Here is a 72,089-nt window from a genome sequence, read left to right as displayed (position 1 = left end):
CGTGTACTGTTTTTCCGCCTGCCGCCGCTGGTCTTGTCCTGCTGCCGTACCAGCCCCAAATAACACACTGAGACTCTGTATTTGATACAATACTGTTGGCCCGGTTACTTGTTTCTTATCGGCTAGCTCTGCCTTAATTATTAACCCATTTCTGCTGATCTATGTATTTCTCTTACCGGGGAGCCGGCGGCATACTGCTTTCTTCAGACTCTCCATCTTGACTCCTCCTTACTACTTCCTATTTCCTCCTTGTCTCCTAGCCCCTCCTATCTTCCTTTCCTATTGGCCAACAGTGCTTTATTATTAACCAGTATGAGAAACGTATATACATAATGGCATCTCCCATCAGCTGGGGTTCAAACCTAGGGCTTTATGCAATTGAGTTATATTCTCTGGTCCTAAAAATAGGTTCTTTACCAGGACTGAAAAACAAATATCACAAATGATACCAATTTTAATGAGCTAGTTCTGTGCATCCGTAGTGGAGGATAAACAAATGCAAATAAAGCAAATAATCAGTGTACACTTGGGGGGGGGGGAGAGACTACCTCTTTTTGCTAATGGCATGACTGTATTCCTGCTAAGTCTTGGCACACCTGAAACTCCTAATGCTATACAAGCAAAAGGAGTTAGAGTTGACCCTTAGAAAGGCAGCCCAGCATTATGTGACACAATTACAGCTTTGGTCACAATGAACAAATCCTTTTATGATGATAATAGCTGTCTACCTGTGGTGGTTTGAGAGAAAATGGCCCCCAAAGGGAATGGCACTATTAGGAGGTGTGGCCTTGTTGGAGGAAGCATGTCACTATGGGAGCTGGCTTTGAGGTCTTCGCTTCAAGCTTCACTCAATGTGACAGTCAGTCAGCTTTCTATTGCCTCTGAATCAAACTGTAAAGACTGTCAGCTCCAGCACCACATCTGCCTACATGCCACCATGCTCCCCATCATGATGATAAAGGACTGGACCTCTGAAAAATGTAAGCAAGCCACCCAATGAAATGTTTCCTTTATAAGAGTTGCCATAGTCACAGTGTCTCTCCACAGCAATGAAAACCCTACTTAAGACACTATCAATATAAATAATTTGCTGGATAAGCCATGGATTGATTTGATGGAAATGTTGTAGATGACTTGCCACGTGTGCAGAAAGTATTCTCCAAATGCACCTGTGCATGTGGTCCTCTAGGGGAAAACAAAAAGATTTAGAATCTATATATTGTCTGGAGAAAGAAAGATTTAGTTTCCCTTCCTGGGAAAGGTTGAAAGGTCTGTTCCAAGATTAGGCTTGAAAACATGTTCCTAAATACTGGAAGCTGCCTCTCCAGCATGGTGACTCAGTGGGGTGGTGTGGACTATTAGATGATTAAGATGACTGATATTTGAGTGTAGGCGTCTCTTTTGATTGAAGTACCAAAGGTACTAATCACTAAGCACAGAACTGTCTTTAGAAGGAACTATAGAAAAACTTGAGTTGGTCCACAGACACTTTCTATGTTCATGCCCATAATCTAAAGCCCCCTCCATTTGAATGACATTTTAACTGGAATAACAGAATTTGTGTTGCCTGTCATGACAAACACCAATATGCAGAGTCAAGAATTAAATCTTTAAGTGATGCTTCAGTGAGTCCACAGTCTGAGAAGGCAGCAAATGAGTTCCCTGAAATAAAACAGTCCCTGAAATAATGTCATCTCCAGCTAGCAGATTATATAGGGGTTGGCAAATGAAAGCAGTCAATTAATTCTATAGTTTACTCTTGTCTTTCTGGTCAGGTGATCAGACACATGAGATGTCATGCCTCTCTCATTATTATCCTCCATAACATTTTCTGGATACTTCTCTAGGGCCATCTAAGGTGTAGAGTGATGACTCAGAACATACTACTGTTAATTAAACTATTGATTCATGCAAATATTCCTTCTTACAGCATGAAGTGACCATTGCACTTTAATACAGAATATAAAAATGCTCTTAAGCGACCCTTCTGCCCCCTGTATTTTCTTCTGTCAGTAGTAACTAATATCTATAAATTATGTTTTCTATGGGAGATTTCATCCTATTCTTCTGCTTTAGTAGATTATATATTCAGTGTGGCTTCTTCTTTGTAGGGGGTTCTCAAGGATATGGTTGTGTACATTGGTTCACACCAAATACAAAAGCAAACAGTTGTTCTTTTGTTGTTTTTGTTTCTTTGAGACAGGGTTTTTCTGTGTAGCTTTGGGGCCTGTCGTGGCACTCACTCTATAGACCAGGCTGGCCTCCAATTCACAGAGATCTGTTTTCCTCTACCTCCTGAGTGCTGGGATTAAAGGTGTGTGCCAGCACTGCCCAATCCAGCAAACAGTTATTCTTAAAGAAGCATAAAAACCAAGGCCAGCAAGATGATTCAGCAGGTAAAAGTCTTGCATCCATGCCTGATGATATGAATTTGATCTTTGGAAGCCATGGTGGAAGGAGAGGACTGAGTCCTAAGATTGTCCCCAGACCTCCACATGTACATGCTGTGATAAGAGTGTACCAAGGCTCACACATGCAGCACACACAATAAATAGTTCCTATAATTAAAAATCACTAAAATAGGAGCAAGGTGGGGGTGCAGGAGCTGGGAGAGATGAAATCATCAAAACTGAAGAAATTTCTTCTAGTTCACATCAGAGACATTTTTATGAGCTATCTTAACCTGTTAGATTTTTGGTACATCTTGTGAAGGGTAACACTCTTTTTGGCAGATGACATTTCTCAAATCTTCTCTCTTGCAAGTGAAGTTACACTATGAAAAGAACCAAGTCATTGTTTTTTCCTAAGAGTCACAATTTTCTTGCCTGAGATGTGAACGGTTAATAACCTAACCCCCTCACTGTTAATGGTCTGCTTGTTGTGAGTTAAGTCTCCAGCCCAGGTAGCACCTGAAGGGTGCAGGAAGGATACCAGGGAATGTTAAACACATTCAATATCACTGAAAGCGTTGGAACTCAGCTCTTGAGAGACACAATGATAGAGAAGTCCAGGAAAGAGAAGGCAGGAGGCCACACTAAAAATACCATGGCCAGAAGCAACCTAAGGAAGAAAGTCCATTTAATCAGCATATAGTTCCAGCCTATAGTGCCACATGGTACATTAGAGTCCACTTGGCAGAGAGGCCATGGCAGCAGGTGGCAGCAAGCCAGCTGATCACATCTTTCATCTCTAACACTGAAACAGAGAAAGCAAGAACTTTGGAATTGGGGTGTGTCTTAGTTAGGGTTTCTGCTGCTGTGAAGAGACACCATGACCACGGCAACTTTTACAAAGGAAATACATTTCATTGGGTGGCTTACATTTTCAGAGGTGTATATGCCATTGTCATCATAGGAGGACATCGCAACATGCAAGCAGACATGGGGCTGGCTACATCTTGATCAGAAAGCAACAGGGTGTGTCTATAAACCATCAAGCACACCCCTAATGATATACTTCTTCCAGCAAGCCTACATGTTATAAAGGTCTGTAATTTCCCCAAATAGTGCTACCAACTGGTAACCAAGTATTCCAATATATGAGCCCGTGGGGGAATATTTCTCATTCAAACCACTATAGGACCAGTGTACTAAACCATTAAGTATCTTTACGGGTCCATACAGAATACACACAGAAAGATTGACTTATTGAATGTTGGCAAGAATGTCAACTGGAAATCTCAACCACTGCTGGTGGGAATGGTGATGATACTCCCTGGCATTCATGTTTCTAAAAATTTAAAGTTCTATTAGTTACATCCCATTTACATACAAGTAACAGAAAACTGCCTGATGTTGGTTTAAACAACACAAATTTTTACTGTAGCTTTCCAAGGTTAGAGTAAAAATAAAGACTCCTTCTGCCTCCCCACTCTCAGCTTCTTGATAACGTGCTGTTTGTGGCCTCACTGTCCTCATTGTCATTACATGACTGTATAGATCTGAACACAACAAGTATATCCAAAGGCAGGAATCTTTCTTCCCCTTATAAAGCTTTCTTTTTCAAAAAATTAATGTTATATGTATGTGTTCTCCCTATGTGTATGTATGTACACTGTGTGCATGCAGTTCCACTGGAGGCCACAAGAGGGCCTCCTGGAACTGGAATTATAAATAGTTGTGAGCTTCCGTGTGGTGCTGGGAACAGAATCTTGGATCCCCTGCAATAGAAGCAAGTGTTCTTACCACTGGTCCATATCTCTGGCCACCCATACCCCTTTTCAAATGGTATGTTTTATTTTAAAATTATATGTTTGTGTCTTTGTGTGGGGATGTACATGAGAATGCAGATGCCCCTAGAGACCTGGATTCTGTGAATCTGTAATTACAGGCAATTGTGAGCCACCCAAAATGGACACTGGGAACCAAACTTGAATCCCCTGTACAAACAGTGCATACTCTAAACCACTGAGCCATCTCTCTAGCTCAGTGTGACATACCCATTCTTGGACAAATCACTAGCAAAGATGAGAGAGTGCATGATAGTTGCAGCAAGTTGTCATAATTCATGAGAATGGGATAGGAGTCCACCTTCCTTGAAAATAAATCCTATCTACACACTGCTGAACCTGACTGTGGTTCTGTTCAAAAGAAACTATGGGAACAATAGCCAAGTGGACAGCAGTGACTTTCATATTTTTACTTTGAAGACTAATCTATTCTTTAAAAAAAAAAGCTTATATTTTAAAACACATTAGAGAAATTCATTTAAAAGGCTTAATATTTTCATAATATTCAAGTTTTTCATAGAGAACTGATATGCATCACTGTTTTTATCCTGTTTTAAAAGTTTTAATAATATTTGGTTTTCCTTAATATAATTTTTCATATCTGGTTCAATATAAATCCACATAAATATTTTAGAGTGTTTGTACAAATGGCGAATGGAATCCTTTTCCAGTATTTACCGATACTTATAGGCACAATTCCCTCATGCTCTGCCACCTTTCTATAGTACTCCACGATGGGAGGTACTTCACAACACCTAGCATCCTGAAATATAATATAATCTCCAATCAATATTTATCTGTGTGAATGTCTGCATTTGGGTTTCCAAATGTGACAAAATAATATGACCAAAACAAATGGAGGAATAAAGATTTTTTTTTTCATCTTACATCAAGGGAATCCAAGAAAGAAAATCAAGGCAGGAACCTGGGAGACAAACAGAAACAAAGACCATAGAGGAATGTTGCTTATTGGCTTGCTCCCCATGGCTTGCTTAGCCTGCTTTATTATATACCCCAGAGCCGAGTGATAGTACTGTCCCCAGTGAGTGAGAACTCTTCCACATCAATCATTAAGCATGAAAATGTCCCACAGACTTGCCTATAGACAATCTTAGTTGAGGCTCCTCTTTCCAAAAAACTATAGCTTGTATTAAGTTGACAAAAACAAACAAACAAAAACAAAAAACTCCAAAACAAAACAAAAAAGCCAAAAAACAAAATATGACAATGGCTCAGGCAAATTATTATTCCTGAACAATTTCCCTGTCTGTAGAATAAGTAACCATGCTTACAGAGGCTGTTACAAGGAATTAATTGAATATCACATAGATAGACTTAGAACAGTCCTTGGTACATACTAAATTAAATATTTATATTTCCTATGATTATAACTGTCTTGTTGTTCTCATGGTCCTGGGAATTGAAGTCAGGGTCTTGCCCATAGGGCAACTTTTCTATCACTAAGCAAAATCCCAAGCCAGTAATTAATTCCAATCATCTTAAAAGTGGAATATCTTGAGATATTTAGGGTAACCATAACTACAGTATTCTACTTTTATGAAGTATGTATAATATCAGGTCAAATTCACAGACAAAAAGCAGAGTTAAGATGAAAAACAAGGAATCATTTGATGAGGATTGGGTTTCAGTCTCTAAGACAAACTGCTTCTGGAAGTCTTGTGTACCAATGTAAACATACTAATGTACCGAACTGTGTAAATGTAAATGGAAAATCCAGTGGTCTGCTTCTACAAATCACAACAAGCAAATGCAAGTAAACAAAACTCAGGGTGGAGAAGCGGCTCAGAGTTTAATCCTAGTACTTGGAAGGCAGAGACAGGCAGATCTCTGATTTTGAGACTAGATTGGTCTACAGAGCAAGTTCCAGGACAGCTAGAACTTGGAGGAGTGGGAGGAAGAACACTTAATGCTCTGCCAGGAAACCAGAGTTCAGATCCCAGCACCCACACACATCAACAGACTCACAAGTGTTGTGATTATGAGTTCCCTTCTGATCTCTGTGCCCCCCCACATAGTAGATAAATATACATGGACCTGCAAATATCTTCCCCAACACTCACAGACATAACATTACACACACACACACACACACACACACACACACACACACACATGCACACACACACCTGTAAACCTCTACATCCTCATTAGTCTTAGAGTTTTCTTTTCTTTACTGTGATATTGAGTTTCTTACTTTACTGGAAAACACACACACACACACACACACACACACACACTGAATAAGTAGTGCCTTGGGCTCTGAAGATGGCAGAAGCCCAGCGGAAGCCCAGCGTGTCTGCCAAAGAATGGCAGAACGAGCACACACAGTCCCTGCACCACCCTACCTCTGAGCAGCTTTCTAGGCCTCCTAGTTGGGCCGGATGAAGCTATAAATTCCTGTTTTTAGAGACTCTCTTATCTGAGTTCCTGAAACTGCTCTGCAGGCAGAGTAGGTGGTATCACTGAATACCAAACTCTTGGATTGCCTCCTTGCCTCAATTCTAATTTACATTTTCAGTCCTATCTCTTTAGAAATCAACATTGCATAGCTATTAAATTTCAGTCATGGAGTCAGGGTTGAACTCTGTACATAAAAGCCTTTATCTTTGTAAGCACAGATGGTTGTTTATCTCAGTAAGTCTGTGCTTTCTGAGAAGGAAGCAAGGTAACAGTATCTATTTGTAGAGAAGGCTGATGAGACATTGCATTCCAGGTCTTAGCCCCAGAATCCTGTACAAGGGCACTCCTTAAAGTGCCTAAAACACAAACTGAATGAGGAGCCGACTTATTTCCTAGATTGAGACATGATCTTAGTCCCAGCCTCTGCCTCTGTTCTGCCCAAAACAAACATCTTTCCATGAAGGCCCAGATAGATACCATTTTCTTCCTGAAGGCTTTGACCCACCCCTATAGGAAGAAGCACCTGGGTTGATTTATAGTCTCTAGGAAATGGTCACATCTCTGGACTGTAATGTAGCTGTAAGGAAATTGCTGTGAATGGGTAGGTCTTACTAAGTTCCCTTAGTGGTGCTTGTGCAATGTAGGAGGCACCAAGTAGTGCTTATGGCCTTTCTAAGTGTGTTAGGATATTCTCTGTGTAGATATCACATTTCCTTTCTTTAGAGCAAGTCTAAGAAACCCCAGGGTATTTCCTTTATGATCCAGGAATGTTGCTGGCCAGTTTAAGCCTTGGCAGAGAAAAAAAATAAAAAAAAATAAAAAAAAATAAAAAACAGGACTTAAAAAGGCTCCCTGAAGAATATCGCCTGGATTCGTCTGATGGGCTGTTTAGATAATTTCCCTCTTGAGTCCATGGGTCTGACCTCTGTCACTACACTTCCTGCCTGTGTTATATCTCAAAGTCCAGGACAATCCACTTTTCCCATGCCCTCCAAAACCAGTGTTCCTGACTCAAATGCTTCCAGGACTGTGGTGCCTGTCTTGAAGTATGGAGTCACCCCACCATGTGTGGTTATTGTTCCTCTTCTAGATGAGAAGGATGTTGCACTGATTTCCTTTTGTTTCTTTCTTCTTCTTTGTTTTTGTTTTGGGATCTCACTGGCTGGCCTGGAAATGTATATGCAGACTGGGTGGGTCTTGGCTTGCAGCAATACCCCTTGCTCTGCCTCCTGAGAGCTGGGCATACAGAATTAAACCACCACACCTAGCTCAAGCTCTCTTTCTTTTCTGTTTCCATAGAAAGTGCCTGTCTTAAACTGCGATCCACTTATCTCAGCTTCCAAAGTGCTAGAATTACAGATGTATGTTATCATGTTTGGCTCCAACTTCTCTTTGGTGTGAGCCATCAAGCATACTTGGCTCATGCTTTGGTACTCACTGGTTATGTTTTTTGTTTTTTTTTTCCCCTGGAGACAGGGTTTCTCTGTCTGTCTTGGAACTTAGGCTGTAGACCAGGCTGGCCTCAGACTCAGAGATCTGCCTGCCTCTGCCTCCTGAGTGCTAGGATTAAAGGTATTTGCCACCATAGCCCAGCACTACTTAGGCTCTCAACAGCTTTGGGTTGATGTGATTATTTGAATAATAATGATAACTGCAAATTACCACATGCTTGTGATCTGTTTGGCACGATGCTGATCACTTTTATGTACTCTACCTCAGGTTAATGTTGAGATCATGCTGTACTCTGCTCTCAGTTACTCCATATTGTATAAAACCGTGGACTTTCAGACACTGCCTTCCTGTGACAAACTCCATTTTGTAAGTAGCCTTTGGCCCTGTTTTGAGGAAGGAGGATACTACTGCACCCAGTGTACACGTGAATGGTACCACCTGTCTGTCACCTTCATGTGCCACAGACTGACAAAAGAGGTAATCCTTGGAGTAGAAATTTTATCTGGGTGAATTGAATTGGGTGTAAGGACACACAGACATGTGGAAATTATATCAAAAAAAACCAGGCCCAAGATGTTACTGGGCACAGCAGACAAGGAGAGAGTATAAGTCCCTTACCTGGACCCCATAAAGAGGTGGACAACTAGCACCTCAATGTCAGTGGGCCCCATCTATCTGGAGGGTGTCAAGAGGCAAACAGGCAGAGAATTCTCATTGAGACAGGGACTTCAGCTCAGATTGGTCCTGGCTGCTGATGGGGGTTGCTTAAATTGTCCTCTACTGTCAATCCTCCACCTGCTCCTTGGATCAGAAACCTCCCTCGCTGCTGTTGGTCTGAGCTCTGCAGCTGTGACTACTGGTGACAAAGGCAATAGTAGAGGTGATAGCTCCAGCAGTAGCTCTCCAGAGAAATCCAGCTGGTTCATTCATCTCAATCCTGCTGACTCTCACTTCCTAGTTATTTTCTCAGCTTTGGCCTCTCAGGCCTCTTTGAAATGCCTTGCCTCTTTACGCATTTATAGCCATCCTATAACACACACACACACACACACACACACACACACACACACACCTACCACTGAAAAGGACTACTGTGTAATAACCATGGACTATAGAGGGAAGACACAGACTCTTTCTGAGGAGGGTCATATAGGGAAACCCAAAGTTAAAAGGGCAGATGGAAATGTGGACTTGGAGATAGTTGCCTGTGGTACCAGCACACACCAAACACATTCAACTCCTCCAGACAAGGACACCTCATATCAAAGTCTACTTAGATCAGCTTCCATTTGCCTGACATAAGATACAGTAAAAGTCACAATAGCTGCTATGTGGTAAGCAAAAACAGAGTTTGAAAAGATGAAGCAGATGTGACACAGATGTTAGAATAGACGGGGACTCCAACATAACTATGATTGAGGTGCTGCAGACCTGAATGGAGAAAAATAATGAACAAATATAAGCACTGCTAGGTCATGCAAACAGAAGTGAAAAATGCCAAAAAGTATCTAAATAGAAGTGCACCACCACAGACAGCCCCATTAAGGAGTGGAGCAACACTCCTTAATGGTCTGCATCATTAGTCTGGGAAAATTCTTGTAACTCCAGCCCCAGTGAGCTTTTAGTGAGCCCAAGCCTCATGAAACCAGAATGGCAGGGTGCTGTGGAATAATCCTTTTGTCACTCAGATTGGTTTAATAAAAAGCTAGATGCAGAGAAAGTTCTGGGAAGAAGCATGGAGTCAGAGGAGTTGAGAGAGATGCAGAGGAAGCAAGATGGGAATACCATACTGAGAAAAAGGTACCAAACCATGTGGCAAAGCATGGATAAGAAATATGGGTTAATTTAAATGTAAGAGTTAGCTAGTAACACGCCTGAGCTATTGGCAGAGCATTTGTTGGTTATTTGGGAACCAGCAGGTAAAAGAAAGAAACATCTGCCTACAGCAGGGCTGCCTGAGGCCTTGGGCTCTCCAGATGTACCCAGGAGTGACCAGGATGGGCCAGACTCAGAGGACTATTCTCAAGCCTTAAGGCTACTGTTGTTTTCTCTGATCCCTTTTCTTTCTTTCTTTCTTTCTTTCTTTCTTTCTTTCTTTCTTTCTCCTTTCTTTCTTTCTTTCTTTCTTTCTCTCTTTCTTTCTTCCTTTCTTTCAATTTTACATTTGTTTGAGGCCAGTAACCATTTCTTCTTGGTTATTTCTTCTTTTAAGGGATGGGATGTCAACTATATAACTGCTCTGTTGACATGTTCTAGAAGAAAGCCATTTGTTAATCCCTTCTCTTCTTTCTCCCATCTCCCCCGTCTCCTTCCTCTTCTCTTTACTTCCCTCCCTTCGGTTTCTCTTCCCCTTCTTTGCCCCCTTGCCTCCTTCCTCCTTGTTTTTCTGACTTTTTATTTTTTTGAGACAGGGGTCTCAGTACTTAGCCCAGGCTGGCCTGGCGCTCATGATCTTCTGTCTGTCTTGAGTGCGGGGGTTACAGAGTGTGCCGCCACACTGTCTAGTTTGATTATGTCATCAGCTCCGATCTGGAGAGGACTTTTCTGAAAGATGTCACCTTAGTCTCCCAGAGCTCGTTCAGGTGAAACTTTGCACTTTGAAGTACTCAGGTGGCTGTAGAAGTTTAGACTTTGTGTTTATATAGAATAAGTGTAAAGATTCAGGCATCATGCTGGCCTGCCCCTGCCACCTGGCCCAATACACTCAGGCAGTACCCTGGTCAGCCCAGGGTTCTTATACTACTAGTCTGAATGCAAGTGCAGAGGGCCTTTTAAAAGAAAGACCCCCCCACCCATTTACCTTTTCTTTCTCTTTCCTGCTGTTCCCCGGGGCAGTTAGGATTTTTCCTGTCTCCCATTTCTCTTCTGTCCTCTATCTCTTTGTCTCTGTGTCTCTCTTTCTCTTTTTTTCTTTCCTCCCCCCTTCCCTTTTTCATAAAGCTTCTCACTAAGCTCTGTCAGCTTGCATGTTTGTCCCCCGCCTCCATCATCCTTACCTGCCATGGAATCCACCAAAGTTCCACATTCGTATCTTAACATTAGTGCGTGTGAGTCGGCAGGTTTTCCTGGCATTACCTCCTGCCCGTGGCTGTCTGAAATATGCTGGGGCCCTGTAACCTTCAGCTTAGTCACTTTTCCTCCTGAGGAACTCTGAATTCTTCCAATAAGAACACACGAGAAGGCATGAGTTGGAGGACAAGAGCTGAAAGTTGATGTTTCAAGGTTCTCCCCCAAATTCATGTTGGGAACACAGACATAAACCAACACTGTTGCTAGATGAGACATTTAAAAATATTTTAAATAACTTTTAATCTTTTGAAAATATAATTATAAATTATCCCCCCCTTCACTTTTCTCCCTCTAAAACCCTCCCGCGAACCCTGCCCACCCCCCCACACTTTGCTCATGGTCACTTTTTATTTAATTGGATTACATATAACTGTGTGGTGTGTTTATTTGTGTGTGAGAGAGATTTCACTAAATACATAAATACAGCCTGCTTAATCGGTATAATGTTACTTGCATGTCTATGTCTTCAGGAACGGCCATTTGGTATTGGCCAACAGTTTTCCCTGGGTATGACTAGTTCTCTGGTTCTCAGCACTGCTTAGCGGCCTGCAGGTCTTTGCACAGGGTTAGAACCTCCTGAGCTTTCCTCCATCCACACTAGCATGCCTATTGGTATGTATTCCTTAGATGAGACCTTTAAGACAGGATATGATTAGGAAGGCTCCATTCTCATGAATGAATGCTGTGATCAAGACAGCTTCAAGTAACTTCCTCATCGCAGGAGTAGGCTCTGATGAAAGAATGCCCTTCTCCATTTTCTTACCCTTCTATTTTCCACCAGGGCATGAAGCAGCAAGAAGGGCCTTATCAGATGCAAGCAAGTGTTAGGTCTCAAATCCAAGACAAACAGCAGAGGTACCTATTTAAGATATCAAAGTAGATGCTGGCCTCCAAGTTCTCCCAGTATCCTTCAGTTTCTGCCTGTTACAGGGCCCTCTTGAGTGGCATACCCTAGCCCCTACCCTGTCTCTAATCTAGGTGCTGGACTGCCCTTCCCTATATAATTCAGTCGTTTTGACTATGCCAGTCTCTTGGTCCAGGCTGTTCCTCTTGGTTGACAGCTCCTTTCTTCTCTTCCACATTCCCTCCCACCTCTCCTCGTGTCCCGGCTCAATTGGGTTATATCCACTCTGATCTCTTCCAGATGCTTCTGGCTATGCTCTTCTTTTTTATCTACAATAACCTGTCTCCTCCACCACACTTGGGAGAGTCAAGTCCTTTCCTTTTTTTTTTTTTTTTTTATTTCTTTTTCCCATTCATCTGGTGCCTAACTCTGGTGCAGTCATTGTTGTTAAGTTAGGCACTCCAGCAGCCTGCTTTTTCAGCGAATCGGACATCAGCTATTCCATGCTGATGGGTTAAAAGATGCAACTTGGCTAATATGCCAACTGCTTCCAACTTGAACTATAGAGTCAATGAAATCTCAGTAAAACTCTAGTAAGGTAATTAATAGAGATCAACAAGTTGAATTTAAAGTTTATATGAAATGCAAAGAATTTAGGATAACTAATTTAGTAAGTGTTCATGTATTCTCACTACCCCATCTCAAAACTTCCTAGACAGTTGCATTGTTTAAGACTGAGCACAGCAGCTGTACGTATGGACAGTCCAGTGGATAAGAAGACAATATAGAAACAGAGTCAGGCAAATGCAGACAACTAATCTTTGGTAAATGCAGAAAGGTGGTCAGAGGAGAAAGGACAGTCTTTCCAATGAATTGTGCTAGAACAATCAGAAGAATATATGAAATAAAAATGACTCTAGATATACACCTTGAACCTCCTACAAAAGTTAATGAAAAATGAATCCTAAGCTTGGCCACAGACTGGATGTAGTTAGTTGCCCCATGAATTATGTTCTGAAAGCTTGGTCCTCCATGTAACAGCGGTAGGAGGTGGTAAGGGTCACGAGATCACTACCCTGGAAAGGGTCAATTAGTGTCTGTCTCTAGGGAATGGGTTGGTAACCAAGAGAGCTGGTGTTGTGAAATCTCTTTGTTGGGACACTAGGCTAGGCTATGTCTACATTCTTTCCTTCTAAGGTCCAAAAGACAAATCATAGTAGGATTCCACCAACTTCCTCCTGGGGAACCAATGGGTTTATTGGGCTTATTTAAGGAGCATGGGTGATGGTTTACTGTCAGGAGTGTAGTTACTACAAGGCAGACACACTGGAAAATCTTCATCCTGCATGAACAATGGCTTCCCAAAACCTCTTAGATGGAGCTCTCTTTCTGAAGTCCCTCCCAAACAATATATTCCAGCCTCTCCCCCAAAGACCCAGAGGCCATATGCAATTAGGGCAGAATTGCATACAAATGACTTGGTGGAATGTCTGGATGGACACTCAAGTGAAGCTCAAATGACTCTTCCAATCTCTTCTTCTGTGAAGGATAGTCAACAGTTTACAAGGCTAGCTTTGTCTTTTGCAAGCAGTCACAGATGAACTCATCAAGACGGCAATAGCTTGCACACAGGACAGTGCTATACAACAGCTGGTTAGGTCAAAATAATTCACTGTCCTCTGTCCTTTCTCAGGTTCACAGACTTCCTCTTTGCACATGCTGGCTTCTCCCTTTACTTTCCAGCCATGTTGTAAGGCAGTATCAGAAGCCAGGGACACGTCATACTATTGCAATTACTTCTCTGTCTCCAAGATCAATAGACAAGCTTCCCCCACCTCCAACAACAATAAAATCTCCAACTAACCAAAAACAAAGAAATCACCATCACCACCCCAAACCCCCTCTCTTTTCATAAATTATGGAAGCATTTTTATTATAGAAATAGAAAAGGGATTCAGACAGGACTAAGCATAAAGTAATATGGCTTCTTCCTCTTGGCCCTCTATTTCCAATATAGTACTTATACTCTCATTATATTTCTTAACAGTAATGAGGAAAGTACACTGCAGGGGTGGTTGAATTTGGCAGGAGTGCAATAAACAATCACGTATTTTGAGTTGTTTCTTGGTTTACCATCTTGCTAATTACTGAGACCTACAGAAGCCAAAGCAGGTCATTTTTTCCCCCCACAAAACCGTGAACAAATTAAATTTCCATGAAAATAAACATAAAAGGAAACCTCCCCTTTAACCTTTTAAAAGTATTTTAAGCCAGGCATGGTGATACCCACCTTTAAACCCAGCACTTGGGAGGCAGAGGCAGGCAGATCTCTGTGAGTTCAAGACCAGCCTGTCTACAGAGTGAACTCTAGTACAGCTAGGGCTACTACACAGAGAAACCCTGTCTCAAAACAACCACCCCCCCAAAGTACTTTATTGATTCTCTGAGATTTCATACATATACATAATATATTTTGACTATATTTGCCTTCCACCCCTCCCCTAACACCTCCCAGTCCTATACTCACCATATTATATATTTCTGTCGTGTTGTGTTTTAATAATCCACTGATCCCAGTTTGTGCTACCCATATACTCATGGGTGTGGGGCCATCCACCAGAGCATGGGGCCATCTTACCAGGGCTTTGCCTTTAAAGAAGTTTGACTCTCTTTCCTATGACTATCAATAGTACTCACTTAGCTAGGGGTAGGGGCTCATGAGCCTCTTCCTCCTCCATGCTGGAATGGAAGCTGGCTTAATCTTGTGTAGGCAACCACAGTTGTGAACTCATAAAATGCATTCATCCTGTTGTGTTCAGAACACGTGGATTCTCCTCGACTTTTGGCTCTCACAAGCTTTCTGCCCTCTCTTCTGCAATAATCCGTGTGTGTGTGTGTGTGTGTGTGTGTGTGTGTGTGTGTGTTTTGTAGATGTCTTATTTGTAACTGAGCAGTCCACAGACAATTATTCACTCTTTGAAGTTCATGAAGGATTTCATTGTCTTCTGACTCTGTCCAAGCTGATGGAACTGGCTCTAGGAGGCTTGCCTTTGATGAGCCTCTGGAACTAAGAACTAGCCATTTCAAAGAATAGTTACCAGAGTTCCAGGTTAGGTAGGAGATTGGGGAGTTGGTCAAAAGATAAATTTCCAGAAAGAATAAGTTCAAGAGATCTGTTGGTCAGCATGGAGACTATAGTTAATCAGGTATTGAGTATAAAAAAAAAAAAAAAATCACTAAGAGCAAGGCAAAGTTTGCGTTTAATTCCAGTCTGTGAGTTTGAAGCAGGCCGGTCTACAGATTCAGTTCCAGGACAGGCACCAAAGCTACAGAGAAACCCTGTTTTGAAAAACCATCCAACCAAGCAAACAAACAAAACAAACAAAAACCAAAAAAAGAAAATCACTAAGGAACTAGAATTTAATTGAGCTCATTAAAAAACAATAGCAAGTATTACATGTGTTTATTATCTCCCTTTAGCCATTCCACAACGTATACATATTTCAGATCATACATATGTATATAATTTTTGTTAAACGAACACCCCAAAACAAAACAAAAAAGCAACAAAACACCACTAACAACAAAATAAATTTAGCAGGGGGGGGGGTGGGTCAGAGAAAAGTTAAAGTTATGAAGTACTGCTGCCACCCTGTGGCTACAAAGTGAAAATCACCTGGGCTTTTATCCCTGGAAGGGGTGGGAGGGCAGCTGAATTGATTACATGCAGCAATAAGAACTGGCTTAAAATGATGTGAGTCCAGCACAATAACAATGATGGTAATAATCATGGCATCACCAGCATCTGGGGGACTTCTTGATGATCCAGGCATGTCCTTCTTTTTTTAAATTATTTATTATTTTTTCTTATTTTACATATCAATCCCAGTTCCTTCTCTCTCCCTCCCTCCCATGCCTCCCTTACCCCTTCTTCCATCCCATTCCCAATCCACTCCACAGAGAGGGTGAGATCTTCCAGGAAGGGTCATCAAAATTTGGAGTAGGGACTAGGTCCTCCCTCCTGCTTCTAGATTAAGGTAGTATCTCTCCATGGGGAATGTGCTCCCAAAGTGCTTTTGTGTACCAGGGATACATCCTGGTTCCACTGTCAGAGGTCCTGTAGACTACCCAGGCTTAACTGAGACCCATGTTCAGAGGGATCTAAGTAAGTTTAATGCTGGTTTTCCAACTATAGAACTGGTATCCATGAGCTCCCACTTGTTCAGGTCAGCTGTCTCTGTGGGTTTCTGTAGCCTGGTCTTGACTTCTTTTCTTATCACTCCTCCCTCTCTGCAACTGGATTCCAGGAGTTGGGCTCAGTGTTTAGCTGTGGGTGTCTACTTCTGTTTCCAACAGAACTACATGAAGGTTCTAGGATGGCATATAAATTAGTTATCAATCTCATTATCAGGAAAGGGCATTTAAGGTAGCCTCTCCACTGTTGCTCAGATTGTTAGTTGGGATCATCCTTGTAGGTCTCTGGACATTTATCTATAGTCAGTTTTCTCTTAAAACCTATAATGGCTCCCTCTATTATGATATCTCTTTTCTTGCTCTCCACTATTCGTCCCCTGACCGCCTGACTCAATCTTCCTGGTCCCACATGTTCTCCTCTCTTCCCCTTCTTTTTCTCCTAACTCCCTCTCCACTCACTGCTCCCGCTCACTCCCAATATACTCAGGCGATCTTGTTCCTTTCCCCTTCTGTGAGGGATCTTGTATGAATCTCTTAGGGTCCTCCTTGTGTCCTAGTTTCTCTGGTGGTATGAATTGTAGGCTGGTGATCCTTTACTTTAGGTCTAAAATTCATATATGAGTGAGTACATGCCATGTTCCTTTTTGTGACTGGGTTAACTCCCTCGAGATGGTTTCTTCACAGGCATGTCCTTCTATGTGTTCATCACAGAATAACTTATTTAAGTGCCAGAGAGAATGTAGGGATGGGGACATTTCAGTGATTCCAGTTAGTGATATACTTCCTTCAGCAAGGCCACACCTTCAAACCTTTCCTAAATGATTCCACCAACAGGGGACCAAGCATTCAAATATATGACCACATGGGGACCATTTGCATCCAAACTACCACATGATCTCAGAGTCACAACGAAGCTAAGCTACAAATGGGGGATTTCACACTGGTGAAAATGAAGACACAAAGTTGTTAATTCTCATATTAACAAGGTTTGCTTAAACTTATTTTCTGCAAATGAAATATTTGTGTATATATTTTGAGCTTTATGAAGGACTTAGAATCATGACAGTGAACTTGGGGTGACACGTAAAAGCCTAATAAAACACAAATTTTGTAGTAATCCTATTACTCAAATGGCCATCTTTCTAGACAGTTCTCTGTGCCCTTAGATAATGCATTTGCTATGACAAGTAAGTTTCTACGTTATCATTCTCTCAGCTACATAACTCCTATAGTGGGTTTCTGTTCCATCTACTTATATGCCTAACATATTTAAGAAAATTAAGTACCGTGTAAAACATTTTTTTTTTCAGAGACAGTGTTTCTCTGTGTAGCTTTGGAGCATTCACTCTGTATACCAGGCTGGCCTCGAACTCACAGAGATCTTCCTGCCTCTGCATCCTGTGTGCTGGGAATAAAGGCATGCACCACCACCACCGCCCAGCTATCAAACTATTTTTTAGATAATTCAATCTCTAACTGTTCAGTCTATATTTGTACACTTTTGCTTGTTCATATCTTTTAAGAAAAGGCTAGATTCTAGACAGGTCAGAATCTGATTCTGGGGTTCAATTCACTAGTTCTGAAACCTGAAATGCTGTAGGGTATGGTCATCAGGTAAGAATCACTTTCTTCACTTGCCCCTCCTGGCTCTAGACTGCCCCCACATGGTGGAGAGAGGCAGCCAAAGATGCCGCTGGCAACCACCAATTGTTTGTCTTTTCCTTCTACCTTGGGTATTGCTGCGAAGAGACACCATGACCTTGGCAACTCATAAGGAAAACTAACTGAGGTAGTTTGCTTACATTTTCAGAGGTTCAGGTCATTATCATCGTGGTGGGAGCATGGTGGCATGCAGGCAGATGTGTTGCTGGCTACATCTTAGCTTACAGGAAACAGGAGGTTGACTGACTCACTGGGAAGTATCCTGAGTATAGGAAATCCCAAGGCCCACACTCCCACAGTGACACTCTTCCTCCAACAAGGCCATAAATACTCTAACAAAGCCACGCCTCCTAATTAGTGCCAAACCCTGAGAGATTATGGGGGGGGGGGACAATTACATTCAAACTACCACAGGGATCCCACAACAGACCCAAGTACAGATACCATCAAAGCACTTCTAGGTGAACCAATGAGTTTTGTTAGTTTTACCTACAGGAGATGGATGAGAGGTTATTGACAGGATCAAAAGTGACTCAAAGACAGCTGAATCATCACACCACACCCCACCTCAGCATGGGCAACAGCTCCCAAATTGGGAACCTAAAGCACAGGCAGCTCAACAGGTTGGAGAGTGTCCTTTCCAGGTTCCTTAGTTGGTGGAAACCTCTTCCTGGTTTCATTCTAGGAGGATACTGTTATACAACAGGGCTTTATCGAAATGCCGAGTCTTATGAAATAAAGTTTCCAAGAATGAGGAGAACCCAACCCGTTTTTTCTTCCACTACCGGCCACCTCTGTCCCCCTCCATACCCACACACAGCATATGGTTCTTTAGCAGTACCCCATTTCAGCTCCTGATAGACATTTGAATTATCTCGATGGCCCATGTCTGGGATTATTTTGGTGAATGATGCTGTGCCTTTATTTTGATGCATTAGTGTTAGTCTGGGTTCTCTAGAGTAACAGAACTTACAGATGAATTTCTCTCTGTATAACCCTAACCTCCACATAGGCAATCTCTCTCTCTCTCTCTCTCTCTATATATATATATATATGTGTGTGTGTGTGTGTGTGTGTGTGTGTGTGTGTGTGTGTGTGTATGTATGTATATGTATGTGTGTGTGTGTGTGTGTGCATGCACACGTGTGACACATACTATCTGAATATATTCTGTTCTGGATAACCCTGTTGGTGAAGGTTTCTCTCCTTTTCTTCCTTCTATAGTTGGAACTGAATCCTGAGCATGTATGTTTGGCAACCACTCTATCAGACAGTGAAAACTTTAGCCCGTTTTTTATTTTATTTTATTTATTTTATTTTTTTCTTGAGACTTGAGGAAGAAGACTCACTAAGTTCCCCAGCCTGGTTTTGTATTCTGAAACCCAGGGTGGACTTGAACTTCTGATCTTTATACCTCAGCCTCTCATGTAGCTACAATTATAGATCTGTGCCCCCAGACTCAGTTGTCAATCTTTAAATTAATTATATTTGTGGCATTGGAAATACATGTTTTTATCCAAATCAGAATTTTGGGATGTTTTCCCCCTCTAGATATATCTATGAACTTCGCTCTAATATTCTGAGAAATACTAATGAGACATTGTATTTTTGTCAACATCTTTTCAATATGGTGACCTTCAGGGAAGTTGCTGCTTGCAGAATTGAGTCCTAGTTATATTTTTATATTGATGACATACTCGTTGACATCACTTAAGGAAATATACCTGCAAACAACCTTTCAGATCACACACACACATACACACTCATGTACATGCACATACATAACATGCATTTCTGACTTGGGTGTTCAGTTTTTTTTGTATAAGGATCTCAGGTCTCCAAACTTAATTATTTTGTGGTTAATTCATTTTGCAGCAAGTGTATTTTTTGAGAGGTTTCATAAACACATTTTTATGCATTGTTCACAACACAAATGACTGTAGGGAATTTCTCATTTTTTTTTCAGGAAATTGATTCCTATTAGCCATTTCTACAATCTGAATATCCACCCCTCCCCCCATTCAAATGTTGAAACTCAATTCTCAATACAATAGTAAGAGATTGAGCCTTCAGAAGGTAATTTGATCACGAGGGTTCCGTCCTCATTAAAGCAGAAAACAGTTGCCTTTTCAAAGGACATGGGGAATGCAAGTGTCCTTTGGCACACAGACGGCACCATCCATAAAGAATACACATACCAGACACTAAATATGCCAGTAAAACTATAAGCCTGAAAAACTATAAGCAATGCATGATTACTCTGTATAAATTCCCTGGTCTCAGACATATTGTTACAGCAACACACAAGAGCCAAAACAGTATTATTTCTGAGGCTTTTCATTGGCTGAGCCCATCTATAGAACTTGTCTCCTTAGGTGATAGCTCTTGAATAGCCTCAATTTAATCTAAATGTAACCATGTACTTCATTTCCTCAGTGATCTGGATGTGTTTCATCCTGGCCCACTAGGACCTTAGACTATATAGAATATAGAATATAAGGTTGTGACTTTTTTTTGTTATTGTTGGGATAATTTGAGTTTGGCGGATTAGCGGCATCATTAGGGCCAATGGCTGTCCATTAGTTTGCATGTTCTGGACATTGTATGCAGAGTCTTCTCTAGTGTCTTAAAACAATATTAAAAATTAAATTATATATATGTACATATGTCTGAGTAAGCATGGACATATGAATACAGGTGCCTGTGGATACCAGGGATGTTGGCTTCCTTGGAGTTAGAGTCATAAGCATTTGTCAGCTTCCTAATGTAGGTACCCAGAACTGAACTAAGATCCCCTGAAACATCAGTATGCATTTTAAACCTCTGAGCTGACTCTGCAGCCCCCTCTTTTCTGGTGTCATTTATGAAACAATTTTCCCCCCAATAAACCTGCAAACTGTACATTTTCTGATTTCTTTCCAGTGATGAAGATCCAGCCTCCAGGGTCTCATATGTGTGTCAGTGGCCATGTCAGAGGAGCAGCAGAAAGCAATTGAAGTTCAAGGAGTCAGCCCACCAGGAGAAAACCTCTGATGCGTGGATCTCAAATAGGCAAGGTCCGGAGACCACAGACTCCAGAATGTCTTTTGCTTCTGCTGTGCCTTTCTTTACATGTTTGCTGCTGCCATTTTTCTCTGGAATCTGATGTGTGAATGGGTGTGGAGAGATTCCCCACTGCCTGTAATGTAGTGTGTGTATCTCACGGAAACATCCCATTCTACTGGGCATTTTTACCTGTGGATTATTATGAAGATGATTTCTTCCTAAGCTGTACTTGATACTAATAATATTAGTTTACATAGAGCTTTGATGGTTAAAAATAAATGCACGGAAGTGTCACACAGCTAGAACACATGCATTTCTATTGAGGACTGTGGCTTAGGCTAATGACTAAGAAAAACAATTGAATCCCAGTAGCCCAGGTAGCTTAAATTCTTTTAATCTTCAGAGATGTGTTCACAGGTTTCAGAGTGCATCATAACTAAAACAAAGCTTTGAGAATAACTTAGAGTTAGCTTAAGGTGTTTTTGATAAATAGCTTTGAGGTAAAAAACCCAAGAGGATAAGCTGAAGTTTTAGAAAGGCACACAGTTGAGTAAGGAACTCTTTAAGGTCAAGGAACAAGAACAAAGCATCACAATTATCATTAGCTGAAGTGCCTTTCTTGCTAGGATTGGTTGATGACCAAAGGTGATGGTTAATTCCTTATACCCATCCCTGCCCTTAATCTCCTGATATATATTAAAAAAAACAAAAAACAAAAAACTATTGATGAGTGGGTACACACCCTAAAGATTTGAAGTAGAGCTGAATGATGTTTTTCATGTATAAAAGTTTAGGTTTGTGATCCTTATAAGATTACCTTTCAAGATAAGTAATAAAGTGAAAAGTGATTGGTCCTTTCTTTGTAGCAACAAAACTCAGCCTGACAGTAAAAGGTACCTTGCTTACCTATACTGATAATCTATAACAAGTGGCTTGGGATCATTTGTTTTTCACTTTTCACTTGTAATCTATATCTATATCTATATCTACATCTATATCTGTATCTATCTAATCTGTATCTATACCTATATTTACATATATATATATTCAATATTATATATAATGTTTAATCATGTTAAGGGATATGGAAAACATGCTGTTTTTTTCTTGTATTTATTGGAATCATTGACTTGAAAAACAGAATGTAACCACATTGTAATTTTTATACTGCTTGAATGATTTTGCTGGGGGATATAAGCTGTAAGGGAAAAAAGAGAGTGAGAGAAGGAAAACATCAAGAATGAGAGTATAAAAAGCATAAAGTTAGAAGGAAAAAAAATCAAAAGGGGCAGAAGAAACATTTCTGAATGGAGATGAGTAAAGAGAATATGGAACACAGAAAGAGAAAATACAAAAGAGGAATAAAAAAGAGGTCTGAAGAAAACCATCAAGAGAGTGTGTGAGTGTGTTTCTCCTTACTCCCAGGTATACAAGTCACAGGCTGACAACTCCGACTCCATGGATGCCCTTTGAGGCCTGCTCCGCTGGAGTTTGGCCCCCGCCAGCAGAGCACATGTTGCTAAGCGCTGTGCCACCGAGCACCAGCCCTCTGATTATTTTGATTGTCCTACCATACTTTGGCTAAACTTTCCTACAAGAGGGAGTTGTTCAGGCACTGAGAGGTTTGGGCCCTGTCATTTTCTTCATGGAGATGATCCTTTTGAAGATGAGTAAAAAAATGTTAAAATGTTCTAGCAATTTTATTTTTTGCTATTAGTGTGTTTTGACCAGGACCCTAGAGGACATCAGACCCAGGAGATCTTCAGGAGAACTCCTGACGTTTGTTCCTGGGTCTCTGGGGACTATCTTCCAGGGACTTTCCTTCCTCTGTGACATTTGCCTTTTGTTCAAAGACATTAGAGGAACTTTTTTTTTTCCCCCTGACAAATGGACTCCAATAGGAAAGCAGAGAGATCTGAGAGAGATCTGGAATTTTCCTTTACTCGCATATGGCCTGTGCTGTGACTTGGCAGCCAGCCATGCAGTAGGAACTGAGGGTTCAGAGAGCTGACCTTCTTCATACATAAATTATAGATTCTAACACTGCCTGGAAATGTCACACATCAGCCTTGCTTCAATGACAGGCCTCTTCCAATACCCACACTTTTAATTGCTTTAAACCATTCTATTTTCTCTCTCTCTCCTTTCATGTTTTATGACAGGCTGGCTTTGTAGTCCAGGCTGGCTTTGTCCCTGACTTGCTTTGTAGCAAAGGTGGCACACTGCATTGGAGTCTCCTGTCTCCCGCTCCTGAGTGCTGGGATTGCAGCTGTGGGCCACTCTGCCCGGGTTGTAGAGGAGTGGGCTCCAAGCAAAGGTATCTGTGCACGATTGGCAAGCACTCCACCAACTGAGTTACCAGCAGCCCTTATTTCATTCTCACATTCTAAAAATATCTGCTATCACAAATTTTACATGTTTTACTTCCAAAATAATTTGCCCACAGGCAGAAAAAGAAATCATACTTTCCCATAGGACAGTAGTTCTCAACCTATGGGTCTTGACCCTTGTGTGTGTGGGGGGGTCAAATGGCCCTTTCATAGGGGTTGTGTATCAGATATCCTCCACATCAGATATTTATGCTATGATTCATAACAGTAGCAAAATTACGTTATGAAGTATCATTGAAGATAATTCTGTGATTGGGGATTACCATAACATGAGGAATTGTATTAAAGAGTCACAGCATTAGGAAGGCTGAGAACTACTGCTATAGGATATGATTCAACCTTTTGAGAAAATATTACAATCTACATAAAAATATAAGAGTGAGACTAATCAATGTTTATTAGTCAGAAAGATGTTTTCACTAGACGATGATATTCTCTCACTGGAAGAACGTTGATTTGTTAAAGGACCGAACATGAATTTTTAAAACTTCCTGTTTGGGATTATAAATGTTTGGAGAGTTAATGGTTAATGTTAGCTGGTAATAAAAAAAAAGGGGGGGGGTGAGTGAGCTTAAATGATTCTGAATAAAACCGGTCATTTGAAATTTCTCTGAAGGCTTCCTTTCATCAAAGGATGGGAACAAGACTGTAATTAACTTGGAGCAAATGGACGTATCCAGGATCCTGCTCATGGTCAGGGTTGTTTGACTTCCTCCATTATACTGTCGGGGATACCTGGAGAGGAACTGGTTCCTGAGACAGATGCGAGAATCACTTTTCAACTATCTGAGCATGGCCTTTGCTCATTAGCCTGGCTGTATCTTAGTTGTTTCTTCATCTGTAATATGAGGGTTTTGCAAGCACCCATCACTTGGAGCTGTGAGAATTGAATGAGATAGTGCATGGAGGCTTAGCCCCTGTCCAACACAGGTTAAACACATCAAGTAATTCATCTATTATCATGGAAAACTAAGGCTTGTAAACTGTGTCCCCGAGTGAGACAGCAAATGAACATGTTCTTTGGGGTCTTGACTCTTTGGGAATGGCCTTCATCACTTGAAAAATGGGCATTGTTTGGGAATAAACTTCTCAAATCTTCATTTGTACCTGATAAATGGAAGATGGGAGTCATTTAGCACCACCCCCCACTGTTGGGTCTGTCTTTGTAGTCTTCTCAAATCCAGACTTCCTATGTGTTCCTTAGCCTCTTGGACAGTTCCTCTAAGCACACCGTACAAGTGAGTGCTTACTCCTGCCCTCATGCTCTTGCATGTGGCTTGGTCCTGGTCTGAGATGTGGTGTGTCCCACCTGCCTGTTTATGCCATCTGTTCCTTGCACCAGGAAACTTGCAGTAGTCATCGGACACCTCCTGCATGCTCAGGAGGAAATCCCTCATTTCTCTGTCACAGTAACCTTGAGAGGGAAATAGTATAGGTTGAGAGCTACAAGATCAAGGGAGTGAGGAAAACAAGTCTTTTAAACTTACTTGTAAGTGCTGGTCAGCTTGGCTGGAATTAAAATGCATAATGGTATCATCCAGTGGGGGGGGGCGGGGAGGCTGCCTCAATGAAGGGATTCACCCCCTCTTGGAAGAGTATGCCTTTCATTTGGGACATTGACAATGACTTCTAAGCACTGTCTGAAAGAGGCAAGGAGCTTGGCCATATTACTTTACAGTGTTTAGTCCCTGGGCAAGTAAAACTGTGACTATTACAATTTGTATGGTTGTCATGGCCAGCACATGTAAATCAATGGTTGCCAAGGCATGTGTCCACCGAACATAAGAAATTGGAGATAAGACATGAAGAAACATCCTATTTCTGGCCTTTAGCCTGGGTGATATTGAAGCAGCTGAGAGATCCATGTTTTTGGTGGCTTTTAGTGGAAATGATTATGCATTGTTTGATGGAGGGTTTATATTTTGAGAAGTCTATTGCTGGGCAATTTTATCATTGTATAAACATCTGAATGCATACCCACAAACCTAGAAGGAATACCTAACTGTATATGCTCAAACCATGTGACCAGCCTACTGCTCCATGCTATGAATTGTCATAGCACAATCATTTTTAAAAATATCTAAACATCTTTAAACACAGAGCATTACAATAAAAACATGTTATAGAAGATGAAAAGCTGGTATACCAATACAGGACTTTTCCCATCAAGGGAGCCTGCAAGCCTGGGCATTGCTTTTGGTAGTTTCAGAGAGTGAGTACTCACTGGCCTTAATGACCTACGACATGGCTGTGGTGTTACTGTAGGCATTACATATCGCTACATGAAAGCTACATTAGGGTTGGTTTTTTTTTCCATAGTAAACCTAGTTTAATATAACTTTTGATTTTATAGATGTCATAAAAATTATTGGTTCTTTTATGGCAATGCTTAGATTAAAATGCAAAGACAAAACTTTCTTAAAAAAAAAAAAAAAGGTTCATTATGTCTGTGTGTGAGTTTGTACATGTGCTCATGGAGGCCAGAAGAGGGTGTTTGATTCCTGACTGGAGCTATAATCTGACATGGGAGCTGGGAACTGAACTTGGGTCCTCTGTAAGAGCAACAGGCACTCTTAACTACTGACCCATCTCTCCAAGCCCTTCTTTTGGTATATTCCTATCCATGTACTTTTCTGTTATTTTTTTTATTATTATTTTGAAAGCTGAGGATCTAGCTCTGTTGTCAGAGCACTTGCCTAGCATGTGCAAGACCATGAGTTCAATACCCAGCACCAGAAAGAAAACTATTTTAACCTGAGACTGATTGTGCAGGCCTGTAATCCAAGTTATTCAGATGAGGCAGGAGGATCTCAGCTTCGAGGCTGGCCTTTGTTCCTTTGTCAACTGATTATGCTTATGTGGGTTTTTCCTGGGCCCTTTATTATGTTACAATTATTTACTTTTCTATGATTTCACCTTGTGTATAAAATCTTAACTGCAGTAGCTTTATTGTAAGACAACATTGAACAGGATCTATTTACGACACTGTTCTTTGGGATTGTGTAAGCTTTTGGGGGACATTGGCTTCTCCATACGTATCTTAGAGCCACTTTACTGATATAGACTCATTTCCTGTATTTTTATTTAATTGTACTGAATCTATGAAATTTTGAGATTTTTTTATTATTTAAATTTGCCACAAGCTTGTTTACATGTCAATCCCAGTTCCCTCCCTCTCCTCTCCTCCCCTGTCCCCTCTGCCACCCCCATCCCACCCCCTTTTTGCTCCCCAGGGAGGGTGAGGCCTTCCATGGGAGATCTTCAAAGTCTGTCATATCATTTGGAGCAGGGCCTAGGCCCTCCTTACCCCCATGTGTCTAGGCTGACAGAATATCCCTTTATGTGGAATGGGCTCCCAAAGTCCATTTGTATACTAGGGATAAATACTGATCAACTACCAGAGGTCCCATAGACTGCCTAACACCCACATTCAGGGGGTCTGAGTCAGTCCTATGCTGGTTTCCCAGCTATCAGACTGGGGTCTATGAACTCCCCTTTATTCAGGTCAGCTGTTTCTTGTGGGTTTCTCCAGCCAGGTCTTGACCCCTTTGCTCATCTCTCCTCCCTCTCTGCAAATGGTTTCCAGAGGTTTGTCTCAGTGTTTAGCTGTGGGTGTCTGCTTCTGTTTCCATCAGCTATTGAATGCAGGCTCTAGGATGACATATAAGGTTGTCATCAAACTCATTATCAAGGAATGGCATTTCAGATAGCCTCTCCACTATTGCTTAGATTGTTATTTGGCATCATCTTTGTAGATCTTTGGACATTTCCCTAGTGACAAATTTCTCTTTATACCTATAATGGCTCCCTCTAATATGGCATCTCTTTCCTTGTTTTCCTCTATTCTTCCCGATTGAATCTTCCTGCTCCCTCATGTCCTCCTCTCCTCTTCTCCCCTTCTCTTTCTCCCCTCCCCTTCCCCCATGCTCCCAATTTGCTTGGGATATCTTGTCCCTTTCCCCTTCTCCAGGGGACCATGTATGTCTCTTGTTTCACTGCTTCTCTGGCTGTGTGGATTGTAGGCTGATAACCCTTTGCTCTATGTCTAAAATCCATATATGAGTGAGTACATACCATGTTTGTTTTTTTGTGACTGGGTTACCTTACTCAGTATGGTTTCTTCTAGTTCTGTCCATTTGCCTGCCAATTTCAAGATTCCATTGGTTTTTTTTTTCCTCCACTGAGTAGTAACTCCATTGTATAAATGTACCACATTTTCTCCATCCATTCTTCAGTTGAGGGGCATCTAGGTTGCTTCCAGATTCTGGCTATTACAAATAATGCTGCTATGAACATAGTTGAACAGATGTCTTTGTTGTATGGATGTGCATCTTTTGGGTATATGCCTAAGAGTGGAATTACTGGGTCTTGTGTTAGACTGATTCCCATTTTCATGAGTAATGGTCATAGTGATTTCTAAAGTGGCTGTACAAGTTTGCATTCCCACCAGCAGAGGAGGAGTGTTCCTCTTTCTCCATATTCTTTCCAGCATAAACTGTCTTTGGTGCTTTTGATTTTAGCCATTCTGATAGGAGTAAGGGGGTATCTCAGTGTTGTTTTGATTTGCATTTCCCTGTTGGCTAAGGATGTTGAGCACTTTCATAAGTATCTTTCAGACATTTTAGATTCCTCAATTGAGAATTCTCCATTTAGTTCTATACCCCACTTTTTAATTGGATTATTTGGTGTTTTGGTAACTAGCTTCTTGAGTTCTTTGTATATTTTGGAAATCAGCCCTCTGTCAGATGTGGGGTTGGTGAAGACCTTTTCCCATTCTGTGGGCTGCTGTTTTGTCTTGTTGACTGTGTCCTTTGCCTTACAGAAGCTTTTCAATATCTGGAGGTCCCATTTATTGATGATCTCAGTGTCAGGGCTACTGGTGTTTTTCTCAGGAAGTGGTCTCCTGTACCAATTCATTCAAGGGTACCTCCCACTTTCTCTTCTAAGAGATTCAGAGTGGCTGGATTTATGTTGAGGTCTTTGATCCATTTGGACTTAAGTTTTGTGCATGTTGATAGATATCTATCGCAGTCTTCTACAGGTCAGCATCCAGTTATACCAGCACCATTTGTTGAAGATGCTTTCTTTTTTCCATTGTACAATTTTAGCTTCTTTGCCAAAAACCAGGTGTTCATAGGTTTGTGGATTAATATTAGGGTTTTCAATTTGATTCCATTGGTCTACCTGTCTATTTTTTTGTGCCAATACCAAGGTGTTTTCAGGACTATAGCTCTATAATATATCTTGAAGTCAGGGATAGTGATGCCTCTGGAAGTTCCTTTATTGTATGGGGTTGTTTTGGCTATCCTGGGTCTTTGGTTTTTCTATGTAAATTTGAGTATTGTCCTTTCAAGGACTGTGAAGAATTGTACTGGGATTATGATGGGGATTCATTGAATCTGTATATTGCTTTTGGCAAGATTGCCAGTTTTCCTATGTTGATCTTACCTATCCAAGAGCATGAGAGATCTCTCCAACTTTTGGTATCTTTAATTTCTTTCTTTAAAGACTCAAAGTGCTTATATATTTTGTTCTTTTGTTAATTATAAGAATAGAAGATGGAGAAGGGGTGAGGGGTCAGTCCTGAGTGAGGGTCCCAAGTGAGTGGGGTCCCAAGATAAGGGACCATGTGGGAGAGCATAGCAGGTTCCATAGCAGGTGAAGGTGACCGAGGTGGAGAGAATAACAGGTCAGGCAGGCAGATGGAGCTTAATTAAGGAGTTTATGTAGAAAGTGGAGTGAGGGAGGGAAGAGACATAGAAGCACTAGGAACAGAAGAAGAGAGAGAGAGAGAGAGAGAGAGAGAGAGAGGAAAGAGAGAGAGAGAAAGGAAGAGGAAGAGAACATAAATGGGCAGGGTCTGACTTTTAAAGGGGCCCTTTATACCTGCCTGCAGACTAGTACTCATGGGCTGACCAGAGTATTGCCTGAGTGCATTCTGCCAGGTGACAGGGGCAGGCCAGCGTAATGCTTGAATCCTTACAATATAGATCTTTCACTTGCTTGGTTAGCATTACCCCAAGATATTTTATGTTTCTTGTGGCTATTATAAAAGGTGATGTTTGTCTGATATTTTTCTCAGCCCCTTTATTGTCTGTATATAGTAGGGCTAATGATTTTTTTGAGTTAATCTTGTATCCTGCCACTTTGCTGAAGGTGTTTATCAGCTGAAGGAGTTCTCTTGTAGAGTTTTTTGGGTCACTTATGTAAACAATGATATTATCTGCAACAGTGAAATTTTGACTTCTTTCTTTCCAATTTGTATCCCCCTGATCTCCTTTTGTCTTATTGCTCTAGTTAGTACTTCAATACAATATTGAAGAGATATGGAGAGAGTGGGCAGCCTTGTCTTGTTCCTGATTTTAGAGGAATCTCCTTAAGCTTCTCTCCATTCAGTTTGATGTTGGCTATTGGTTTGCTGTATATTGCTTTTATTATGTTTAGGCATGTTCCTGTTATCCCTGATCTCTCTAATACCTTAATCACGAAGGGGTTTTGGATTTTGTAAAAGGCTTCTTCCAGCATCATGTAGTTTTTCTTTTTCAGTTTGTTTATATGGTGGATTACACGGATGGATTTTCATATGTTGAACCATTCCTGCATTCCTGGGAAGAAGCCTTCTTGGTCATGGTGGATGATTCCTTGATATGTTCTTGGATTTGATTTGTCAGTATTTTATTGAATATTTTGGCATTAATGTCCATTAGGGATATTGGTCTGTAGTTCTCTTTCTTAGTTGTGTCTTTGTGTGGCTTGGGCACTCAGGAAATTGTATATATCTATTTGCTCTTTGATTGTGGTCAATTTCCCCAGGGTACTCTGCTAGTCCAATTTCCCTTCTTCATCCATTCATACTTCAGCCTACTGGTTCTTTGATCATCACTGCTCAGTGAAGACTCCTCTGGTGCAAGAGCCTCATTGACTCTGGTCACTAAATTCCTCATGTACTATTTTACATGGATACCCACAGCCCTTTGCTTTTTGAAAAGCTTATTGTTTAGTGCATGACTCTGAGATGGCCTTGGAATACTTACTTCTTGATGATGTATGTCTGTATTTAGTGTGTGTGTATGTGTGTGTGTGTGTGTGTGTGTGTGTGTGTGTGTGTGTGTGTGTAGAGCTGGTGAACAGCATGGGATATCATGACCATAACTAAGCTAAAATCAATTTACTTTGAGTTAATTAAAAAAGTGAAATTGCTGGTCTCTGAATGTATCTCAGTTGGTAGAGTGTTTGTTTAGTGAGCATGAAGTTCTAGGCTTGATTCCTCAACACTAAAAAAGCTGGTTATGATGGTAAATGTCTGTAATTAAATTATTCAGGAGGTGGCAGCAAGAGCATAAAAATTTTAAGATTGTTCTCTTTACACATTGAGTTCAAGTCTATCCTGGGATATGTCAGATTCTATCTCACAAAGAAAAAAAATTGAAAAAGAAAAATTTAAATGTAGGAACTATTATGGGTGAATCTAATCTAATCAGATGAATCCTTAAAGGGAATAAAAGAGATTTTCCTCTGGCCATAAAGGATCAAACAGCATGCTCTGGAAAGAACTCAGCATAGGGAGTGACAAACAGACCCCAGAAGCTGCCAGCAAGAGATATTCCCATAGGTGTGAAAAGGGGAACCTCAAATCTCTGATAAGATGGTTGCCATGGACAATACTATGGTTCTACCTCAAGATTCCATAAGCTGCTTGGTCCTCTGTCATAAAAAACTCCAACGGGTGTAGTTCTAAGTGGTTAGGTGGTAGTATTTGTTAGTCGTGAAAGTAAATATACCTGGTATTCAATATTAAGATGGAAGACCTGTTCTAAATCTTGGATAGTCTGATGTGTCTCTGGTCTTATCTCTAGAGGTTGGATATACTATAGGGAGCTTGCTGTCTAATGGACAATATTTTAGTTAGGGTTTCTATTGTTCTGATGAAACAGCATGACCAAAGCAGCAAGCCAGGGAGGGATATATGTATTTTGTTTCTTCTTCTTCTTCTTCTTCTTCTTCTTCTTCTTCTTCTTCTTCTTCTTCTTCTTCTTCTTCTTCTTCCTCCTCCTCCTCCTCCTCCTCCTCCTCCTCCTCCTCCTCCTCCTCCTCCTTCTCTGAGACACCACCCAGCTTAGCTTATACTTCTATATCACTGAAGGAAGTCAGGACAGAATCTCAAGCAGTGCAGAAAATGGAGGCAGGAGCTGATGCAGAGGCCATGGAAGGAAGATGTTCCTCATGGCTTGGTTCATCTTCTTTCTTATAGAACCCAGAATGACAAGTCCAGGGATGGCACCATCCATAATGGGCTGGGCACTCCCCATCAATCACTAATTAAGAAATTACCCTACAGCTGGATATTAAGGAGGGATTTTGTCAATTGAAGTCCCTTCCTTTCAAATAACTCTAGCTTGTGTGAAGTTGACATAGGGCTATCAAGCACAGAAGACAAGGCTTGGAAATCTTTTTGAGGAATATCCATAACAGCATTCTAACTTAAAGTTAGCTTTGCACTACCACCAAGAAGTACCATTTTGTTTTCTTTTGTTTTAATTTACATTCACAGTAAAACTAAAACACAAAATTTAATGTTTTTCTAGGATAACCTCACAGTACTTTATCATTTGCAAGGGTAAGGGCCATAGAAAACAGTGGTCAATGGAAATGATTACTTTGAAATAAAATATATATATGGTTTGTAATTATTTGCAAAAATATGCTGCACTTTGATCAAAATTCCATTATACAATTACAAGTAATATTTAGCAGACATTTTCATATAGGTTTAAACATATGTAAGAATGGATCCATGAGATGGCTTAGTAGGGTAAAACTGCTTCCCAAGACAACCTAAGGACCTAGGTTCCATCTGAAGAACCCACAAGGTAAAAGGGGACAGATGACCCCTCAAAATTGTCCTCTGACTCCCACATGTGCTGTGTCACATGTATTCACACACATACACAAAAGCACTAAATACATACATATATTTATGTTTATATTATATAGATAAAATTGAGAGGGGGAGAGGGAGAGAGAGGGAGGGAGGGAGGGAGGGAGAGAGAGAGAGAGAGAGAGAGAGAGAGAGAGAGAGAGAGAGAGAGAGAGAGAGAATCTTGAGGCCCCTTCAGCTGGACAGTAAGAAGTCAGAGATGTTCTGGGATCTTTGGCTTTTGTTGGGGTTGGGGTAGGGACAGTATTTCAGGGCTGCTCTCTTTTGTGGTGTTTCCATGCCTGTCCTTTTCACAGGCACCACATATTTAGCATGGCACACTTTTCTTCTGTCCTATGCTGAAGGAAAAACCACCTCCATTCATCCAAGGGACCCAAACAAAGAACCTAGCAACAGTCTTGGATGACCCATATCCCCAGTCTCTTCTCCTATCAGCAAATGAATTCCCTTACGTTTCCTTCTTAAATGTTTCTCATATGCACAAGCTGCCACAATGCATGATTAAATGCAGAAATGCTTACAGTCTATGCATTCCATATTAAGATAGAATATTGATCAACTTTCAGAAGGAAGGAAATTCTGATCCCTGTTACAGGGTGAGTGAACCCTGAGGATATAGTATGCCCAATAACAGTACTAAATCCTAGCCACTAGAACACTGAGGATGACTACAGTGCCCCTCACCTATTGCTATATGATTCCAGTTATATGAGGTACTTGCAATAGTCAAAACAACCCAGACAAAGTAGAATGGTGGTCTCCAGGGCTTGGCATAGGGGAAAAAATAGGGTTATTATTTAATGGGACGAAGCTTCAGACCTACAAGGTGAAGGAAGAGTTTGGGAGCTGGTTGTTAGAGATAGTTGTACAATATGAATGTGTTAAGGTCACCAAACTATATAAATTTTATGCATGTGCTTTATCACAATAAAAAAGGAAACATTTTTAAACTGGTGACATACAGTGAAGAGAAACACCTGTCACTAGAGCTGTGGGCAGCCTCTATGACACCTGTAAGGATTCCCAGAGCCCTGCCTGCAAAGCACAGACAAAGTTAAGAAGAATACTGGGGAGGGGCATGTTTTGACCCTATAATGTAGGAGGAAAAGATCTGGTCAGTTTGATGACTTACTGTATTTAATTCTTGTTTGAATCCATTTTTGTCCAACAGCTAAAACTTCACATGATTAAAGGTATTCATGGTTAGTAGACCAGAGCATCTATCTGTGCATGCCTGCTTGCCTCCTCAGACTCTACAATCATAGCTGAGGTGAAAGCTCCCTTTGCAGGTCATTTTCTTAAGAGGTAAAAACCTGTTGATGCATTTCTGCAACCACCCTGGAGACACCTGGCTGAGTGTCTCCTCAAGGGGTGTTGTGTCTTCCTGTAGGGATGGTGTCTTGCTTGAGGAAACAGCTTTTGGGTGCAGTTCCTAAAGAGAAAACATGAAGGAGAGAAAATGTTTCTAGAGATTAAACATGGGAATAGCAAGAACACACACACAACTGCTGTTTTTTTTTTTTTTTTTTTTTTTTTTTTTTTGCCGGACACCAACAAAGAACAAAGCTGAAATCAGTCTACTGCAAAGAAATGTGATATCAATCCTGCTGGGATCAGAGTGGTGCACCAGGGACCATGCAGCCTGCAGGGATAAAACCTCATACAGTGCACTCTAGACTCTACAAAAGATCAACGGCAATGTTCAGCACACATGTAGAAATTACCAGATAGATGAAGGAGGAAAACATGAGCTGTTAACTTCAGAATGTCACAGATGATGGGAGTAGCAGACAGGGACTTAAAAGAGTCACTTAATATTTTCAAAACTGTAAAGGAGAAACATGGTCATAATAAGTAGAAATTAAGGTAGGTAGTCAAGAAGATGGAAACAGAGAAACCCAAGAGACAAAAAGTATATCTGCACTAAAAAAAAAAAAAATCATAGAGGGGTTGGTAGATGACTCAACCTATAGAGAGCCTTCTGTGAAAGCAGGAGGACCTCTTTGATCCCCCCAAATGAAATAATCAATAAAAAACAAAACAAAAAGAGGCATGGTGGCCTGTGCTTGTAATCCTAGTTCTGGGGAAACCAACATAGGCAAATCCCTGGGGCTCACTGGCCAGTCAGCTTAGCCCAATACAATAATTAAGCTTTAGGGCAGTGAGAGGCCCTGACTCAAAAAACAAGATGGGGGCTAGAAAGATGATTCAGTAGTTAAGAGAACTTGCTGCTCTTGCAGGGGACCTAGGTTTGGTTCCCAGCACCACATGGACATTCAGAACTATCTGTAACTTTAATTCCAGGGGATCCAATGACCTCTTATGGCCTCTATTTGTCCTGTATGCACATGGCACACTTATACACATGTATACATTTTTATATATAAAGTAAATATAAATAAACCTTAAAAAAACCCAAAAGACAAGATGGATGACACCAGAGCCTGACCCCAGACTGACCCCTGACATCCGCATGTATGCACACATACATAGATACTTATATTAAAAAAAAAGACAAATAAAATAATAATGGAAATTCCTAACTAGGATTCTGACTATGGCAGAAGAAAGGCTTAAATGTGACAGCAGATCTATAGAAATGATCCAAGCTGAGGCTGAGACAAAAGCTGCCAAGAATAAGTGACTTGATTGTTTAATGCTCAAACTTAAAAGGTACACCTGTATCACTTTCGCCAAGGCAGCAAACTGGGTAGAAAGAACGTAAGATCAGAAAGAAGGGGCGGAACATTGTAGAACACTGTCTTCTGGGCATGGCATGCCTAGAAAAAAGTAATGGGAAGGTGGGGGAGCTGGTTTGGTGGGAAAAGCACCAGTGCCAAGAACAAGCTAACTAGTTAGACTAGCCATGTCAGCAAGCTCTGAGTTCACCTGGGCATTCCTGCCTTGATGACTAAGGTGAAGAGCAACTGAGGAAGACTGACATCAGCTTCAGATTTCCACACTCATGTGTACAAACACATACCACACACCAACATATTGCACATACACACAAAAACATGAAAGTACACAAATACAACACCTGCAAAACCCAAGGAAACCAAAGCCCCTGTGATGGATGTACGGGATAATGTCCAAGAGTCTAACGTCCATGTGACTGCAGTCCCTGGCTGAGGTAAGAACCCTTGGAACTGAAGCTTGATGGGCTACTGCACAGAAGCTCCAGAAGTCCAATCTACAGTGCAGACCCTGTAGGTCATAGCAGAGAGCCCTGTGAAGCATCTCCCCACATGATCTCTGAGACCTTTCTAACTTCAGAGTGCTGAGTCTATGCAATAAACACTTGTGTTGAGTCCAAAAAATGTTTCCTAAGACATTTGTGTGGTACACATCTTTACAAATATTAGACATGCTTTGTGTCTTAGGGGGTGCCGTCTTAGAGTCCCTCTGCTCAATAAATGAAAACCAACTGATGACCATGTTTATAAACTCCCTCCTAGGCTGAACTCATGAGCTACCACCTCTATGATGTTCTCCTTGATTCCAATTTGGATATGATTCCTATCACATTTGGCACCCAGTTTCTGTTCCTCTTTGGACACATTTACTTCTTCCAGCACCATCCTATAAGGGGAACTCAAAGTCTCAGATCCACACACAGAGAGTTTTAAGAGAGACAGCTGGACACCGTGTTTCATGCCTGACCGTCCAGCACTAAAGAGGCAAGGCTGGAGGATTTTTATGAGCTTAGGGCCATCCTGGAGAGTTCTGAGCTAGCCAGGGCTAAACAACAGGGCCCTGTCTCAAAACTTCCAAAAACAGGGGCTGGAGAGATGGCTCAGTGGTTAAGACGGCTCTGCTCTTCCAGAGGTCCTGAGTTCAATTCCCAGCAACCACATGGTGGCTCAAAACTATCTGTAAAACATTCCAAAAACAAAACAAACAAGCACAAACACCCTCCCCCCAACCCAAAACAAATAATGGAAACCAAACAAAAGCAAAACAAAAGATATGAAGGAAAATCTTGCAAGAAAGTGCATGTAAGGTATCCAATAAACCACAGGCCAGCTGAAATAGTACCAAACTTATTCCAGGCCTATTTGAGGGCAAGTTTCCCTCTACTAGTGACACAAAGTTATCAGAAATCCACACTAAGTCATCCAGGAGCCAGAACTTGTAAATTGTCTTATTTGCTGCCTTTCTACCTCTTTGCCTAATCTCTTCAAATTTGATTTGGACTGATGCCTGAGTCAAGAGGACAGGTAAGTGATCCATTCAGTTTGGTTCAGTCTCAGGTTGTCCTCATTCTTTCTAACAAAGGGAATCAATGTTTGTGACTACAACTTGCTTATAAACACTTTCCAAAGAAAGAGCTTGTGTAGTCAGGGCATCACCGGCTTTCCTTTCCCTCCATCCCTTACAAGGGTGTCCTTTCACACTTGGGGAAATAATGGGATACTTTGATCTATCTAAAGCCACAGAGTGCAAAAACCTTGTGAGTGAAACACAAAGGGCCAATTCACACTATTAGTGTAAGCAAAGCTTTCTACTATAATGCAGCATAAAACACAGTGGTGTGGGGAGTCATGTCTTACCTTCCATATCTCTTTCTATTCACAAATAGTATTGGGAAATGATTAACATGGACAAGTAATAAGGACTTTGCTTAATGTACCTCATCTTTTCCATCTCAGTTGTTCAAACCCTGGAGGAAGAGTTCTCTTTCATGAATGTCCAACCTTTAATATTGCAAAATGTAGCCAATTGCAAAATTCAAGTTTCAGATCTACCCAATGGGGTTACACAAAATTATATTGAAATACATTCACTTGTATTCATAGTTACCTTGGAGTGCATAGATTGGCCTCATGGGATTATCAAAAAGTACTATCAAACTAACTTCCTGAAGGGTGTGGTAGCTTGTTATTCTAATTCTTAGTACTTGGGAGGCTGAGGCAAGAAGATCTCAGTAAGTTCCTGGGCTATGTAGTAAATCTTTCTCTGTCTCTGTCTCTCTGTCTCTCTCCACTCTAGAGGATTGAACCTAGCATGTACATACTAACTGACTCTCTAACACTAAGTGTTATGGTCTCAGCCCTTTAAGATTTTTTATTTGCCCAGGCTGGCTTTGAACTTACCATGTGACCCAGGCTTCTAAATCTGGTGTGTCTTCCTTTTAATTTATTGACAAGACATTCAGCCTTACAAATAAGCCTACTGGTTGTAAGAGTATTATTGCTGAGTATCTTAGCATCAAATGTAAACAGGCACAGTGTTTTCCAAGTTGGCTTTGGGATAGCAAAGCTGGACATCACTGAGGACAAAAATGATGATGTCTAAGTACATATTGATGATTAAGATGATTTCTGGTGTCAATCCCAATATTACAGCTGAGAGAGTTCTCTAACCAGGTGCTGTATAGAAAGACCCGATTTTTAGGAGTTGTAGAAAAGACTGTGAGACATTCATGCAACAAAGACATCTGTTCAACTATATTCATAGCAGCACTATTTGTAATAGCAAGAACCTGGAAGCAACCTAGATGTCCCTCAATTGAAGAATGGATAATGAAGATGTGGCACATCTACACAATGGAATACTACTCTGCAGAAAAAAAAAAATAATGGTATCTTGAAATTCGCAGGCAAGTGGATGGCACTTGAAGAAACCATCCTGAATGAGGTAACCCAGTCACAAAAAGAGGAACATAGTATGTACTCACTCATATATGGATTTTAGACCTAGATCAAAGGATCACCAGCCTATAATTCACACCAAAAGAGGAACTAGGATACAAGGTGTATTCTAAGAGATTCATATATAGTCCCTCACAGAACCGGGAAGGAACAAGTCCCCCAGAGCACAGGGGAAGTGGAGGGGCAGCAAATGGAGAGAGAAGTAGGAGAAAACAAGGGGGAGGAAAGGAAAATGTGTGACCAGGAAGATTTAGCCTGGTTAGGAATAGATGACAGGAGAGAGAGAGAGAGAGAGAGAGAGAGAGAGAGAGAGAGAGAGAGAGAGAGAGAGAGAGGGAGCCAATATTGGTTTGAAGATAAAATTGAACACAAAGAAAGGTCTGGAGAACTACAAGACTGCTGCCAACTAACAATTTGAGCTTCCGTGTAAAGGCTACCATAAATGCCCTTCCTGGAGAGTGAGATCAACAACTAACTTATCCATGGAGCCCTCAACTAATGCCTGTTGGAAACAGGAGCAAACACCCATACATAAACACTGAGTTGAAGTAGAACCCAGATGCAGATGGAGAGGACAAGACCAGGTGGCAGAAACTCATAGAAACAGTTTACCTGAACAAGGAGGAGCTAACGGACCACCAGACTGATAGCTGGGAAGCCAGCATGGGACTGACTCAGGACCCCCTGAATATGGGTCTCAGCCAGAAGGACTGAGAAGTCTAAGGGACCTCAGACAGTGGAGCCAGGATGTATCCCTGGTGCACAAAAGGACCTTGCGAACACATCCCCCATGGAGGGATAACTGCCTTAATCTAGAGACAGGAGAGAAGCCCTAGTCTCTACTTCACATGACCTGTCAGGTCTACATGACCCCAACTGAATGGCATTCCCCTACATATGGAATTGGGGTGGGGGGATGGGAGGGGAGGGTGGTTAGGGTGCATGTGAGAGGGCAGAGAGGGTAAAAGGGAGGGAGGGAAGGATGGATGGAGGGAGGGAGAGGGAACTGGGATCGACATGTAAAATAATAAATTAAATTAAAAAAAAATGCTTTGACTCCAAAATTTAAGTTCAAGGACAAGTTACTGGGGAAAAGGATTTCTATTTTTGTTTCCACAGAAAATGAAAAGCTGTGGATTCCTTCCAGACTAATGTGGTTTGATCAAGCCAGACTGCCTGAGAGTACAAGCTGATCCTACATTCAAAACAGCTGGACAAAGCAGCCTTCCAGACTACAGCCAGGATTTCTGCATCTTCTTAGAATCCCCCATGACAGTGCCCCTTACCAGCAGGAAGTAGTTTGGAAAGAATGACGCCCAAATTCCCAAAGATTGTCTATAAATGTTTGTTTTCATTTAAATGGACTTGGTTATATAAAATAAATAAATAAATAAATAAATTAACTAATTAAAAAAAGAAAGAAAGAAAAGACTGTGAGAGACTAAAGTTTTGCTTGCCAAACCAGGATAGACAGTGTTGCTTTGAACTGCTTGGAGTTGATAACTGATGTTTCTCTTATATCATAGAGGGCAGGCCTGATGCTTGACACATAAATAACTATAATCTAAAGACAAAATGCTAAGTAGAATACTATATCTAATATATGCATTGAGAATTATATTTTGTTTCTGAAAAATATGGAATAATGTTTTTAAAGGGCTCCAAGGGATTTGAAAGAAGAAATTATTTAAAATCCGAAGTGTTTAAAGCCAATCATATTAATGACATTTTCTGAAATCTAAAATAAATTTGCCATTTTACATTTCATTTTTCTACTGTCAAGTATTTTATGGACAAGATGTCAGTGAGACTGGCTTATGCCTGCAGTGCAGCTGTGAGGGACAAGCAGGCCAAGGGTAGCCTCGGTGAGCCGTGCCTGACCTGACAGCAGCTGAGCTCCGTTTCCCATTCTTCTTTCCTTTCTACCTGGTGGCACTTCTCACACTTCTGTTGAATCTGATTTTTCTCTTGTTTCAGTACTTGGGTTGTTTTCTCTTCCTTGAGGCTTCTGTCATGCTCTTCCTTTAGCTGTAGCAATTCTTGCTCTTTCTGTGGTAATATGATAGAGTCAATCAGGTTACATGTCTTAAACAGAAACCCTCCTCCCTCACCTGCCAGGCCCACTGAGCTCTTCTGGCTGTAAGGGTTAGCTAGCCAGTAGCTGCAAATCCAACTCTAAAACCCTCTGAGCTAGACTCCTTCCTTACCCCTCAGAGTCCTCCTATGTCAGATATAGCTGAGACTAAGCAGTCCTCACAAGGTGGATGAGCCAATTAACTCTCCAGCCAGCTCAGGACTCTGCCTTGAATTTCATGCGGTTCTGAGCAAGCCACTCGCTCCCTAAGCGGGCCCAGTATACAAGCACACCTTTCCTTTAGCGTTCTTCACGTCTCTATAATGGTAAAGCAAATGAGCCAAGTACTCGATTGGGTCACTGGGCCGCACTCTTGCCACCTCTGCCAGTGCCTGGGTCAGGCTGTTTCCAAAGCATTCCTTCAGGTAGGCAGTTTCCATGCTGGGGACCTGGGAACACCAAATCAGATACTCCATTTTATAAATGCATCTATCTTTTGAAATGGACCCATTCTAACAAATATGACAAATATGAGGTACTTCTGAATCACACTTATGGTAGTTTTCCAGTACGATGACATAATACTTGAGATCATTAACTAAAGGATGAAAGGGGTATTTTGGCTGTATGGCCAGCCATTTGATTCAATCACTCTGGGCCTATAATGAGGCCAAACATTGTAAGAGAGGGTACATGGTGGGTAGGAGCAACTCACTTCAGGAAGAGGAAGGAAGGGAGGAAGGAGGAAAAGAAGAAGGGAGGGAGGAGAGGAACACATTCTCTCTCTCTCTCTCTCTCTCTCTCTCTTTTTCAAGACAGGGTTTCTCTGAGTAGCTTTGGACCCTGTCCTGGCACTCCCTCTGTAGACCAGGCTGGCCTTGAACTCACTTGGCTACCTCCTGAGTGCTAGGACTTAGGACTTAAGGCTTGTGCCACCACCACCCAGCAAGGGACACATACTCACCTCACACATGAGAGAGAGAGAGAGAGAGAGAGAGAGAGAGAGAGACCTTTCTAAGGTTGTGACCCCAATGACCTAAATTCCTTCCACTGGACTCCACCTCTTACAGACTGCCATTTCCCAATATTGCCACAGCCCCACAAAAAAAGCCATTAGCATATGATTTTTGCTGGATGGGTGGGGGGAGGAATGTTCAAGATCTGAATCACAACACTCTGTCCCTGATTCCCAAAGGTGAGTACTCACCTCACCATGAAAAATATATTTGGGCTGGGCGTTGGTGGCACATGCCTTTAGTCCCAGGACTCAGGAGGCAGAGGCAGGCAGATCTTTGTGAGTTTGAGGCCAGCCTGGTCTACAGAGTGAGTTCCAGGACAGGCTCCAAAGCAGTACAGAGAAACCCTGAAAAAAAAAAAAAAAAAAAAAAGCAAGAAAGAAATAAAGAAAAGAAAACTATATTTGGAATATCTTCAAGAGTCACTCAAGTCTTTTGTTGTTGACTTGGCTTTTGTTTTTTGCAGCTGGTTCCTGTATTGTGGCCTGAGCTGGCCTTGAACTTACCGTTCTCTTGTCTCTGTACTCTGAGTGATGGAACTACAGGCATGCACAACCATGCCTTGCACTGAAGTCTTTAATAGTCAATGCAAAAGTCAAAGTCCTAAGTCTCCTGTAAGACTCAGGGAAAACTCTGAGAGATGAGCCTCTGTGGAAATCAAAAGAAATGGGTCAGGTGATACATGTCCGTAATCTTGGCCCTCAAGAGGCTGAGGCAAGAGGATCAAGCATTAGAGGCAACAGAGAAGCTTCTCCCTACAGTGGTTAATACAGCTCTTAGCTGGTCCCAGTGCTGTGAAATGCTATTCTATGAAATGGCATGAACTCACTGCAGCTATAGCTACCTATACAAGATCAAATTAGTACAAACAGCTGCCATTTCATCAGGCAGCACTAATTAGGGTCAGTAGGTTATCAGTCAAACTGTGAGAGGAGAGGAGAGAGGAAAACATGATATTAGAGGCATGTGGGAGGAGGAATCTGGGCTGGATATGATCAAAATGCATTGACTAGATGTGTGAAATTGTGAATGAATAAATAAATGATGTGCTATTAAAAACAATTTGAAGGCAGGTTGGGCAATGTAATGTGACACTACCTAAAAAAAAAAAAAAAAAAAAAAAAAAGAACAAGTTACTCCTGCATATTTTTAAGAAACAATGGCGAAGACCTAAAATTCTAGTTACTTAGGAGTCTAGGGAGAGAGGATCAAAGTTCAAGGCCTTCTAGGTGGCAGACCAAGTTCAAGTCCCTTGGTATGTTAGTGAGACCCTGCTTCAAACTAAACCATTCTTAGAGGGTTAGGGGTATAAGTCAGTGTAGAGTTCTTGTCTAGCACACACAAGGCCCTGGGTTTAGTTATCAATACTACAAAAAGAGCAAGAGGAGGAGGGAAAGGGGAAGAGGTAGAGGCAGCGGAACAGGAAAACCTTTCTCTTCCTGAATGTAAATTAGGAAAAGGAGGAGTAAGACTACAGCAAGACCAAAGGCCAGAAGGGCAGACATTAAATCCTGTAACTCCTTGTCTGCTAGCTTAGTAGCATTGTATGAGCTGTAAGTGCTGGACAGACTCTTTCCTATGCCTGGCTAGTAGCAGCAGTCCACATAGCCCTTGCTCCAGACTAGCTCTGCTGGCCACATTTCCAGCATCTCTAACTTTCTGGGCCCTCCCTGAGCTTTGGTTTCATTGTCATAACTTCAGATATTGCAAGACTATATCTTCTCAGGAGCTGCCTGCAGGGATTCTGTCCCTGCCACACACTGCCTGATCCTTTAGGTTCTCCTTTGAGAATTAAGCAGAAACTTTCATGACACTACAGTTGATCTGTTCTGTGTGCCTGAAAGGACATCATGCCATGAACAACAACACAATGTCTCCAGCATGAGCAGTAGTTGGGTTCACTTGGACCACAGCTGCAGAAGTTTCTGAATGCACGGAAAACTAAATATAGGGATCTGAGTCCTGAGGAAGCCATTCCCTGAGCATTTCTGAGCTCCCAGAGTCCTCTGGGTCCTCTTGTCAATCAAATCTTTAAGTCTGTGATGGATAGGGACCAGTTGTCTCTTGAGATGCCCTTTCCGGGATTTGTTCAATTGTGTGGATGTGAGGTACCTGATTATGCCTTCTTTTCCTTTGGGCGGGGTAGAGGGCAGTTGAGATGACCTCTATGTAGACAAAGCTGGCCTCAAACTCTTATTAGAGATCCACCTGTCTTACCCTCCTGAATGCTAGAATTAAAGACATGCCCCATCACATTAATGACATGACTATCTTTGGTAATTACCTCCTCCTTGTCTGTGATTATAGAGATACTTCTCAAATTGCAAGTTTCTCAAACCCTTCTACTCTACTTTTTACTCCCACATATCATGTTAAATTTGGTGAAAAGCAGCCACCAATACTTAACCTGATTGTTATACTGTCTAGAAGTTTCTTCTGCCAGGTTATTCCTACCTTTAAATCCAATCTCACATAAAATCTCAGGGTATGGACAAATTGCAGACAAGTAGTTTGCCAGAATCTAACACAAAGGGCTTCTAGTCAGTTTTCAATAGCGTCTTTATCTCTATCAGACACTTCATGAGCCTGTTTTTAATGCTCCACACCTGTTTTTAAGCCCCACACCGGTCTTTAAGCTCCATACCTGTCCTATGGCCCACACCTGTTCTGGCCATAGGACCTGGGGTGGCTGTCCATGCTGCCAGCTAGTAAGCCTCTGTTACTCTCTAATCACTCAGGTAAAATTTTATCCTTCTCAAGAACTCTGATGCTTTTGACGACTGGTAGCTTTGTCAGCTTAAAGCAGCAGCCAAGGCTCCAATTGTTTCAAAACAGATTTCAAAAATGGGTATTTTAAGGTTGCTACTGTTTATAGTCTTAACATTAATCAATAAAGTTTTAACAGTGTTAACACCATACTATGCCACTATATGATCACATCTGTAACTATGACCTTACAATTAAGGTGCTTTTCATTGTGCTAAGAATCTGCCAGCTGCATGTGTTAATTCTTTCAGCCAAATCATTTCTAACATGAGTTTGCTGCTAATGTGTCTCAATATTTATGTTTTCACAAACTCAAAGGATTCTTTTAAGTCCAGGGAGCAGAATTGGATCCATTTACAGGCCAGATTTACTCCAAATAAATCACCTTTTTCCTGGCCTGGGGACTTCCTTCCCTTGTCCTGGGACCCCCTTGGGAGCCCCTCCCCCACCTCACACTTCTCCCATTAAGTACTATGACCTAAGAAAAGAAAACCTAACCTTGTCCTCTGTTCTGCTAACATCTTGCCAGGTCTCAAAGAGACGCCAGAGCCCCATACTGTCAGAGCGGTGATGAAACAACCAGCTACCAGGACATGGCAGCACCCCAGCTTTCTCGGATCCCCCAAAGACTATCTACGCCCCCAATTCAGCAGGAAGCAGTCTCTGGAACTCAACGTCCTTATTCCCTAACCTGCCACGCCCAACCCCCACCTTTTTAATAACAATAAGAGGTGGGAATGTTAGGAACTAGCAGCCAGCTGACCCCTGCCCCAACGATGGGCGGGACGCTATTGGCCATGTCATCCCTACATCAGCTTTACCTGGCGGCCAGAGGATTCAGTTACGCATGCGCAAGCAAGCCTCTTTTAAAGCAAGCGCGCCAAGTGCTTCTCTCTCTCTGCCTCTCTCTGCTTCTTTGCTCGCTCTCTCTCTCTCTCCCCTGCTTTTGGTTGGCCACCAGCTACCCCCTCTTTCTCTCCCCTCTCTCAATAAACTCCACGTGGGCGCTGAGTCTTGTGTTTGTGTTTCTTAGGCATTAGCTGCAGCAAAAGAACAACACTTATGTTCCACATCTGTCCTTATGCTCCACATTCTTATTGTCAAGTCCAAAGGAAACTCTATTTGCTCCAAATTCCAGAAGGCAGAAGGGACAAATGGCTACCTGTAGTGTCTATTAGCATACCAAAGTGCCTGCTGGCCTCCAGGCTCCCTCAGTATCACAAGGACCTGTTTCAAAATCCATCCTAGCTAGCATCCAAACCCTTCTCATGCCCTCTCCTTCACCAAACTCCCCCAGTTCACAGGCTTCCCTCCCCCAAGTACTCATTCTTCTTATAATCTTGCTATTTCAGCTATGTGTTCTTTCTGTCTCCTCCTCCCCATCTCTCAGGTTCTCCCTCTGTCTCTCCCTCACCCCACCTTGTTTCCCTTTCTCCTCTCTGCCCCTGCTTCTTTCATGACCAGGTCCAGTACCCTGACCATGTTCAGACTATTTCTTTCTCTCTCTGCTCTGGACTCTCCAGATGCCTCAGCTATTCTCTTCCTACAAAAAAGACTCCTCTTAGCCATACCATCAAGTAGTCATATCATCAGTTTATGTACTTATTGGTACTCTGGTCTTCTGAGCCCATCAGGTTCTGCTTATAGCACTGTGGGCCTGCTTCCCAAATATTCCGAAATTCCTTCCACAAAGTCCAAAGAAGCACATTATCAAATAATCAAATCAATGAGTCTAATTTCTTGGTGCCAATCTCTGTACCAGTAAACTCTGTTGCTATAACAAAAGACCCAGATAATCCACTGAAGGAGGCAGGGCTTATTTTTGCCCATGGCTTCAGACATCTTAGGTCATAGTCCCTTGACTTCATTGGTTTTGGGCTCCTGGAAAGGCAGAGAGAACCTCAGGGTAGGGAGCAACATACCAGAAAAAGCTGCTCACCTCATGAAAGTAAGGAGAGTGGAAGGGAGGGGACAGAGCCCCATAGTTCCCTTCAAGAGCATGCCTGCAGAGATGCACCTTCCTCCTATAAGCCCTACCCATTAAAGAGTCCACCAGCCTCCAACAATGCTCCACATATATACTGACCACACGACTGCTTCATGGTCCTGTTAAGGGGAAGGGTTTTATTGTAAATGTGACAGAGAGAACAGCCAGACACATCTGGAAGAGCCCAGAGTGAAGGGGATGGAGAAGGACAGGGGAGAAGGAAGCAGACTGAACAGGGCTAGCAGACTGCACCTGACCTGGACAGCAGCAGGGGCAGAGAAGGGGAGAGGGGGAGGAGCATGGCAGGAGGAGGGGCAATGACAGAAAGCATTTTGAAAGTAGCTGGGTTGTAAGAAGTAGGAGAGGCTGGGGGAGGCCAGCCCACAGCTGCAAGGAGGGGAGGATGTGAGAACTACTTTGAAAGGGGTACCTGTGGTACTGAGGGAGCCTGGGGGCCAGCATCCACTTTGGTATGCTAATAAGACACCACAGGTAGCTTTTTGTCCCTTCTGCCAGTGAGACTGGACGTGTGGAGGGAAGCTTTGGCTTCACAAGTTCCTAAGCAATGCTGCTAGCTTTTATCTAACCATCAGAAATCCATCTGTAGTCCAAGTTGAACCCATTTCTGAATATTTGGTTGCCTTTTGGAGTTTGGGGAATTGGAGTTTCATTTGGATCTAACACTACAGACCAGCATACAAGACTTCATCAGCACATGGCTTTTTTGGGGAGTGGGGGGGGGAGGTCATTTAAGATCCAATTATAACGCTACCTTTCTGAGAAGACCCAATCAAATCACACTTGCCAACAGCTGTTACAGTCAAGTGGACTTCTTCCCTATGGCTGTCCAGCTGGAATATGTCAGACCATGAGTCTTTGTGCTCATCATTCTTGAGAGGGCTTGGCACGTGATTAGTTAACTAACCCACACATATGCCCTAAGTACAGAGAAACCCTGGGTAAATAGCAAGCTGTGCTATTGTGAGGTTGGAAGCCAGTCTATGACATAGACAACAGAGGCTCATGTACTTTACAGGGAGAGAAAAGAAAGAAAGTGATGGGTCAGTCAAGCCACTGCACACACACTTCCCCATAGCATAACTCTAGGTGAAGCAGATGTGCCTAGATTTCCCAATAGGTGTCAAGAGTGGCAGGTAATGCCACATTAGGGGCAGCACTGAGCCACAGCAGCACAAACACCTGCACCAGGCCTGGTGTCACCACTTAGCAGCTGTGTGATCTTCAGCAAGTTGCTTGGTGTCTCAGAGTCTCGGTGTCCTTTGGAAAACAGAAATAAAACACATTCCTCATAATATTGAAAGGACAAATTGAGCTACATGAAAAGCACCCAACCTGGCACAGAGCAAGAATTTAATAAACATGAGCCATTATGGAACAAGACTTTGTCAACATACGTCCTTAGTACCTAGCCTCCATATTCACAATTTTCTTTCAGTTTAAGGAGAGATACAAAGATGAATTGGTATAGAAAACATATATGAAGCCAAACATTCCAGAGGCAGTGCACACTCTGAACATACTTGTATCTATTTCTCTCTCTCCTTTTAAAAGTGAGACAGAATCTCACCATGCATACATAGGCTAGCCTGCAACTCCCTAGGTAGTCTGGGGTGGCTTTGAACTTGTGCTTCTGCCTAAGCCTCCCCAGCAATGGATGAGAGAGGTGCGTTCCACCACACCCAGAATCAAATGCTCATTATGTAAGGGACCAGAGACCCCTTAAAGAAGAGGTTGGTTCCAGGGTTGAGGCAAAGAAACAATCCAGAGACAGTTATCATGACAGAAAGTAAGAAAACTCTTAACAGTTAAACATGTGTGGATGCAGACACCATTTGGGAGGCTTGCTCCCAGCAGTACCCATACTCTCAAACCCGGAACCTGTGAATGTTACCTTATGCAATAAAAGGAGCTCTGCAGTTAAGGTTAGGGATCAGCAGATAGATAGGGAGAGTATTACACAAGCAGGCCAACTTAGTTACTTTTCTATGGATATGAAGAGACACCATGACCAAGACAACTTATAAAAGAAAGCATTTAATTTGGGGGCTTCACAGTTTCAGAGGGTGAGTGAAGACCACCATGAGGATGAGGAACATGGTAGCAGGCAGCAAGGAATGGTGCTGGAGCAGTACAGCAGCAACTAAGAGCTTACTTCTTACATGTAAGTTGGAGGTGTGTGTGTGTGTGTGTGTGTGTGTGTGTGTGTCAGAGAGATAGAGAGAGAGAGGCAGACAGACAGACAGACAGACTAGGCCTGCTGTGGACTTCTGATACCTCAAAGCCCACCTCCAGAGACATACCTCCTCAAACAAGGCCAGACTTTCAAAACAGTCACACCAACTGGGGGCCAAGCATTCAAAGATATGACCTATGGGGACCATTGTCATTGAAACCACCTCACAGGCACTGCTGTAAAGGCCAGGGTCATCAGTAAGGCCAGAAGAAAGAAGCAGCATACTACTCAAGATTACTGGCCAAAGATAGCTTCTAGAATCCAGAAGACAAGGAAATGCAACATGTATACATTTGGATTTAAAGCCACAAGCTTGGGGTAGGTGTGGGGGCTGGGGGATTGGGGCAAGTCATTCTCTCTTTGTGCCAAGGTAGATAAATAGTCTTCCAAACCCCTACTGCTCTGTGATTGGATGACAAATGTTTGATGGGCTTGGTGAAATACAACTTCCAACATCTCAGATTCAAGACATATGTATCTGGATAAAACCTTCAATGCAATCCCTAGTCACTGAAAGAGACAAGCCCTATGAAGACAATATCCCTGATGTTTAGCCCACAATAAGTACTCAGTAAATCTGTCTGAGGGTTCTGATGCTGGGTGGGGTGGGCCAAAGGAAGGGCTCATTCTTTGTTGATCCATCAGTGTCTCTTCTTGCATTTATGGAACCTGTTAGAAACTAGTAGCCAGCTGACCCCCCCCCCCCAACGATGGGCGGGATGCTCATGCCATGTCTTCGCTACATCAGCCTTACCTGGCAGCTCAAGCTTTTCCTGGCTGCCAGAGGACTCAGTTACACATGCATGTGCAAGTCCCCCTTTTAAAGCGTGCGGTTCTCTCTGGTCTCTCTCTTGCTCTCTCTCTTGCTCCCCCTCTTGCTCTCCCTTTCTGGCCTCTCTCTCTCTGCCCCCCCTCTTGCTCTCTCTCTCTCTCTCTCTCCTGCTTTCAGTTGGCCACAAGCTACCTCTCTCTCTCTCCCCTCTCTCAATAAAATCCACGTGGGCACTGAGTCTCCTGTTTGTGTTTCTTAGGCATTAGCCTAAGAGACTATCAGTGAGCAAGAGAAGAGAACATGGGGAATCTTGTCCACCCACCCAGAATATGGTACACACACCACTAGCCCTGTGTCCTAGTTTGTTTTTTGTTGCTTTGATAGACACTATGACCAAAAGCAAATTTGGGTGCGTGTGGGGGAGGGGGTGGGGGAGGGGTAGCCAGGGGGGGCTCAGCTCACAGGTTACAAGTCAGTCCATCAAGGGAAGCCAAGGCAGGAGCTCAATGCAAAGAACATGAAGTAGTAACCACGAAGAGAATGCTGCTTACTGGTTTGCTTTTCAAGGCTGACTCAGCTACCTTTATTATACAGCCAAGCCCACCCCGGATCAGGCAATGTCCATAGGAGTATGGGTCTTCCAACATATTTAGCAATCAAGAAAATGCCTCACAGATATGCCCACAGGCCAGTCTGAGGGAGGCAAGTCTTGATTTGAGATTTCCTCTTCCCAGCTATATCTAGGTTTATCACATTGATAGAAACTAACCAGCAGAATCAGGGCAGAGTGCATACTAGGGTGGCAGGTATCTTTGGGCAACCTGGACTTGCCTGTGCTTGAGTTGGTTCTGAAAGGAGAGTTAAAACTACCGAGCGACTGTCCCCCCAGCGATCAAAGGGGTCTACCCTAACTTCCAAAGACCTGCAGGTCCCCAGAGCTCCTATCTAAGGGTCCCTGCCCCTCAGGCTCTGTCTTTTGCTGCCTGCCAGGTTTCATAGCTTTGTGCTAATGCTCCTGCTCAGTGCTTCCTCTGTGCATATATGGTTCTCCTATCTGCGTGTCCCTTCCCCTAGGGCGCGCGTTCCTGGCCCCTTCGTGAGTGCGCCCTCTCCCCTGGTGCATGCCTTCCCATTCCATTTTCCTCTGCCTCACTGCCTCAGTCCGGGTGGAACCCTAACTCTACCCACGAGCTTGCACTCGTTGCCAGGCAACGGTACGCGACTCACTGGTAGGTGGCAGGAACGCGCGTCAGTCGCACGCACCAAGGAGGCTGGAGCGGTTTCCTTAGAACTGATCCCCTAGTGTCTCTGCAGAAGCAATACTCAAAATTACACCTTGCGAGTTTCGTGGGTCTCACCCCGGAGGCTGAGGGAGTCTTAGTTCTCTGGAAGGAGCCTGTGGGCCTGGGTGACTCCTCCTCCTCCTCCTTCCTCTCTTCCGGCTCCTCCTCCTTCTCTTTCTCCTCCCCCTTCCCCGCCCTCTATCCATACAACAGGAAAACTAAGGTAAGTGTCAAGGTTGGTGGCCGCCTGATTGAATTTTATTTTCAGGTAAACTGGTTACTTTGTAGCACAAATATAGCATATGACAATTATTCGTCGTTTCTCTGAAATTCAGATTGAACTGGGCCTGCTGTAGTTTTAAGTACCAAATCCAGAGGTGTTGCCCAGGTCCCCTCTCTCCCCAGGCCCTGGCAGAGGACCTCCTTTAGTGTCTCAGAGCAGCTACTTCAGGCTGGAGGGAGCTGTTTCTGTGAGAAGGGACTTTCTTCTTAGGAGCTGGGTTCATACTGGTATTTGTTGGGAAGTAACATTTCTCAGAGTAGAAGCAATGGCTATTTCCTCACATGGCCGGGAAACACAGAGAAGACCCAGGGACCTCATACAAGCCCCACAGAGAATGCTAAGCACCTGCCAGAAGCCCCAGATAGACCCTAGCCCACTCCTCAATTAGAGTTTTCCCCTTGATGACCATTGTCCCTTTCCCAAGTTCTATGTTTTCTGGAGCAGTAGGGGTATCTTCCGTGTTTTCTGTAACCCAATTTCAAATGGCATTGAGAGGTCCATGTGATGATTTTATCTCTGGAGGATTTCCCACTGAAGAAGCACAATGGAGAGCACAGTCCAGTCAGTTGCCATAATACTTTTCTCCATGTGGTTAGGACACCCATGGCAACTTGGTAGGAGATCAGCTCATCAGTTCTTAGGGCTACACTTCTGCATACATACATACATTCCTTTGGTGGCAGAAGCAATTTCTGCACCATGCTTCCCCTCCTGCATTGTGAATCCCTGGGGAACCAGTCCTTATTTTAGAAAGCATTTCTGTTCCCTTATATTGTCACAAGATTCCACCGTATTGTACTTAATTGACCCTACGCTTGGACATTCAGATGGTATTCCTATCTGACTGTGGTAATAATGGTGCAAACGCTGTGTTCACATGTTGTCTCACAGTCCTGAGACTGAACCTTTGCGATGGGGTCAAGAACTGCAATGGTGAACATATTGTGATATTTCTGAATGTTACCTCAACTATGTCAGTTGGGCTCTCCCAACACTATTGCAGGCCAGGTCGGTGTTTACAAGAAGCAAAAGTGCCTTGGTCCAGAGGCAGTTCTTGACACAGTGGCTCCCTGTCTCTTCTGGCTGCTAGAATTCTCTCTTTTGTCTTGTGAATTTCACTGTTTCTTTAGCAAACTTGAGCTTAGCTCAAATATCAACTTTTCACAGAAGATTTTTTTGGCTTCCCTGGCTTATCAGAGCCCCTGTTGTCTGCTCTTAAGAGAACACATTTCAGTTTTAACTTTGTATTGACTGATTTGTCATTGATATTCTTCTCCTCTACTCATCTCCATGCCATATGATGTCAGAGGTCATCTGTAGGTCCAAATGCAGATGTTTTGAAGGTAACCGACAGACACATCACATATGTTTAATGAAGCAATATTAGTAGCCTTCCCGCTAGAACATATATTCTCACCATAGCTTCTGTGGGCAACCCCAATAAACACACTGGGTCACAATTCTGAGCTTGAATAGAATCATTTGTTCAGTCTCTTGTCCATCTGGGGTAAATAGAAATAGTCAACCTAGAAAAAGCCATGCAGCAGTGTTCATATCTTAATACACTGGGAAACAGCTTGGAGTGAGCACAGACTTGTTCATGAAGAGACAGTGGTGTTATCCTGTGACCAAAATAATCCTTGGGAACCTAGAGGGGGTCTGTCTTCTGGAAGAAAGACAGTTACAGATGCATGGTATGCCCATAAGCATCTTTCTCTCTTTCTCTCTCCTCTCTCTCTTTCTCTCTCTTCCCCATCTCAGGCAGCATGACGAGGGCTGTATGAACTACTTGAAGCAGGAGGAACCCCCTTGTCCTGGTTGAAAAAACTCTTGAGCGCTATAGCTGGTGTGTACCTTGAAGGTGAGGAGCTATGGTCCAGCAATAGAGGGAGGATCATGGATTTGGAAACTTCAGGGTGTGGTATGTAGAATGTCAGGATATTTGGTGGAGTAAGAGGATGTATAATGACAGGCAGGTGCTTGGGGTGAGCCTAAAATTTATGGCTAGACTATGAGTAACCTCATGTTGTTTATTGGAATCTGAATTTGTATTGTTTGGCTTTGACAATATATGGTTTTTCAGAAGAGATGGACTATTTGTGATGCTTTATTGAAGTGCTTAGCAGAAAAGCATCTTAGAGTCAATAGCCTTAAGGCTCTAAGGTCCTACATTCCCCTGCCAGCCAAGTGCTCTGGGCTGTTCACTGAAGCTCTTTGAGTTTGGCTTCCTATCTGCCTGGTGCCTGAGATGTTGTGGGCATTCACTGGCACAGGCATTACTTGCCACAATGTGGTGAATAATGCTAGTGTTCAGTTCTGACTTTGGGGCTAAAAAAGAACTGTCAGGATGTAGAAGCTATTTTTACTATGACTTCTGCAGAGACCCTTTGTAGACCATTTGGAGTTTCCTGGGACTAGCTTGCTTATGTTATAAGAAATACCCATGACTAGTGACAAAGTGGAATGTTAGGTAGCTGAGTTTACATTCTTTTTGTTTGTTTGTTTGTTATGTGGGACAGGGTTTTTCTGGGTACTCTATGGAGACCTGAAACTCTCTCTGTAGATCTTAAATTCAGAGATATGCCTTCTTCTGCTTGCCTCCAGAGTCTAGGGAGTGCCATCACTGCTTAGCTTGACTTTACTCTTAACTGTGCCTACTCAGAACACTTTTGGCTCTAATGAAAAACTTTTGTAGGTGGTTTTATTTAGGAGTCAAAAATGGAGTCAACATATCTTCAAAAGTGCCTGGGGACATGCCTAACTCAAGGTCTCGCTGAAGTGGCAAGAGTTCGCCCATTGGATCCAATAGAATATTTAGCCTTGTGGATTTATAAGTACAAGGAAAATGTGAACATGGAGCAATTGGTAAATATGGATCTTCTTTCAGGAAATTTGAAGAGCATGATAATTGGTTCATCCTGTCTTTATTTTTATGTTTTTATGTTCAATATTATTTTTCCATTACAATAATGTTTATTATATGAAAACTTTGGATAGTATGTGAATGCAGAGAGTGGAAAAAACCAGAAAGAAAGCTTCTGTTTTGATTTTAAGTATTTTCAACTCAGTAGTTTCTTTTTCTGACATGTTTGTCTATAGATTGGTTTCCTTTTTCAACGTTTTTTTTTTTCTTTATACTCAATGTATAATCTTAATTGTGCATTTTTTGTTTGGCTAAATTATAAAAATCTCCCAAATTGTTGTATAGTTTCCAAATGAATATGGCATGGTGTTCTTAGCCCTTCTTCTATTGCTGGTGTTTGAGATGCCTCTGAGATTGTGTTGACAAATTGGTCTCTAATATGTTGTATGCTGTTGTTTTTACCAATGGCTAGAGACAGAAAGAGATGATTGAATTGGAGCATGAGAGAGAGTTAGCACTGATGGAGCAGGAAATGCTGGAGCGACTGAAAGCCGAGGAACTCTTATTTCAGCAGGTAAGACAAGCACACCCTTGGTGTACTACAACCACAGCCGGAAATACTCCCAGGCTCTGGTCATTTAGACATCATTCCCTAGTATCCCCATCCATTTTTGGTGAAGAGACAGTATCATGAGGTAACAGGACAATCTAGAGAGTAGCCAACCACACCACTGCTGAGCTGGTTGGTGCTCATTTACAGCCCAGACAGTCTCTCCAGGAACAGTGGTGAGGGTGGGGTGTTGCAGGTAAGAAGGGGATGGTGAGTGAGCATTATACTTTAACGGGGCTGGTGAAGGGAAGGACAATGGGTTTTGTTTTGATTTAGAAAGACATTGAACACAATGAATGACATTAGAAAAATAGAAAAAAAAGATCTAGATTCTTTTATCCACAGTAATAAGAGGCAATGGTCCTGGAAAACAAGTGAATGAACCCCTCTTTTATTGTAGCTCAGAGATAAAGCATAGATGGCCTAGGTATAGGTGGATGCATTGGCTTGTGACACAAAGTTAAAAGCTGACCTGGTGTGACAGTTTCTATCTTCTTTATGAAGTAAGAATCAACCAGGACCATACACTTAAGAATCAAGTGATGAGGTAGGAGGACTAGAAAGAATGATGAGGGTCTGAAATAATACCTTAGGAGGATAGAAAGATGGGTTGTACATCACTGACCTAAAACAAAAACAAAAATATTTCCAAATATGAAACTTTTTGTGTGCTTACATGGTGTCAAGGAGTAGAAAATTTCACATTGTTAAACTTTGTTTTACATAAAAAGTATTAAAATATGGTGTGTGATTACTTTATGGTAGAAGATAAAATATAACTGAATTGTCTTGGGTGTTATACCTGAGGCATCTTATTACAGTCCTAAGCATTTCTGAAACAAGATGGTATGATGTAGTATTTGGAGACCAAGCATTCATCATAGTGCTGTCCACTTGGACCTGTCCTTCTCTACTGAAGAGAAGCAGGAAGTCTCAGCTGTTATTCTTTCCAGAGATGATGAATTCACTATGGGAATATACTTCACAATCTTTGATATGTCTACTTCATCCTACTGGAATAAAATTTTAGATGTACTAGAAATTAAACATTTTCCTAGTTGTGTTAGACAGCAAAGCTAATCTGCAGTGTGTTGAACCCAAAACATTTCATTTGCAGGGGGTGTGGAATGCAGGATAACCTTTTACAAGAGATAACTGGATTGGTGGGCATAAGTAGATGGGAGAACAGAAAAGGGCTTAACAGGGAGTAGGTTGAGATGAGAAGTAGCAGATCATTCTTTTTCTCTTGCTCCCTGAAGTGTTTGAGTTGGAGGCTGAGGATTTGGCTTCTTCCTTGAGCCTCAGCACTGAAAGTTTTAATGGGTAACTCCTGGACACCTTTGCAGCATCCTCTCCTAAACAAAAGCCAGACTAAAAACAGGGCAAGTGGTACACACTTATAATCCCTGCTCTCGGAAGGGAGAGGGTGGAGAATCTTAAATTCTGGGCTAGCCTGGGTTACATAGTGAAACTGTCAAAAATAAAATGGAGCAAGCAAACAAAAATCAACAAAAGCTGAGAGAAACTGCTTAAAAGCATTTGACTTGTTTTTAGTTGACAGCTGATATTGTTTCTAATGTCAACAAATTGATCAGTGACTGAAAACAATCAAACAAAAAGAAAAAAAAAAAAAGGAAGGCCATGACTGTTCCTAGGTATAGTGGAGGAGAAAGTTTATAGGGAGAGTATAGCCAGAGGCAGGTACATCAGTCAGAGTCTAGAGTGAACGTGACCCTGAGCTGGTGCACATGAAGACAGGGAGAGCTGGGAGAGTAAAGCGTAAACAAAAAGTGTGGTAACCAATGTGTCTGGGTAATATAGGCAAGGGCAGCTGGGGGAAGGGCCCCCAGCCCCTGGGCTGGAAAAGTTTAGAATAGGGGGTGGGGTATGTCAGCCATATCCTGTAACAGTTAGAGACTGAGGGATGCTGGGATAATGTGGTGGCCAGGTCCACTTTGATATGTTAGCCATTGTCCCAGGTTTGAGACCTAATATCCCATTTTTTTTCCTAATAGTCCAAGAATCTAAACAAATTAATTTTGCAGGGTGACACATTTCTTTGAGCATGTAAATCAACACTATTTAAATTATCTCACACTGGCAAGTCTTATTCCTTGCTTTTACGTAGTTGCTTAATTTTTTTTTGTAAGCTTCTTTTAGTTTTTATGAAGAAATTCTGAAGTGTTAAGAGGAATCAATCTTAAATTTTCTATTTTGAACATTTGCTTTCTTTTTCAAAACAAAATATGTGTATATGGTTTACACAGGGGTGTGAGCAGAACATGTGCACGGATGACCCATGGGTTCTCTTCTGCTTTTACTATGTTATGGGGATTGAACTAAGGCATACTGACAGTGCTTTTACCCACTTAGCTATCTGATGACCTTGACCTTTGTTTTCATATGCGTTAAGACTATTGTGATACCTACATCATCTGTGAATGCTGTTTGTTGCATTCTTTTTAGTTCAGTGTCATCATATTAAACAAAACAAAATTATATTTTGCTATTAAGGTAAGAAACAATCCATGCCCCATTGTGTCTTCAAAGCGTGTCATTCAACATCCATGTCTTATTTTATTATTGTTTCTTTGAGACACGGTCTCATTATATTTGTTCAAATCAGCCTCCAATTTTAGATTCTCCTGTCTTAATTATTAAAAGCTGGGACAGCTAGTGTGTTATGGGCAGTTCCCCTGCCAGCCTGGTCCCACAGCCCTGTCAGCCACAAGTAACACACAGAAACACTGTATTAGATATAAAGCTGTTGGCCAGTTACTAGTGTTTCTTATTGACTAGCTCTGTCTTAAATATTAACCCATTACTATCAATCTAAGTATTTCTATGCGGTCTTATCTTACCAGAGAGAGGGTATAGATCTCTTTTCTTAAGTCCCTACATCTTGACTCTCCATACTACAGTGTGGGTCACTGCATCCAGCTCCTTTGTTGTCATGATGATATCAGTTTTCTAAATGCCACAGCACAGTGATATCATGTGCAGTGTTATTTGATTTGTAGTGCCACAATGGTACCACATGTGACCTTTGTAATGACTGCTTTGCTCTTTTGTTGCCAGTGAAAAGCAGACATAGACAATTCACAATTGAATGAGCTTAGCTGCATTGCAACAAAGCTTTATTTACAGATCCTGGAACTTGGATGTTCTATAACTTTCCTATGTCATTATTCTTTTGATTTAATTTTTCCTCAACCATTGCAGAATGTACATTAAATTCTTGGCTTCTGATCTGTACCCAGACAGGAGCTGCATCACATTTGGTCCACAGGCTTTATTGCTGACATCTGTTCCAGTGTGACATGCATGCTGCATTAGGATCAATAACACTGTTAATCAGCCATGTTTACAGATAGACACTGTCATGGTCATCATGTTCTCACTTTTTGCATACAAGATTTGGTTCTCTCCTAGCCAAACTTATAAAGACCTTATTTCAGAAAAGTTCACATTAGTCTTATTTGTAGTTTTAAGAACAAAAGAGTCATAACTTGACTTTGTATACACTATTTCCTATCTTTGGCAATGAAAGAAATGTCTTGTTTGTTTTTGTTTTGTTTTTCCAGACAGGTTTCTCTGTATGGCTTTGGAGCCTGTCCTGAAACTAGCTCCATAGACTAGGCTGGCCTTGAGCTCACAAAGATCTGCCTGCCTCTGCCTTTAGTGCTGGGACTAAAGGCATATGCCACCAACATCCAGCTGAAATTCTCTTTTTTTTTTATGCTTAAAGAAATGAATCATTGTAGAAGTTGAGTATTATTTGAATATAATCATTTTTCTAATTTACTGAAATTTAGCTGGGGACTTAAAAGTGACACATAAGCAGGTGTGGTAGTTCCAGTAATGTCAGCACAGGAGAGGTACAGGCAAGAGGACTGTTAGGAGTTAGAATCCAGTCTGGGCTACATAGGTAAGACCTGTCTAAAACAAACAGACAAACAAAGAAACAACACACAACAGGGTGGTGGAGTTGATGCCTAACTATTGCTTTTTTATGACTGCTGTGATTTAAATATTTGTAACTGTTCAGCAGCAGCTGGCATTCCAGCTGGAGTTGGAAATGCAAGAAAAAGAGAAACAGAAGACAGAAGAACTCCAGAAAGCTCAAGAACAGTTAAACAAGGTAATTTGAAATGTTGTTAAGTGTCCATTCCTTGGAAGCTTCTAGACTCTTCAGGCTGTTCATTCCAGCCATGCCAGCAAAAAGACTATACGATGCAGAACCCAGACACCTGCTCCCTCTCAGCTGTGGGACTTCAAGACTCAGCCCTTGTGTCTGCTCTCCCGTTTTACAATAGTGTAGCATCTCAGCACCATAGGCATCAAGCAAGGAGTCCCGTGTGTGCCTTTGTAAGCCACAAAGGCCTCTAGAGGGACACTGTCAATGGTTTTGTCAGGAAGCAGCTGTTTTTAATTATGTTGGCTAATTTAAGGTATCTGATGGATGAGATAGCAGCCTGTCACTTTTCTTCATGTTAGATATACCAAGAAAATCATTTACATTTTAAAAACTTGTTCTTACATTGATTTTCATGTCTCTTATGAAAATAAATGGTGCAGTGGCTAAGTTTTAAAAAGTTCCATTTTCATTGGCAATACATAGAGTCAAATCTGTGGTTTATCCAATAACTTCTGATATGCTGAAAACGTGTGCATATAGATGCAACTTTTCAATGACTATATTTATGGCTACTGTCTTCCCCACCCAATGCAGCACCCTTTATTGAACCTATAACTAAAACTAAAATCAGAAGCAAATATATTTAATGTGTTTATTAATGGATTAGATGAGAAAAAATCATTTGAAATATTTCCTTTTTCTTTTTCCTGAGACAAGGTTTCTCTGCGTACCTGTGTCTGTCCAGGAACTCATTCTCTAGACCAGGCTGGCCTAGAACTCAGAGGTCAACCTACCTCTGCCTCCTGAGTGCTAGGATTAAAGATATTTCTTTAAAAACATATGGGATGGTGAATTGAATAAAAAAGTGAGATATCGAAGGGCAAATTCAATTATATGTGCACAGTTTTAATATCCAGATACTGAACGTTAGTTTGTGCAAAAGGAGCATTTGTTGGTTATGTGCATAAACTCACACACTTATTAACACAACAGAAGGTCACACCAATGTCTCCAGATAGCAAGCCTGTGTATAGTGCAGTCACACAGTATAAACTATTATTCTCAGGTATAGTTAAGGAATCCTGAGTTGAATAGGGGTGGACTCTGGGATGTTGGCCTCAGACCCTTGGGAGCAAGAGTCAAGAGCTATCAGGAATGTCTTCCCTGATGCTGTCGGATACTCATTTCAGTTCCCCCTCCCACTACTGGTGCTTTTGCTTGTCACATGTTGTAGCTCCCACCTTTGCAGAGGAACAGATTTATTTTCTGGTTTTAGTTAAAAGAACTAGGGGAAAGATTAGTGTGAAATGTTCATCCTTATGGTTTAGGGTGGTGGTCCTGGGGCTATGGTGTGGATTTAGGATAAGAACTTCCTAGAAAAGCTGATATAGTGGTCACACTTTTGACTCCAGAAATCTCAAGGCAGAGACAGGGGAATCTCTGTGAGTTCAAGCCCAGCTTGGTTCTTACAGCCAGCTTTAGGACAGCCAGGACTGCATATAGAAATCCTGTCTCAAAAAGCAAAACATAAATAAAAGAACTTCCTAGAAAAAAATGAAGTCATCTTTGTGAAATAGTACCATATACTATGTTTTATCCCTATAATTAGTGTGGCCATATGGACAGTCACAAGATGAGTAATCTTCCAACTGCCAAAATGCTTCATCCCAGTATGAGTCATGTGACTTTTTTTGCACTGTCATACTGATGAAAAGATGGAGGTCATAGAAGGTTGGCTTGTTTAGAAGAACACCTTCTCATTCAGGAGTAGCTTTCCATGCTGGGTTGAGCATTTTTCCTACAGCATATGAGTGTTGCTAAGGTCCTCTGGAGAACATTTGGGCATTGAACAGTAACTTGGACATGGTTAATTCACTTAGAAATATGCACTCATTTCTTCCTGTATATAAAGCCCAACCTCAAGATCTCTTAAAAAATCTCTTAATCTAAGACATTAATGTTGCTTTTCATAGTTGCTAGAACTTTTGCTTCAATTTTAACATCTCATTCAGTCCATTTTTTTAAAATCCCTAATATTTTATTAAGTCTTAGACAATTTTATAACTTTTCCTTTATTTTTGAGATCATAATTGTATCATTTCTCTATTTCCTTTCCTCCCACTAAACCCTTCCACATTCTTCTTCTTGCTCTCTTTCAAATTCATAGCATCTTTTTTCATTAATTTTTGTTACACACACACACGCATATATATATATATATATACATATATGTATACATATATACATATGTATACATATGTATATATGTATACATATATGTATATATATATATATATGAACATGTATGCATATTCCTAAATATAACCTGTTCTGTCTGTATAATGCTCCTTTTCTGTATGTTTTTAGGGCTGACCATTTGGCGTCAGACAACCCATTAGTGTGCTTTCCCCTGGGGGTTGATTTCTCCCACTCTCAGCATTCCTTAGTTGAGGTCTCATGGGCTTTCCCCTGTCCACTTTGACATGTCTGTTATTGTCCTTGTCCAGCACATGTTTATGCAGTCATGGTTACAGTTATAGCTATAACATAGCTTCTGCTGTTACAGCCCCTCTGACCCCCTGGATCTTCCAATCTTTCCACCGTCTTCCATGTCCCCTGAGCCTTAGGTGAAGAAGTTATTTTGTAGATGTACATACACTGGAACTAGACCCCATAACTCTACATTTTAATTGTGTTTGAATGTGGTCTTATTTTAATTTGATGTGGTTTTCTGTAATGGTCTCTGTTGTTGCAAAGAGAAGTTTCTTTAATGTGGGGTGAAGGCTGCATCTATCTATGGCTAGGACAAACGGTTAGAGTGTTGTTAGGGATTATGCTGGCTTAGTAGAGTGGTTCTAAGTTTTCCCTCAGGATCCAGGAATTCCCTTGCCCTGAGTAGTTAGCTAGGTTTCCAGTATCAAGTAGGATGCCACTCTTGTTAAACCACTAAGGTATGTGTGCTGCTACTGCATCCTTAGGGTTATTGTGCCATGTTGGTCTTGTGGTTCATAGACATTACAACTGGCTAGGACTGTTTGTTGGTTGCTTCTTTCTTTTGGAAGCTCTCATGGCACCTTCTGGTTATCAGGAAAGCTTGTCCCCAGGGAAAAAGGCACCCAGGTCAGTTTCAGCTCAGGGCTCTGTATCTGAAATGCATGATGCCTTCAGCAATTGAGATTTACCCTTCACTTCTGGCCAGCTCATTTTTGAAAGAATTTTATTTAATTATAAACCATTATTTCTTATTAGTGTATAGTAATAAATGAAACTGTGATCCTTTTTTTTTTTTTTTCTTTTTTTCCTTTGGTGCGTGTGTGCTCTGCCTGTATTCTGATTACTCCTTGGAAAGTGACATGGCTTTTGCTATTAAACTTATCATAGCACTTTATAAAAATATTAAAAAAATTTTTTTTTTTTTGGTTTTTCGAGACAGGGTTTCTCTGTGGCTTTGGAAGCTGTCCTGGAACTAGCTCTTGTAGACCAGGCTGTCCTCGAACTCACAGAGATCGAGATCCGCCTGCCTCTGCCTCCCAAGTGCTGGGACTAAAGGCTTGTGCCACAACCACCCAGCAAAAAATAAAAATTCTTAAAATCTAAACATGGAATAGAAAAAACAATATTCAGTGTTGTCTTAATTTTTTTTCTAGGAGATGAGCGCGGACAACATGGTTAGGGGTGAGGAGACCATACAGTCAGAGGTGAGAAGAAATAGCTACCATGTGTTACATGAACTGAGTACATATCTTAGAGTAGAAACCTTAGTTTTAAATATCCATGGCTAAAGTTTTAATAAGAACATTGTCAAAAGTGGTGATACGGCTTGGGCGTGGTGGTGCACACATGTGATCACAGTGCCTGAGGCTGGAGAGTGGTGATTCTTGGCTTAAGTAAAGCTACATAGTGAGATCCTGTTTTAACAAACAAAAGCAAAGCCAAAGGCCCTATAAAAGTGATAGTTAAAACTGTTATCCTAATGATAAGTCAGTTGTTTGGTGCTTTGAAATAAACCTCAAAGTGGATAAAATTTGGAATGCAACATGTACTTGTATATTTTGAAGACACAATGTCATGTTATGTTGCACATAGAATTACTTACAAATGCATTTTGAAATTCCAAATGCATTTAAAGATAATTTTTAGTTCTTCTTACTAGAATTCTGTTATCATTAATAGCCATTGATGAATTCTACTAATTAACAATGTTGAGTTTGGGTGCTTAATTCAGAAATTTTATATCAAATTGCAAGAAAAAGGACAGCTTCATTTTGAAGGCATGCAAAAGTAAAACCTGACTTTATGACTGTAGGAATCAGCAACAGACTCAGGCAAAACCCTAGCTGAAATCAGTGATCGCTATGGGGCACCTAACTTGAGCAGAGTGGAAGAGCTTGATGAACCAATGTTATCTGATGTGAGTATCAAAGTATGTCATCCCAGAAGTTTTCATGTTGATAAAGTGTAGAATATATGAGGTGCACTGACAAGTGATACTTTTTCTTCATGCAAAGAACACCAAGTGTGTAGGTGCTAACCAATTTCTTAACAATCTTAGCTTTATGTTACGTGTATGAATATTTTGACTGCATGTATGTCAATGTGCCATATATGTGTAGAGCCAGTGGATGCTGGAAGAGGGTGCCTGATCCCTCAGGACTGGAGTTATAGAAGTTTGTGAAGATGCCATATAGATGCTAGGATTCGAGCTCAGATTCACTAGGAGAAAAGCCAGTGCTCTTGACGGCTGAGCCACTTGATCAGACCCACTAACCAAATTCTTAACTGGTGCTCTGCCTGTGAGTGAGGCATCACTGGTATAGCCCTGTCTGTCTTCATATAGCTTCATATCTGTCCATGCTTCTATTTCTATTCATCTGTATCCATGTATTTTACAGTTAGATTTTGAAAACATCAAAACCTCTTAAAAGTAGATGTGTAAAATAATTTTGTGAAATAAACAGTCCTTAAATTTGATAGAGAATGAACCTTTTTGGTTCTCTGGAGCAAGCCCTGGAAACACATAAACAGTTTTATGGAAACACATAAACAGTTTTATGTAAACGAAGGGCTTTATAGTATGTAAATATGTGTTTATTTAACAAGCAAATTGTGATGTCTGTGTGTAAGGCATTGTGCCAGAGGCAGTGGGCAACAAGGGAGTTTTCACCTCATGGAGTTTGTTGTCTAAAGGAGAAACATAATCAGAGCAGGGTTTGGTGCTTATCATTTGAAGGACCAGGAAATTTATTGCCCATACCATGTAGTTTATGACTGAATGAAGAGTCTATGAATAACTGACTCAGGTCAACAGGGGGACCGCCCTGCCAGGAAGGTAATGCGTGGCTCATCTTGGTCAATAGCTTGATATACCTGGAAATGAGTTGGAATTGCTTTTCTCAGATTAGCCAGTGAGCACGCCTGAGGGGGCATTTTCTTGATTGCTACTTGATGTAGAAGGGCACAGTCTACTGTGGGCTTGGGCTGAATGAGAAATAAGGGAAGTGAGGGAATGAGCCAGTAAGTAGTGGTCTGGCCCAGTCTAGTCTTGCATGACTTCTGCTTCAGTTCTTGCTCCAACTTCCCTCAGTGATGAGCCGTGATCTTTAGCTGTAAGCCAAACACCCCTCCCTCCAAGTTGCTTTGGCCATGGTGTTGACCACAGCAACAGAGATAAAGCAAACTAGAATTGTCACATCTTGTTACTTCATTCTGTGGGCACCAAGAGGGTGGGATATGACCAGGATGAAGGAACCTTGGTGAGGAAAGAATTCCAGGCAGAAATCATAGGAGAGAGAAAATAGTGATGCATAGGGCAATGAGGATTTGAGGTCAGGAGAGAGCAGGGGCTAGACCCTGAAAGGACTCAGAATTCCTGCTCTGGGTCTCAGACATTTTCTTGCAAATAGTGGAGACCTATGTCGTAGAGCTGCACTTTAGAAATAGCATCTGGCTACAGTGGGAGAGGAGAATGGGGAAGTAGGTGTGAGTAAATCAACTAGGTTTTGGTAGTAATCCAGAAAGAGTACAGATACTAACTGAGCTAAGGGAGGGAGCAAGGTGTTGAGGAGAGTGTGCAGAGTGAGAAGACCTGCAGGTGGAGGTACGGGTGGCGTGGGGGTGGGGTGGGGACATGGAATTGCACTATTTAATGGTGGCTCTTGGAAGTAGAAGGAAAGAATAATTTAGGTGTTTACAAGAACTATTCATAAAGCTGGGCTAGAATACCTGGTGTAAGAAAGCAGGGAGCCACAACCAATAAACAGTTCCATTCCTTTGGGCCCATGGGCCATTGTGAAGGGCCTATAAGTGACCGAGAAAGGAGATTTGGAGCTAGAGAAGGCAAGAAGTTGCCAACAGCCCAGTGTTCCAGCTGGGCTTCACAGAGCTTGCAGAGTGGTGAGACTTAAAGGCAGGGAGCTGGAAAAGCCAGATCACATGTGCATGTCGCTTAGGTAGATGGGACTTAGGAACAGAAGGGTTAAGTAAGGGTTTTTATTGGGTGGAGAGTTAGAGCAGTACAAGTATTTAAAAGGCAGACCACATGGGGTCGTTACAGTTATCTGCATGCAAGATAACTGGGGCTAGAAAGTATAGATGTGATCACAATGGACTTGAATTTGGCTCAAGAGAGGGGAAAAGGGGGCTAAGAATCATTCCTAGCCTTTTGCCTTGAGCACAGCTGTGAATGTTATCCTTGAATGAGTTGGTGAACATAAGAAAAGGAAGAAGGGTTTTTGAACAAGGAGGCTTTAGTCATGAAGATGTTGAATTTCAGGAGACTGAGACATGCACATGACCAAACCCCACTTTATATATGGTATAGGTTTGGTAGGGACAAGAGGGCCATGCAGAAGATTCAAATTCAGCAGCCAAGGGTATGTGTGTTAACTGAGCTAGGGGAGGGAGCATGGTGTTGAGTGGATGCAGTGTGTGAAGGCCTAATACCTGTCCGTGAAGGAAACACTAGGAATTCCCATAAGAGGTGCCTGGACTAGAGAGATGACCACACCCTTAAAGGCTAAGGCTTACAAGCAATAGGACAAGGGTTCTGTTCCTAATGGATGTGGCTCTGGAAAGGGTGTACCTCTTAGGATGGATGAGAAAGACAACAAGGATAAGACTTTATTTGGGAACGTTATTTATAATTTTATACTACTTGGGTACTCCTCTAAAATTATCCGAAACTCAAAAAACGTCCTTTACTGGATCACATTAATGTTACTTAAGCTCTATTTTCTTTTCTTTGTACTAAAGTTTATTTACTTTGTGTTTTCTTTTAGGTTGCATTAAACATTGATCAAGATTTGTAGGGCCAACCAACTGTGAAGAATTATTTTCTACCTGTTTCAAACTTCAAATCACAAGGACCCTAATATGTATTTTCCCCCTCCAAACTTGAACTCTACTCCCCTCTCCCACTCACTAACTTTATAAATGGGATTCAAAGGTATCCTTAAATACAGTTTAGATTTCTCAGTACATCTGGGCACTTGTGTGGTCTATTGTGGAGGTAGGACAGAATTTACTGAAGCAACAAAAAGAGGCAAGGGATGAGCCAAAAGAATGTATATCTCTACAATGAACAAGATGGCTTGGAAGGAAAGTTCTAGAAAAGAAACTACTGCTATACAAAGGATGGAGGACTCAAGTGTTCAACAAATCTCAGACATTGCCTCTCCTTTAGGAATGAACTGGAAAGCATTTTCCAGGTTGCTGGAAGGGTGAAGCCCCATAGGAACACTTAATCAAACATCCACAATGTAGCCAGATTCGAAGGGAACTCAAGAATAGATTTGGGCTTCCCCTTTCTTTACTCTCTATGAAGTTGGATATCCAGGTCCTGTTTTCCCTTCAGGGTTTGTGATAGTAGGGTTGTTGAAATGAATATTTACACTGAGGCAGTAGAGTGGGAAAGTTTTGGAGGGACTGCAACATACTTGGTGTCTCTCCTTATTCCTTCCCTCAACTTCGTCTTTCCTCCTCCTCCCTACCATATCCTCCCATTTCCATACCCCCAATCCTACCCTACCCTTAAAAATCTATTCTATTTCCCCCTCCCAGGGAGATCCATGTGTCCCTCCTAGACCCTTCCTCTGGGTTGGTTATCATTTACTGTAGCTTGGTTCTCATTTTAACAGCTAATATCCACATGTAAGTGAGCATATACTATATTTATCTTTCTGGGTCTGAGCTATCCCATTCAGGATGATTTTTTTTCTAATTCTACCAATTTGTTTACAAATTTCATGCTGTCATTTTTAAAAAATAGCTGAATAATACTCCATTGTATAAATGTAACACATTTTCTTTATTTATTCTTCTGTGGAGGGGCATCTGGGTTGTTTCCAATTTCTGGCTATTCTGAATAGAGCATCAGTGCACATGGCTGAGCAAGTGTCCACTGGTAGTTGAAATATCCCTTGGGTTTATGTCCAAGAGTGTTATATATAACTGGATCTTGAGATAGACCGATTCCCATCATTCTGAGCAACTGTCATACTGATGCCATGGTGACTGTCCAAGTGTTCCCTTTAGTCTACCTCCTTGACAGTATCAGCTGCCACTTGTGTTATTTATCTTAGCCATTCTGACAGGTTTAAGTAATTTTGTTTTACATTTTCCTGATAGCTAAGGATGTTGAACATTTCTTTGTTTCTCGGTCATTTGTATTTCCTCTGTTGACAATTCTGTTTAGATCTGTACCCCAGTTTTAAATTAAATTATTTTTTTTGATATTTGGTTTTTTAAGGATTATATATGCACACACACATCCTTATATCTATATATCTATATCTATCTATACACACACACACATACACACATATATGTAATATTACTCTTCTGTCAAATGTGTAGTTGGTAACAATCCTTGCCCATTCTGTAGGCTGCCTCTTTTTCTAAATGATGTTTTTTTTTTTTTTTTTTTTTTTTTTGCCTTACAGAAACCTTACAATTTCATTTCTTGTTGACCTCAGTGCCTGTGCTAATGGTGTTCTTTTCAGAAAGTCTTCTTTTGTACTAATGAATGACACACTTCTTACAAGGAACACCTACCTACTCCAAAAAGACCATATCTCCTAATCTTCTAATCTTTCTGAAGTAGTGCAGCCCTGATGACTAAACACCAAACACACACACACACACACACACACACACACACACACACACACACACACACACCATAGGCATATCTTATTCAACCACTACAGGGGTACTTTATTTCTCTACAATGCTTTTTCTTGCATATTTCATATTAGTTTGTTTGATATTACAGATACTCAATCTTCTCTGATTTCCTTTTTTGTAAATGTCTTATTCTTTATTTTTGGCGTGTTTTTATTTTTTGATTTTTATAACTGAACCAAAGTTTCTCCTCCCTCCTCTTCTCCCAGTCCCTCCCTTTCCACCACCTCCCCCTCCCCACCCCAATGCACTCTTCTTCCTGTTTCCCTTCAGATATGGGCTGGTCTCCCATGGATACCAGCTGGTCATAGTATGTCAAGTTGCAGTGAGATTAGACACCTCCTTCTCTATTAGGGCTGGATGAGCTAATCCTATAGGAGGAACATGTCCTAAAAGCAGGCAACAGATTCAGAAACAGTCCCTGCTCTTACTGTTAGGAGTCTCACAAGAATACCAAGTTACACAGTTGTAACACATATGCAGAGGGCCTAGGTCGGTCTCATTCAGACTCCCTGGTTGTAGGTCCCGTCTTGGTGAGCAATTATGAACCTGAGTTAGTTGATTCTATGGGTTTTCTTGTGATGTCCTTGGCCTCACTGGCCCCTATAATCCTTCCTCTCCGTCTTCCACAGGATTCAGGATTCCCCAAGCTTCACCCAATGTTTGGCTATGGGTCTCTGAATCTGTTTTCATCAGTTGCTGGGTGAAGCCTCTCTGACAACAGTTGGGCTAGGCACCAATGTATTAGTGTATCAATCAGAATATCATTAGGAATCATTTCTTTGACTTTTTTTTTTTTTTTTTTGCCAGTTTTGTTTGATTCTATACTCCATCTCTGGGGTATCCCGCCCCTTGGCCCTGTCCCTCAGAGGTGTGTTCCCACTCAATGTATGGGGCTCCAGTCATTAGTTGGTTACTAACATATTCCTGCACCATCTTTACCCCAGCATATCTTGTAGATGGGACAAATTCTAGGTCAAAGGGTTTGTGGTTGTGTTGCTGTCCCAGTCCCTTCACTGGAAGTCTTACCTGGTTACAGGGGATGGCTGGTTCAGATTTGTATTTTGATTGCTAGGAGTCTTAGCTAGGGGCACCCTCATAGATTACTGGGAGTTTCTATTGCTGTGGGTTTCTAGGTTATCCCAGAGATGACCCCAGATTCCAGCTGTCTCTCCCAGTACTCTTTCCTTCCATCCTTCCCCACCTAATCTCTCTGGTTACTATCCACACACTCCACTTCCAGCCCACTCCTACCATCTACTGACAGTGTCCATTCTATTTTCTCTTCACAGTGGGATTCATGTATCCCCCAGCCCTTGAACTCTCCTTATTACTTAACTTCTCTGGGTCAGTGGATTGTAACCTGGTGATCCTTTACTTTAGGGCTAATACCTGCCCTATTATGAGCAAGTAAGTACATACCATGTTTGTCTTTCTAGATCTAGGTTACCTCATTCAGGATGATCTTTTCCTGATATAGTTGTTTTTATATCAAATTTCCTGATATAATTGTTTTGAACAACTGAATAATATCCCATTGTGCAAATGATCCACATTTTCTTTATCCTTTCTTCAGTTTAAGGGCATCTAAGTTGTTGCCAGTTTCTGGCTATTACCCATAAAGCTTCTATGAACATAGTTGAGCAAGTGTCCTTGAGAGTTTGAGGCCAGCCTTGTCTACAATTTGAGTCCCAGAATAGCCAAAGCTACACAAAGAAACCTTGCCTTGATGACCACACACACACACACACACACACACACACACACACACACACACACACACACAGAGAGAGAGAGAGAGAGAGAGAGAGAGAGATAAGAAATGTTGGTCTTTATTTTTTTAAATAGAATTTTGTATTGGTTCTTTGAGAATTTCATATCATGCACCCCAATCCCATTCATTTCCCAGTTCCTCTTTATGTGCCCTTCACTTGTATTGCCCCCCTCATGGGGGGCAATTAAACCCATTTTATACCTCCATCTTTCCCACCTCTCTATTGCCTCTTCATTCATGTCAGTGTCTTTGGAAGCTTCTGCCTATCATGCAGTATGCCCTTTTGTCCAAAGAGCTTTACTTGCAAGTGCTCATTGTGTAATGTGTTGTTGGTCAATTTCAAGGCCTCTGGCTTCTGGTACACCATCAATACTGGACCTTCACCGAAACTCCTCTTGGATATCCTGTTGTTGTCCCAAGTCATGGAAATCCTGTGGCAATGGTTCTGCAGTCACAGTTGGGGTAGATGTTGAGGTGTGCCAACTCAATGCCCTGGACGTGTATCTAGGTGGCAGCTGAGTTGGTCAGTCTGGGCTGCTGAAACTACTCTGTTTCAGGTGAGGGCGGAGCCAGCTTTCCCACACTAGGTGAGGGGTGGGGCCAGATTTTCCAAGTGTGAATGGTTGTGGGGGGCAGCTTTCCTGTAAGGAGTGGGGCCAGCTCTCCTGTGCTGGGGTCATTGGGGTTCTCTGTCCTAGGGCTAGTTGGGATGAGAACAGCTCGGCACTGCCCTTGTTCTACATATGGTTCAACACATTATTTGCATGGGCACCTGTGCCAACATGGCCAATGGACATCCATACAGATCTCAGTTGCAGCAGAACAAGGGACCCAGAGATGGCCGGCAGCTACAGCATGGGCCCAGATGTCACCTGGGCCCATGGGTAGCAGCGGCACAAACCTCTCAGATGGGCATGGGCCCAGCAGTAGTGTGTTCTCAGCCTCCAACATGGCCCTAGGTGGCAGCCCACACCCCAGACAGTCACACAACTTTTAATGGTAACAGGAGCTACAGATATCAACATAGACTCTGGCTGAAGTAGGGCCACAGATGCAGACATGGCCTTTGGCTGCAGCTCAGGCTGGGGCATCTCCATGGCCCTGGTGGCAGTGCAGACAACTCAGATTGGGATGGCACCTGTGGTGGCATGACCCTTGGACACATGGGTCAGCCAGACCCCCAAGCATCCTCATGGCCTTCAGTGGTAATGGGAGCCACAGAAATCAACTGTGGCTTTGGCAGGGCCATGTACCCAGACATAGCCCTTGGCTGAAGCCTAGGACCAGATGTCACAATGGCCCCAGGTGGCAAGCAGGCCACCAAATCATCCTGTTCCTCACCAGTTCTCATCTTCAATCTGCCTCTCTCCACAGGATGTGAACCATTCTGTCCCCTACTTCCTCTCTCTCCCATACACCGCCAAGGTGCAGGGCACTTCCATCCTCCTAAGGCAGTCGGCCCCAGGGGGGAGTGTGGCAGCTGTCCTTCTCCTGCTTGGTCCTCATGTTGTGGTGTTTTACCCATAAATCTGTTTGCACCTGTGAGGTCAGAAAAGGGCATGAGAGTTTTTGAAGCTGGAGTTACACATGGCTATGAGATGCCATGTGGGTGTTGGGCTATATGAACTACATCTAAAACTTTTTTTATATTCACTTTATTTTTGTGCCTAGAAATCTTCAGACTCACCATGAGCAATGAGAAATTTGTATGACTCTAAACTACAATTCCTCTGTGGAAATAAAATGTTTAATTTTTTGTTAATTATTAAGGTTAAAGTAGGTAGAGATTTTATTATTTTTGGATTTATTTTTAAAATCTTATTTAACCCGTGTGTGTGTGTGTGTGTGTGTGTGTGTGTGTGTGTGTGTCTGTGTGTCTGTGTGTCTGTGTGTCTGTGTGTCTGTGTGACTGTGTGTGTTCGCTCATGCAAGGGAAGATGCATGTGCTCTGTGATGCATGCAGAGAGGTCAGAACAAGATGCTGGCTCATGGGCTTCTAGGTAATACATCTGTCTTCACCTCCCACCTCACAGTACTGGGAGTGTTGTGAGACACATGCCACCATATCCAGCCCTTTCTTTTTTTTAATTTATAGAAGTTCAAGGTCAAACTCAAATTATCAGGCTTGTATAACAAGCACTTTTATCCACTGAGCCTTCTCACTTACTCAGGTTTTCTTTTAATCCATGCTCATTTCTATGAATTCAGGGTATTTAACTGATCTGATATTTTTAATTTATGCTACAATGATGATGGAGGTTGTGGTGGTATGGTGTGTATGCTTGTGTTCTTGTAGAGGTTAAGGGTTGGCTTTTGGGCTCTTCCTCTCTTGCTCTCTACTTTTTATTTTTTGAGACAGTTATCTTCAGTGAACCCAAAATTCACCTCTTGCTAGACTGGCTGGTCAGTCAGTGAGCCTTCAACATCCATTGGGGCTACAGATATACGCTTTCACATTTGACTTTTAGGTGGGTGTTACATATCCAAATGCAGGTCTTCATAGTCGTACAGCAAGCACTCCACACACTGAACCATTTCTCCAGGACCAATATTTTAAAACTGTGGGGTATACAGATTGCCCTTGCAGAGGACTCAAGTTCAGTTCCTAGCACACCATTGGAACCTCAAATTGCCTTCCTATTGCTCTCTCTGACCTAGAGAATGGGGCAGGAGACGCCTGTGTGGGAACATTGGAACTGACATCATAGTTACATTTGCTAGGAGCCTGGCAGCTGATCCACGATTCATGTGTCCAAGGAAATCCTATCAGTGTTGTATCCATTGAAAAGACCAAGATACAGATGACAGGAAGCAGCAAGGAAAAAGTGCAAGAAGAAATTTTTGAAAAATCCAGGAATCCAGATATTAAGAATTCACTAACCTATTCTTGTTTCTGATTGTGTTTCAAGTTGAAACACTTTTTGTCATTACTAGAAGTCACAAAGATTCAATTTATGTACCAGAGCCGCTCCTTGCCTAACAGTGTTGTACAGCTCATTAAATCCATGTTTAATATGGTCATCGTGCTGGCCATTATACTTCAGCCTAGCCCAAGTCATGCTGGGACACTTACTTTAAGCCTATAGTTAGAAAAAAACATTTAAACCCAATGTTACAATAAACTGTTTCATACTCGTGAGGCTTCTTGCATGCAGCGTGGAAAAGTGAAAAAAACAAAACAAACAAAAAAAA

The 72,089-nt window shown here is 41.9% G+C and overlaps 2 protein-coding genes across 3 annotated transcripts; one reads left to right on the top strand and one right to left on the bottom strand.

Annotated features, from left to right (window-relative positions):
* Positions 1-33,405: 33,405 nt before the first annotated feature.
* Positions 33,406-40,448, bottom strand: Dydc2 (DPY30 domain containing 2). The gene is given in 4 exon segments (XM_051206851.1): positions 33,406-33,603; positions 33,606-33,675; positions 39,824-39,946; positions 40,265-40,448. Coding segments are annotated over 4 exon segments (438 nt in total). The 5' UTR covers position 40,448; the 3' UTR covers positions 33,406-33,541.
* An 11,668-nt stretch (positions 40,449-52,116) lies between these two features.
* Dydc1 (DPY30 domain containing 1) lies at positions 52,117-65,419 on the top strand. 2 transcript variants are annotated; one of them, XM_051206786.1, is made up of 7 exons: positions 52,117-52,193; positions 53,028-53,197; positions 53,668-53,769; positions 57,857-57,946; positions 61,591-61,641; positions 62,250-62,354; positions 65,221-65,419. In XM_051206786.1, the coding sequence occupies exons 2-7, from the start codon at positions 53,051-53,053 to the stop codon at positions 65,248-65,250; spliced, it is 525 nt and encodes a 174-aa protein (XP_051062743.1). In that variant the 5' UTR covers positions 52,117-52,193; positions 53,028-53,050; the 3' UTR covers positions 65,251-65,419. The 2 variants fall into 2 exon arrangements, with proteins under 2 accessions (XP_051062743.1, XP_051062742.1); XM_051206785.1 differs by having other exon boundaries at positions 57,854-57,946.
* Positions 65,420-72,089: the final 6,670 nt, after the last annotated feature.

This window comes from Phodopus roborovskii, unplaced genomic scaffold (assembly GCF_943737965.1).
Source record: "Phodopus roborovskii unplaced genomic scaffold, PHOROB, whole genome shotgun sequence".
NCBI classification, from domain to species: domain Eukaryota; kingdom Metazoa; phylum Chordata; class Mammalia; order Rodentia; family Cricetidae; genus Phodopus; species Phodopus roborovskii.
Note: the sequence above shows the minus strand (reverse complement) of the source record. Positions and strands in the feature narration are given on the sequence as shown.

What these genes read in the sequence shown, in the direction of transcription:
- Dydc1 (XM_051206785.1), top strand. Translation starts at nt 53,051, where the DNA reads ATGGAGTCAACATATCTTCAAAAGTGCCTGGGGACATGCCTAACTCAA. An exon ending in CTCAAGAACAGTTAAACAAG is followed by an intron (nt 57,947 to 61,590) that starts GTAATTTGAAAT and finishes TTTTTTTTCTAG; the next exon opens with GAGATGAGCGCGGACAACAT. An exon ending in AGGAGACCATACAGTCAGAG is followed by an intron (nt 61,642 to 62,249) that starts GTGAGAAGAAAT and finishes TTATGACTGTAG; the next exon opens with GAATCAGCAACAGACTCAGG.